Source organism: Vipera berus, assembly GCF_964194415.1.
Source record: "Vipera berus genome assembly, chromosome: 13".
NCBI classification, from domain to species: domain Eukaryota; kingdom Metazoa; phylum Chordata; class Lepidosauria; order Squamata; family Viperidae; genus Vipera; species Vipera berus.
This window is the reverse complement of record NC_138216.1, coordinates 5,168,841-5,229,788: the sequence shown is the minus strand read 5'-3', so window position 1 is coordinate 5,229,788 and position 60,948 is coordinate 5,168,841. Positions and strand designations below refer to the sequence as shown.

At 44.5% G+C, this 60,948-nt stretch overlaps 3 protein-coding genes across 5 annotated transcripts; 2 read left to right on the top strand and 1 right to left on the bottom strand.

Annotated features, from left to right (window-relative positions):
- The first annotated feature begins 462 nt into the window (after positions 1–462).
- KDELR2 (KDEL endoplasmic reticulum protein retention receptor 2) lies at positions 463–15,259 on the top strand. Its single transcript, XM_081338479.1, has 5 exons — positions 463–680; positions 8,819–8,919; positions 10,119–10,277; positions 12,105–12,357; positions 14,031–15,259. The coding sequence occupies exons 1-5, from the start codon at positions 590–592 to the stop codon at positions 14,063–14,065; spliced, it is 639 nt and encodes a 212-aa protein (XP_081194605.1). The 5' UTR covers positions 463–589; the 3' UTR covers positions 14,066–15,259.
- Positions 15,260–17,859: 2,600 nt separating this feature from the next.
- Positions 17,860–40,357, top strand: DAGLB (diacylglycerol lipase beta). Of its 3 annotated transcripts, none has more exons than XM_081338089.1 (16): positions 17,860–18,113; positions 20,236–20,360; positions 20,936–21,087; positions 24,779–24,953; positions 25,926–26,184; positions 27,153–27,275; positions 28,239–28,366; positions 29,567–29,693; positions 30,837–30,920; positions 31,189–31,266; positions 32,249–32,329; positions 32,418–32,545; positions 34,451–34,519; positions 34,624–34,696; positions 35,813–36,066; positions 40,219–40,357. In XM_081338089.1, the coding sequence occupies exons 2-16, from the start codon at positions 20,266–20,268 to the stop codon at positions 40,274–40,276; spliced, it is 1,884 nt and encodes a 627-aa protein (XP_081194215.1). In that variant the 5' UTR covers positions 17,860–18,113; positions 20,236–20,265; the 3' UTR covers positions 40,277–40,357. The 3 variants fall into 3 exon arrangements, with proteins under 3 accessions (XP_081194215.1, XP_081194214.1, XP_081194216.1); XM_081338088.1 differs by lacking the exon at positions 40,219–40,357 and adding an exon at positions 37,555–38,745; XM_081338090.1 differs by lacking the exon at positions 40,219–40,357 and having other exon boundaries at positions 32,261–32,545; positions 35,813–36,036.
- A 721-nt stretch (positions 40,358–41,078) lies between these two features.
- On the bottom strand, positions 41,079–57,732 carry RAC1 (Rac family small GTPase 1). Its single transcript, XM_081338607.1, has 6 exons — positions 57,498–57,732; positions 49,798–49,869; positions 48,549–48,666; positions 44,365–44,427; positions 43,762–43,921; positions 41,079–42,798 (listed from the first exon to the last, which is right to left on the bottom strand). The coding sequence occupies exons 1-6, from the start codon at positions 57,530–57,532 to the stop codon at positions 42,668–42,670; spliced, it is 579 nt and encodes a 192-aa protein (XP_081194733.1). The 5' UTR covers positions 57,533–57,732; the 3' UTR covers positions 41,079–42,667.
- Positions 57,733–60,948: the final 3,216 nt, after the last annotated feature.

Here is a 60,948-nt window from a genome sequence, read left to right as displayed (position 1 = left end):
ATAGATAGATAGATAGATAGATAGATAGATAGATAGATAGATAGATAGATGATGGCAGAGTGGGCGCCACGTGTGGCTTCATAGACTGCCAGCGGTGCAAGAAGCGCATGCGCAGCCGACAGGAGCTTTTTCTTTTTTTCGTTAAAAAAAAAGAGGCAAGAGAAATTGGTGGCATAGGTACGCCGCCGCCGCGCCTGCGCAGAGCCGGGCTCGAGCGACGCCTAGCGCCGGCTCTTTACCGCGTCAGCTCGAGCCAAATCAGGCGCATGCGCAAAAGAGGGGTGTGTGTGGGAGGGGGTGGGGAAGGAAGGCCAAGAGAAATGGGCGGCTTCGGTCGACCGTTGTCGTCGTCGTCGTCGCCGCCTCGCGCGCGCGCGCGCGCAGAAAGCGAGCGCCCACAGGCCGGGGCAGGTGTGGGCGTGGCCCCGTCCTCTTCCCCGCCCCCCCCAAAAGGGGCGGTGCGCGCGCTCTTCCCGGCGTGCCCCGCGCCGGCGCTGGCTGTCTCTGGCCACGTCCGCGGGCCACGTCGCTCGGTGCCCGCTGCGCGCTCGCCATCTTCGCCTCGGTCCCCGGCGCCTCTCCCGCCGCCATGAACATCTTCCGCCTCACCGGGGACCTCTCCCACCTGGCGGCCATCATCATCCTGCTGCTGAAGATCTGGAAGACCCGCTCGTGCGCCGGTGCGTGGCGGCGGGGGGGCCCCGGGGCCTCCCTCTGGGGCGGAGGGGTGGGAGGGGGGGTGTCCCTTGGGGTGCCCGTCGGGGCTCTCGGGAGGTCGACCCCTTTGGGCGCCTTTGGGGGGAGGGGTCGTGGAGAGGAGAGGGGAGGGGGTAATGCCCTCCCTTTAGGGGGGCTGGGAGGGGGTCCTTAGAGGAGAGGGAGGGGGTAATAATCTCCCTTTGGGGGGCTGGGAGGGGGTAATGCCCTCCCTTTAGGGGGGCTGAAAGGGGGTCCTGGAGGGAGAGAGGGGTAATGCTTCCCCCTTGGGGGGCTGGGAAGGGGTAATGCCCTCCCTTTAGGGGGGCTGGGAGGGGGTAATGCATTCCCTTTAGGGGGGCTGAAAGGGGGTCCTGGAGGGAGGGAGGGAGGGGTAATGCTCCCCCCTTGGGGGGCTGGGAAGGGGTAATGCCCTCCCTTTAGGGGGGCTGGGAGGGGGTAATGCATTCCCTTTAGGGGGGCTGAAAGGGGGTCCTGGAGGGAGGGAGGGAGGGGTAATGCTCCCCCCTTGGGGGGCTGGGAAGGGGTAATGCCCTCCCTTTAGGGGGGCTGGGAGGGGGTCCTTAGAGGAGAAGGAGGGGGCAATCCCCTTTGGGGGGTTGGGAGGGGATAATGCATCCCTTTTAGGGGGGCTGAAAGGGGGTCCTTCAGGGAGGAAGGGAGGGATAATGCTTCCCCTTGGGCTGGGAAGTGGTAATGCACTCCATTTGGGGGGGCGGTGGGGGTCTTTAGAGGAGAGGGAGGGGTAATAATCCCCCTTTGGAGGGCTGGGAGCGGGTAATGAACTCCCTTTAGGGGGTCTGGGAGGGTGTCCTTTAGAGAGGGAGGGAGGGGTAATGCTTCCCCTTGGGGTGCTGGGAGTGGGTAATGCCCTCCCTTTGGGGGGGCTGGGTGGGGGTCCTTAGAGGAGAGAGAGGGGTAATGCTTCTCTTTGGGGGCATTGGGAGGGGGATCGCCCCCCCCCATTCTTGTGTCCTGTTGCAGGTTGGGAGTGATTTGGGAGGGTCTCGCCTTAGGATTCGGTTCCTCCTCAATCTTGGGGGGTGTTGTGCTGGGGGGCGTTCCCCCGCCATCCCCCACATGCATATGGGGTTACTCAGAAGGGACCTAGTGCTCCTTTTGCGGTAGGGGTCTCTGACACTTCCTGGGATCCTTGTGTGTGTGTGTGTAAAAATCCCCTTGCTTGCATCCTCCATGTGGGGGGAGGTTTCAGGTTCAGACTTGCAGATCTCCTCTGCCCTCCCATCCCAGTAATGTGGGGTGGACACGTGGCGTGGAGGAGGTTCTGCATCTTGAGGGTTATGTGTGGGGGGGTCTCCTGGGAGGGATTGTCTGGAGATTCCCTCTCCCCTGCCTGAAAAATTCCTCCTGTCCCCAGCTGGACTTTGCATTCTGGAAAGGAGCAGTTTAAGGCAGTGTTTCTCAACCCTGAAGATGGGGGGGGGGAATCTAAATGGCCAAGGTCGAGAAACACCAACTTAAGGAATGTAGAATTGAAGTGGGATGCATCTTAAATCATCCGTGGTGGGTCAGTTGAGTTTGCATGCAGGGTGGGGTAGTGGTGGTTAGGGGAGAACCCGGGCTGGGCTGGGCTCTGCTTTCAGTAAAATCATCCCTTGGTCCTTGAGATGCATCTTATAGAGTTAATGCTGGTCTCTTGTCCGTGCAAATGATGGGCAGCATTGCCTTAGATGAGGTAGAATTTGGAGAAGTTACAAAAAGGGATACTTTGGGGGTGCTAAATGATAGGGCCCATTAAAGTGATTCAGTGTAGATTAGGAAAAAAAGATTCAAACTCCCATTTAATATTAGGAAGGGAGGCGCAAATTCCCAGTGTGTTTTTTTCCCCTTTTTTAAAATAATCTCTGGCTTTTCTCAGTTTAGCATCTTTCTCCGTTCTAAAGATTAACGTTAAGATTCAGTGTCTTACAGAAAATGGGGTGGGCATCCCTGTCACTATACAGCATCATCTCTCTTTATTTTGAAGGCTGAAGACATGTTGTTCTTATAACCTATGCTGTACTGGGAACCGGGGATTTGGTTAGGATTCGGAGCCTAAAAACAGGCACAGAGAAAAATATAGAGCAATCCAGAAATATCTTTAAAGACATTTCTGCAGTTTTTCTGTACCACATTTTTTAACAGTAGAGAGCTGTCAACTTATTACCATTTTGGGAACTCCACAGAGACTTTTTCCCTTGGTACTACAAAGGAGAAACTGATGTAGGAAGATCTCGTGGGAATTAACTGGGAAGAGAATTACTGCTTTTTTAATCTCTTGTGTGGCATTTTTCTGTAACACAGATGCAGAGCTCCTATATACTCTTAATTGAAATTGAAGATGATTGAGTCCAGAGACTCAGAAAGGGGTCAAAATCTAGGCAGGCTATTAAAAAAAATTCTAAAAGGTTTACTTGAAAAGTAATTGGAAATAACAAGGGCAGGGAATAACCGTTGTAGATGAAAATGCAAGGATACGTTCTATCTGCTTTGTACTTTTACTAGTATAGAAAATTGAAGTGCTGCTGGATTCCTCTCCGACAGAATTATATTCCAGTGTTGCTTTGTTTTTTGACTGTGAAATTGGATAAATAAAATCAGTCTTTCAGGGTTAAAGAAACTGATCCACGTGCCTGTGATTCCTTATGGAACCAATTTGCAAAAAACAGAGTGAGTCTTCGGAGAAGGGCGGGATATAAATGGAATTAAAATAAAAAAATAAATAAATAAAACCAAACAGGGGTTCTAGAGTTGTATGTGATGTTGGACCCCCACCTATTCTCCTTTTAGCGGTGAAGTTTTACTGGGTTTTTTTAAAAAAAACTTTTCCTGCTGACTTTGTAAGGCGGAAACTCATGCGCCTGAATTGCTGGAGCCGTCCCGTATAAAGGCTTAGCTTCTTTTTTCCCAGCTGTTGAAAATTGGAAGCAAACAAATCCAGGCTTGAAAGAATAGGCTTTCAACTGGCAGGCCTGAGTTAGTCTGACGTGGCAGCCAGCGAGAGAAGGTGTGGTGAACAGAAAATTGCCTGGGAAAAAGGGGCCTCCTTCACATTAACCTTTCTCCGTGGAAAAGCAAAAAAAAAAATCTTGATTATGGGAGAGATGGGTGTTTGCGATCCGTCCCCCCAAAGAAACGGATTGCCACCTTGTCTCTGGTTATCTTATTTCGAGAGTAACTTTTATTACTGATAATCAGAAGTAGCCTGGGAACACCTTTTATTCCATTTTATTAAAGCCTCCCTTCCCTGCATGAGCATTTGAGCATTTTCACGCCTTGGGATATTTTGCCCCACACACTCACACACACACACACCTCAACTAACCTTAAATGCTGTTTGCTTGTTTCTTTAACTTGCATCAGTGACTTGACACTTTACTGTATTTGCTGCCTCCAGGCTAATCTTGTGTGCAAACGTGCTTTGACCCTTGGCAAGCAACCTCAGCACTTTTTTCGAACGGTGGAATTGAGGAGAAGGAAATGAAACACCTGGCTGAAATAAATCAGTCTTCCTTGGCATTTTACCGGAAGATGTTTTTTGTTTTTGCTTTAAAAAGCCAGGACTTGAGTTATTGTAGAGAAGGGAGCAGTGTCTGAAACAGCCACATGTTGCCTTATAGGAGAAAGGATCATGCAGAATTACGACTCCCATCAAAATGTCTTGATCAGGCTGTTGTTGTTGTTGTTGTTGTTGTTGTTTTGCAGCCAGGGAACAGCTGAGATTTCGGGAGGCTGGTTGCTGTTAACTTTTTCATATATAATATATCGTGCAAACGTGGCTTTTGTGTGTCGTTAAATATTAAACAGCAAAAGCAAATGTAATCTGGGTCTTGTCCTCGTATCCACGAGAAAAATCACCAGTGCAGGGTTTTTTTTGTGTTTTTTTTTCTGCAAAAGGGGCTGCCACAAGCAACAGCCCAGAGATGGGGGACTTTGAGAGCCCAGGATTCTTAACTAGGCTGAACAGGGGCTGTGCTGAATGGGAATTGCAGTGATTGAATTGGAAGGAGCTGGTTGGAGAAAATTATGGGGCTTTATTGAATGATTTGTATAGGCTTAAGCCTGTTTCTTTTATAAATGAGTACCTTTGGAAATCCAATTCCTTGGAAGCATTTGGGAACTGGGAAATTTGCCTGAAATGGTATAGGGTTTCCTGCCTGAGCAGGGGGTTGGACTAGATGACCTCCAAGGTCCCTTCCAACTTATTACTATTTATTTATTTATTTATTTTTATTTTTATTCCATTTATATCCCGCTCTTCTCCGAAGACTCAGGGCGGCTTACAAGCTTAGCAGTAGCCTTCATTCTATGTATATGCCTGCTTATTAGGGCTTCCACACACACCCCCAAGCGGCATTATTACAAAGTCAGCTTAATTGCCCCCAACAATATTATTATTATTATTATTATTATTATTATTATTATTATTATTATTATTATTATTATTATTATTTATTATTATTATTATTATTATTATTATTATTATTATTATTATTATTATTATTATTATTATTATATTATGACTTACAGGGATTGTTTTTAAGTTCTGTTTGCTGCTATTCTCAGAATTAGCTGGAAATGTAGCCTTAGCATTTGGAAGCCTGGCAAAATGTGAATTAGTTACACTGAAGCTAATTGTATTCCTTTAAAATACAATTTTACAATTGTATAACTACAATACTGTTTATAGGTACCTTAAAGTAAATTGGCAACAATCAACTACTAGACACAGACCTTCAAGAATAGTTAAAGAGGAAAAACAAATTGTATGAATACTTGTGGCTTTATTTATGCGGACCTTTTGAATGTAAAGCATGAACTTTTCAAGCAAGATAACAGTATTAGAAGGACGAGACATATATTGTATGTATTGTCAAAGGAATGGAGAAGAAAGTAAGACTATGGATGTTGAGGAATATTTTAACTTTCCATGTCACATTAAACTATAGTTTGTTCAGCCATTGTCAAAACACTTTATTTAAAGCAATACTATCGCCATTTAATGGCTAAGGCAGTGTTTGTCACCCTCAGCAACTTTTAAGATGGGTGGACTTCAACCCCTCACAATTCGTGCTTCCTGGGGAATTCTGGGAGTTGAAGTCCACCCTCATAAAGTTGCTAAGGTTGAGAAATATTGCTCTAAGCCAGGGGTAACCTTGGCTCTTTTATGACGTGTGGACTTCAATACCCAGAATTCCTGAACCATCCATGCTGACTCAAGAATTCTGGGAGTTGAAGTCCACAAGTCATGAGGGGGCCATAGATCCCCTATGCTGGCTCAGGAATTCTGGGAATTGAAGTCCACGAGTCATAAAAGAGCCAAGGTTGCCTACCCAGGACTACTAGGCCTTATCTTCTTCAGCACATATGAGGGACAAATGACAGGCATGGGTTTTGTAATTGTTAGTTAACATAGATACTTTGAATATTAACTTTATATCTTAACATAGTTATTTACTATTTCAATTTGACTTATTTTGTCTGTCTTAAAGGAACGTTCAAGGAATTTAGGAATAGCTTTTAACATTCCTAAAATGAAGAGGGAAACAGGCTGAAGATTATCTGAAGATAGGAAAAAGTTTGTTAGTGCAAATTGGGGTCTGGTTTATCTTTTCCTTTCGACCCCAAACCACCCCAGTGATGCCCTCAACGTGATGTCCCGTTGCCTGGAGGCGGTTCGGGTCTGGATGGGGAGGAACAGACTTCAACTCAACCCCAACAAGACCGAGTGGCTTTGCATACCTTCATCCCGGGTCTATTCGGATATTCCATCTCTCTCTATGGGGGGTGAATTATTACCCCCCGTAGATAGGGCTCGCAACTTGGGAGTCCTCCTAGATTCACGGCTCACCTTGGAAGATCACATGGTGGCTGTGACTAGGGGGGCTTTCGCCCAGGTTCGCCTGGTGCGTCAGTTGCGGCCCTATCTAAGCCGGGATGATTTATGCATGGTCACTCACGCGCTCGTGACCTCTCGTCTAGACTACTGCAACGCTCTCTACATGGGGCTTCCCTTGAGGACCACCCGGAGGCTCCAACTGGTACAGAATGCAGCCGCGAGAGTTGTGTTGGGAGTCTCCCGATACTCCCATGTCACACCTCTGCTCCGTGAGCTGCATTGGTTACCAGTTGTCTTCCGGGTGAGATTCAAGGTGCTAGTAATGGTGTTTAAAGCCCTACATGGCAGGGGTCCGGAGTACCTTAGGGAACACCTGCTGCCGGCGTCAACTTCCCTCCGCCCTGTGCGCTCCCACAGAGAGGGCCTCCTCAGGGTGCCACCGGTCAGCGAATGTCGACGGGTGGCCCCCAGGGGGAGATCCTTCTCTGTGGGCGCCCCGGAGCTATGGAACCAGTTACCGGTTGAGCTCCGGACGGCGCCCGATCTTCGCTCCTTTCGCCGCGATCTGAAAACATGTTCGAGCAAGCCGGCCTGGCCTGAGGGGGGATTGGTGGGGTTTTTACTATTTTTATTGGGGTTTTTAGTATGTATTAACTGTATTTTTTAATTGGGCATGTATTTAATTACCTTTTATCTTTTGTAAATTTCTGTGTTTTATTCTTGCCCTGTACACCGCCCTGAGTCCTTCGGGAGAAAGGCGGTATAGAAATATTAATAAATTAAATTAAATTAAATTTTTAGTGAACCCTAAGTCAGACCTCATTTTAATGAACACGTGTGATATAATGGGATGCAAATATGTAACACGCTTGTAGCTGATTTTCTATGCGAAGGGAAGGTTACTTTTATCCCATCCAACCAACTTTTCCCCTGGGATTTTCGTTATGCTAACTATAAAAGGCACTGTCAGCTAAAGATCGAGAGTCCCTCTTTGAATCCCTTTTGTCTGAATATTCCGATAAACTGTAATAAAACGATCTTCCTGTCTCGGTTTGTCTCATTGGAAGATATGCACACCCAGGCACAAGCCCCCGAACAGCCATATTTGGCCATCAGATTAAAAAGGAGGCTTGACAATGCAGAAACTCTGCAGTTTGCTGAAATATGCAGCATTTATGGTTTGCAGGCTTTGTCCACAGGAAGGTTGCACGCATGGCAGCCCTGATCAATGGAGCGTGTGAGCCCACATTATGTGCACTTAATGGGGCATGCACTGTCACCAACACCTAACGTTTCTGGCAGGCAAGTGTTTCTTTTCAGAATTGTGACCTGTAAGAACTCCGGGCGTGTGGTGGGAAGCGGGTGTCTGTTTCAACACCTCGCTTGCCAGCTTGCAAATGTTGGAACTGTGCAGCCAGCTAGATTCAAAGGAGAAAAAGGTGATGCAGAGCAGGTGCGATGTGAATGTGCACAGCGCACAGCTGGCAGCACCTCCTTAAATCCCCATGTGCCTGGCTCTTTCACCGGCTTTGATGCGACATCAGTGCTCTCGTGTATACCTTTTCTCCTTCAAAGCCAGATCGTTGCATCTTCCTGTAAACAGTGACACATTTAGTCACCGGGTGCTGCTTGTGGGATTCCTGGTTTTAAAAAAAATGACATTTTGAGGATGAATGAATTATTGCATGGGTCTCCAACCTTGGGAACTTTAAGACTTGTGGACTTCAACAGCCAGAATTCCTCAGCCAGCAAAGCCGAGCTGAGGAATTCTAGGAGTTGAAGTCCACAAGTCTTAAAGTTCCCAAGGTTGGAGACCCCTGAACTATTGGATTAAGGCATGCTGGCTGAGGAATTCTGGGAGTTGAAGTCCACAAGTCATAAAAGGGCCACGTTTGAAGACCCCCTGCTATAAACTATAAAGGCTATAAACTATTTCAAATTGACCGTCAGTACCACGGGACTAGCTACTTTTAATTCACCTCAACTGCCCTGGGCTCTTACCGGTATTTATGAAGTCTTTTTAAATGAACGTCTATGGAGATTCTCAAATCATCCAGGTCATGGTTGTCCCAAAGTTGCTTTTTTTTTCCAAAAAAAAAAAAAGAACATTTAGCCCTTTCAACAGACTGCAAGTTTAGAATGGAATCGAAATGAAATTGAAAAGTGTAACAACCAAATGAGAATCTCAAAGGTGCTTAATTTAAAGATAAGTAGCGCAATTTTGTTTTTTAAAGACTTCCCTCTTTTTTTAATGTGCTCTAGGTATATCTGGGAAAAGTCAGCTTCTGTTTGCACTGGTCTTTACTACTCGATATTTGGACCTCTTCACGTCGTTTATTTCACTTTATAACACTTCCATGAAGGTACAGTATACTGAATACCTAAGAGGGCTACGGGGCCATTAATGACACCTGGGGTCTGCAGCCATTTCTTCTAGATTCCCCCCCCCCCAGTTTGGATAGGAATAAACGGCCGCTCTGGAAAGGTCAAAAGTTATTAAATTATTGTTGAGTCTGCTTTGAGCACGGCAGCTCAATTTGAAATCAAGTCCCACCCTTTGGTAGGGTGACCTGTGCCGTCGCCATGAATACCGGCAATAACATTCAGTGTTCCAATCCAAAGCGTTCACCTAACAAGGTGTCTGCCAAAGCAGAATATTTAAATTATATTTAGTACTCCTTATATATGTTTTCCCAGTCGGAAAAAGAAGGTTTTGAACACGAAATGGGTTTATACCCAGGTCTGGGTCTGAATAGTATTGGACCACTAGTCCCCAATGCTTTAAAACAGGGGTCTTCAAACTTGGCCCTTTTACGACTTGTGGACTTCAGCTCCCAGAATTCCTGAGCCAGGCTGAGGAATTCTGGGAGCTGAAGTCCACAAGTCATAAAAGGGCCAAGTTTGAAGACCCCTGCTTTAAAGAATGATGTAAGAATGCCCTACGGTTGCCTAGAGGCTGTAATTAAAGAGGTAGAGAGGTCTCATCTGTCCTCTGGTGCGAAGAAGAACCTTGGATCAAAGTGGTAACATCTGACGGTGGAAATGGGTGCTTATCTGTAATTGTTGACTCATTTATCTCACAACAGTTTGAGCTCCCTGTCTAGCTGGGGAACTCGCGATCACAGTTCAGAAGAGGATTAAAACTGATCCTGTCTGCTGCTGACCAACAACAATCCGCAAAGGTGCCTTTTCCCACACGTCAAATAACAACCACCACAGTTGGAAGGGACCTTGGAGGTCATCTAGTCCAACCCCCTGCTCAGGCAGGAAACCCTATGTCATGTCAGACAAATGGCTGTCCAGTCTCTTCTTTAAAAAGCTTCCAGTGTTGGAACATTCACAGCTTCTGGAGGCAGGTTGTTCCGCTGGTTGATTGTTCTAAGTGTCAGGGAATTTCTCCTCAGTTTCCTGACCGTCAGAACAATTAACCAGTGGAACGACCTGCCTCCAGAAGCTGTGAATGCTCCAACACTGGAAGTTTTTGAGAAGAGACTGGACAGCCATCTGTCTGAAATGCTTGTGCTTCTTCCGTGGTTAACAACCTCGGTATTTTTCCTATCAGCTAATCTACATTGCCTGCTCATACGCTACAATCTACCTGGTCTACATGAAATTCAAGGCGACCTACGATGGGAATCACGATACCTTTAGAATTGAGTTTCTGGTGGTGCCCGTCGGCGGACTCTCTTTCCTTGTCAATCACGATTTCTCTCCTCTGGAGGTGAGTGTTTGCAATTTATCAACCATGCAAGAGTAGACTGGTTAATCTTTTAAAACACACACACACACACACACACACACACACACACACACACACAAACCAAAAGGAATATTTCTTCCCCCTCTCCTTTCTCTCCCAATTCAGCTGAGCTTCAGTTGGGGTACTGCACTTCCTCCTTGAAACTCAGCTGAATTCAAGAGAACCTCCGCCCAAATCTACATACGGAATTGCCAGCCTTTGTTTTTCAGATGCTCATTTCCTTAAACAAATATTGGAAAAGCGACTTTGTCTTTGTTTCTCTCGACCTCTTTAGCTGTCACTTGAGAAGCGCTTAGTGCCATCTGCAGGAATTGAACAAGATCTACGTGTTGTTGTTTTTTTAAAATCAGTTTAAAAAGGGACCATGGTGTGGATGCGTGTTGTATTCTCTAACTCAAGAGGTCTCCAAACTTGACAACTTTAAGACTTGTGGACTTCAACTCCCAGAATTCCTCAGCCAGCCAATTTATTGCTGACTGTTTAGTTGAGTAGAGTCTTAAAAAAGCTGCCAGGTTTGGAGATCCCTGTTCTAACCGGTCTGCCATACTCAGAAGATCTATAGCAGGGGTCTCCAAACTTGGAAACTTGTGGACTTCAACTCCCAGAATTCCCAAGTGGCATGGCTGGCGCTGGAATTCTGGGAGTTGAAGTCCATACGTGTTAAGGTTGCCAAGTTAGGAGACCCCTGATCTACAGCAGTGTTTCTCATCCTCAGCAACTTATGTTCATGAGTCAAGGACTACTGTAACAAGCTCTTAATAATAATAATAATAATAATAATAATAATAATAATAATAATAATAATAATAATAATAATAATAATAATAATAATAATAATAATAATAATAATAATATAACAACAACCAAGTTGGAAGGGACCTCAGAGGTCATCTAGTCCAACCCCCTGCTCAGGCAGGAAACCCTATACCAGGGGTAGGCAACCTTGGCTCTTTTATGACTCGTGGACTTCAACTCCCAGAATTCCTGAGCCGGCACGGCTCAGCTTGGAAACCTCTCCCTTTCCCCTCAGCGTGGCTGGCTCAGGAATTCTGGGAGTTGAAGTCCACGAGTCATAAAGCAGCCTAGGCCTAGGCCAGGGGTAGGCAACCTTGGCTCTATTATGACTCGTGGACTTCAACTCCCAGAATTGCTGAGCTGGCATGGCTCAGCTTGGAAACTCCCTTTCCCCTCAGCGTGGTTGGCTCAGGAATTCTGGGAGTTGAAGTCCACGAGTCATAAAGCGGCCTAGGCCAGGGGTAGGCAACCTTGGCTCTTTTATGACTCGTGGACTTCAACTCCCAGAATTCCTGAGCCAGCCATGCTGAGGAGAACTGGAGAGGTTTCCATGCTGGCTCAGGAATTCTGGGAGTTGAAGTCCACGAGTCATAAAAGAGCCAAGGTTGCCTACCCCTGCCCTATACCAGTTCAGACAAATGGCTGTCCAGCCTCTCCTTAAAAACTTCCAGTGTTGGAGCATTCACCGCTTCTGGAGGCAGGTTGTTCCACTGGTTAATTGTTCTCACTGTCAGGAAGTTTCTCCTCAGTTCCAGGCTGCTTCTCTCCTTGACTAGTTTCCATCTGCTGCTTCTTGTCCTGCCTTCGGGCGCTTTGGAGAAGAGCTTGACTCCCTTTTCTTTCTCTCCTCTTAATTTTTTCTCCGGGTGACTTTTCGCCACCTTTGGCTGCGTCTCAAACCCCGTGTCTGAAACTGTTCTTCTTTTCCAGAGCTAAGGCAGGGCAGTTCCGGAGGAGTGTGTGACTTGAGCGTCCGCGTTTTTCTCGTTTCAGATCTTGTGGACTTTCTCCATCTACTTGGAGTCGGTGGCGATTCTTCCCCAGCTTTTTATGATCAGTAAAACCGGAGAAGCGGAGACCATCACCACTCATTATCTGTTCTTCCTGGGCCTCTACCGTGCCTTGTATCTCATCAACTGGATTTGGCGTTACTATTTCGAGGGGTTCTTTGACCTCATCGCCGTGGTGGCAGGGGTGGTGCAGACCATTCTGTACTGTGACTTCTTCTATTTGTACGTTACAAAAGGTAAGAGGCGCACGGCAACCCATCTTAGGGCAGCGTTTCTCAACCGTGGCCACTTTCAAGGGGAGTGGACTTCAACTCCCAGGATTCCCCAGCCAGCATAGCTGGCTGAGGAATCCTGGAAGCTGAAGTCCACTCCCCTTAAAGTTGGCTATGGTTAAGAAGCACTACCTTACGACGCGGGATGCAGCATCTTCCCTCAGTTTGACGTCTTGAGGTTGTGTTGGCTGCAGATGCTGGGAATTATAGTCCTGCTCACCTGCAGGGCACCGTGATGGAAAAGGGAAATCTAGATCTCTACAGTATGTTTCCATGATACCTTAGGTGGCTCACATTAAAATGTGCATCAAATGAAGAAAGGGCGTAGACCAGCATTTCTCAACTTTTAAGGTGGGTGGACTTCAATTCCCAGAATTCAGCTGGCTGGAGGATTCTGGGAGTTAAAAGTCCAGCCATTGTGAAGTTGACAGACTGGTGCAGACTTTCCTCAATCTCATTTTCAGGAAATGAAATAAACTGTGAGGTCCCTCCCTCCCCTATCTTCTCCTGTTTCTTTCTACAGCTTTATGGAATACAGTCCTTCTATGACAAAATACTGTTTTTGAGGACTGCAATTTTAAAAAAAAAGCCCACATGAAATGAAATGAGCCTTTATTGTCAAAGTACAACTACGTGTACATTGAGATTAGCTGAGCCTCCCTTTGTGCTCCCCCCCACCCCCACCCCAACACACAGTGACAACAAACCCTCCATCTTACTACATCATGTGAACCAACTACACCACGCACCGGCCTCCCAAGTCAATTCTGCATAACATTAACATAACATTAACCACAAATGAATAATTCAGGGTCACGAAATAGTTGGGAGAAATGTCAGAATATAGTTTGAATAGCAAATTTCCTTCCCTGGTTTGGGTTATTTGTGTGCACGCAAACACACTTATCTGCAAGCTACTCTGAATTTTTAATGCAGTACATTTTTTTTATGCACACTAAGTTTGGATTAAAGTAGCTTGGAAATGGATGGACCTTTGCTGACACTTCCTTTGATGACTTTGGGCTTGTCCTTGTCCTTCTGACTTGTTACCCTGCAGGTCTGTTAGGATTGGGAGGAACTAAGATTAGACTGGGAGATACGTGTCTCCCTAGGTTTAGCACCCTAGGTCATTTGAATATTATCCTGTCTTCTTCAGTGCATTTTTTTAAAATAAATTGCAGCTGCAAAATGACCTGACATCTGGTCTCTGGTACCTGTATGTTTCCTATAGAAAGGGACGGAGTGGGTACAATAATTTTTCGGAAGGCCCTAAGCCTAAAATTACTCCCTTTGCAAATGTGGAGGATGCAGTAAATATCTTCCTGTATGCAAAAATGGTAGTGATGGAGCCGGTTCCCCCAGCTGAATGGCTGCAGGGTGCCATTCCCTTGCATATTTAATTCTGTCAAATAGAACAATAATCCACGGGCACGGGAAGATTTTTAAAAGGGAAGGAAATTCAGCATCTTAAGATGTGTTTGCTTGGCAAAAAATGTGGCCTTAGTCCCAAGCACAAGTTTGGATTGAGATGCTGGCCGGTTTTAGAGAGCTGAAGAAATTCAGAGGGATGCGGGGTGGGGGGGGGGTGGGAAGCTTGATATACCTGTGTGAATTGACCTTGTTTCCTTTTTTTTCAGTACTCAAAGGGAAGAAGCTGAGTTTGCCAGCGTAAAGTGCCAAGGGTGGTCATCCTGGATGCGTAGAGAGAACAATCCTGACCGTCAAAGAGGTTGAAGATGCTCGAACAGATGGCCTCCTGCCCTCTTCTTGCAGAGAGTTTCCCCCCACTCCCACCCCCAAATGGGGCTCTGTAGGACCAGAGACCCAGCTGACTTCTGTTTGACTCATCTCGCCTTTTTTTCCCCCCCCCCTCTTTTTTTATTACTATGTATAAAGATTTTTTACACGAGAGAAACTTAATACCATGTGGATTTAATTCAGCGTGTAGTTTCAAATTGGAGTAGTTCCAAAAAAAACCACAAAACACTTAAGGGTTTTTTTTGGGGGGTGGGGCGGTCCTTGGGGATCAGGAATAAGCGCAAAACACTTATTTTCAAACAACTGTCCTGTCAATTGCTGGATTATTTTGGCACGCACAGGGCTGGGCTGATTTGAAGGATGGTAACTCCTTTCTTTCCCGTTTGATTTCAAATTTCATTCCACTGTATTTATTTTCCTCTGTTCCCTCACCCTCCAAATGTCGAGTGTTTTACGTCGGCTGAAATCTAACCACCGTTGTCGGAAAAAAACTCTACGTGGGAAAAGGGTCACGGTTTCATACAGGTCTCCAATTACTCATTTTGCTTTTCTTTTTTTTTTTCAAAAAAAAAATTCTTTTCACAAAAGATGCTTCCACAGCATCTGTTAATAAATATTCCCCTCTACTTCCGTTCCTCTCCTAAAGACACGAGCTAGGACTATCTGGTCCAGATGCACTTTCCCCTCCCTCCTGATGTAACGGTTTTGCAGCAGTCGTTCCCGTTTGCACGCGCCCCGTCCAGACTAAAATTATTCTGTAATTTTTGGAGGGGTGTGCGTGCCCGCGCGCGTTTCTAAACCGTTTTCTATTGACAGGAGTGTTCGCGTCAGCCCTGCAAATCATCGTCCAGTTGAAGCCATCCATAAATGGCAATTTTTAACGGCGTCTCCAACTTTTTAAATACAGAATCCTTTTACAAGTGAAACGTCTTTGTTTAGCTTCCCGGCAAGTTTTAGATGTGCCAGTTTTTGGACGATCAATTGTCCCTTTTATAGACTTGTTTCCTGAATCGGCCGCATCGAGTCCTGTTCTCTAGCTTTCCTTTTTTACTGAGCTGTTGCATGATTTTTCCTGTGTTACCATCCTCAATAAACATTTTACGAAGTGGTTCTCCATTGTGGTGATCTAAAACAACGCCCCCCCCCAGGACGCGTTTGCTCTCTGCGAATTGCTGTCATTTGGAAGAGTTCAAAACGCGTTACATCTTAGTTGTACAATAAAGGCGGCCACCTGTTTTGTTATCTGCAGAATAGGTGTAGCTTTGAGATTGTAAAAAAGGTTGGCGATATTTTATTTTTAAATTGCGAGCGCTGCAAAGAAAACGTTAGAATTCATTGAAGCGATTTTAAGATGATTCTGCCATCAAATGGCTGGAGCAGACAGTTTTTATGAAATGCAGGAGTCACTCCCTTGTTCCACGTGATCGGCTCTCTCACTAGTAGAAAGAAAAAAAAACATAATAGTTCTTGGCCAGTTAATTGAAGCCTTTGGCTCATTTTCATAATGAGTTTCAAGCGGAAGAGGTGGGCAACACCTCCTCCCATCACACAATCCTTTCATAAATTGAGGGAAGCAATTATTGATGGGCGAATTGATGAAAGAACTGGGCGAAAAAGTAAGAAAGATATTGGAATATTTGCAAAATGGTTAATCGTCCACAGGCAGTCCTTGACTTATAACCATGGGTTTAGTCACTTCACCGTTGCAACGGCAATGGAGGACGTGGCACTTGACCTGGTCTTGCAGTTAAAGCCACTGCAGCATCTTCATAGTCACGTGATCAAAATTTGGGTGCTTGGCAACTTGGCATTTATTTATGACGCCTGCAGCGTCCTGGGGTCACATCATCCCGGCTGGCTTCCGACAAGCAGTCAATGGGGGAAGCTGCATTTGCTTAACAATTTATTTAACTGGCAAAAAAAAAGTCATAAAGCCTGGTGCAAGTCACGTAACTACCTGCTTAACCACAGGAATTGTGGTCCCAATTATGGTTAAGTTGAGGACTATCGGTATTGACTCCGGAGAAATGCAGCCCCTCAGCTCAAGCCTTGCTTTTATTTTGTGTATGTATAATTTTCTGTTCCAAATCTATCTATCTATCTATAGTGAATCTTTGTTAACACAGCCAGTCCTTGACTTAATGATCATAATTAAACCCAAAATTTATGTTGCTAAGTGGGACATTTGCTAAGTGAGTTTGGCCCCATTTCACAAGCTTGCTCGCCACGGTTGTTAAGTGTATCACTACAGTTGTTAGAACACAATTGTTTAGTGAGCCTAGCTTCCCCCATTGACTTTGCTTGTCAGAAGGCTGCAAAAGGGGATCATGTGATCCCGGGACACTGCAACTGTCAAGTACATGTCAGTTGCCAAGCCTCTGAATTTTGATCACGTGACCAAGGGGATGCTGCAATGGTCATAAAGGGTGAAAAACCGGTCGTAGATCACTTTTTTCATTGCCGTTGTAACTTTGAGCAGTCACTAAATGAACTGTTGAGGACTACCTATGATATTGTAGTTTAATTGTTCTGGTAGCTTTTTAGTTCTGCCTTCACGGTAAACAAATATATTTCCATAAACTGCTAAGCCCAGATAGAGTTGATTTGGTTCAGCGTCTGTGTAAATCCAGCTCTTTTTAAGAATTGAAGGCTGGTTTATGCCTTCCTACACACGGAGTGGGGGAAACTATGAGCTATGCTGGCTCAAGAATTCTGGGAGTTGAAGTCCATGAGTCATAAAATTTAATAAAAGAGACCAAGGTTGCCTGCCCCTGCTCTAAACTAATCGCTTCCCCATCTGAAGAGCTATATTCAAGTCGCATTTATCCAGACAGTTAAGAAAAACTTGAGTTGCTCCTTGGCTTGGATAAACCCACACAAATAAAAATATTTGGCCAAATCATGGGAACACTGCACTCAATGGGGAGTTTGGGCCAGGAAATCCTTATGCCCTACTTCCCCCCCCCCTAAAAAAAACTTTGCAAGGTTAAGTGTAGACTTCACAACTCTTTCAGTGGGGGGGGGGTTGTCTGGGAGTTAGTCCACCCTCCCTTAAAATCCCCAAGCTTGCAAAACACCCCCTTAATTTTAATTCCAATTTATTTATTAATGGGGCTTATATCCCACCCTATCTCCCGAAGGACTCAGGGCGGCTAACAACCACAATATACAATAAATACAGAAATTAAGATAAAATTAAAATTAAAGGCCTTTGTACAATAAATGAAAATTAAAAATTAAAAATAAATTAAAAATTAAGAGTTAAAAATTGTAAATGCCTTATACTCCACTGGGGACGTTCTGTTAAAGCGGAGGGAAGGCAAAAAAAAATCATGCACAAGTTTGGGATGCCTGTTAAAGAGCATCCTTCTGTTCCCCCAAGAGGATGAAAGCAAGCGCTACTCCCCCTACAATTCAGGGTTCTCCATGCAATTCCCCGGGAGCCGATTCCACCTCGCCCCTTAAACAGACGAGCCACTCAGCAAGCCCTTTCCCCGGATCTGATGGGGACTGTAGTATTTATTTATTTATTTTATTACATTTATATAGTAGTCCAACCCCTGTGGAAAAAGAGGCCGCCCAACTTGCGTGCCTCGCGGGGAGTCGCAACCCCGAGCAACGCTGCCGGCCTTGCGTCCCCAAGCAGCCGAACGAAACCGAAAGTGTAGCGTGCCTGAAACACTCTTTGAGTAATACCTCTCTTTGGCGCCAAGGGCTCCCGCCCGCTTTTCCTCCTCCGGGTCTGCGCATGCGCCTTCCTCCCAACCCCCGCTCCGCCAGGGCGCCGATAGGTCAAAAGGAGAGCTCTACGCATGCGCCACTCCGGAAATGGCCACCAAAACAGCCGAAAAAAAACAGTCGGCCCGGGGATCCTGGAGTGACGTCACGGCCTCCTGACTCCAGGGCGGCGCGAGGCTTTTTGCAGCGAAAGCGCGAAGCGCAGAGGGTGCAAAGCCGGGCAGGTGGGTTGCAAGCGCTGGGGGGGGGGGGCGGGGGCTGGAAATAGGGAAAGGGGAAGGTCCTTGTTTTTTTTTTTTTTTTGCAAAGTCTCAGACCTGGAAGAGGACCTTCCTGGATGGGCTGCCAGGGGGAGAGATTGGCAAGGGGTACAGGCGGGGGTCGGGCATGGGGGCGTGGAAGGAGGTGGAGGAGATGGGTCTTTTGGGGGCGGGAAGGGAAAGCTTGCAAAGCTGGGGGAAAAGCTTGGAGGTGGGGGTGGGCGGCTTCTGGGAGCGTCCCCATGTTGAAGAAGGGGGACAGGACTGGGCAGGCTTGTTCTTGAAAGGACGAATTGCCCCGCAGGAAAAAAAAAAGGGGGGGGAAGCAGAAGTTTGTCCAAAGAGGCTGATTTAAAACAGCCTTAAACCCCTGACCCAGATGCGCTTCTGGCCAACTTCACTGAGTATGAGTGGGCATCATGGTGACAGTGCCACAGCATGCGTGATGGTCAGGCGTGCTTCATAGATTAGTAGCAGGTAAGCTTGTTGTTGTTAGTTGCGAAGTCGTGTCCGACCCATCGCGACCCTATGGACAACTTTCCTCCAGGCTTTCCTGTCCTCTACCATCTTCTGGAGTCCCTTTAAGCTCACGCCTCCTGCTTCAGTAACTACATCCAGCCACCTCATTCTCTGTCGTCCCCTTCTTCTCTTGCCCTCAATCTTTCCCAGCATTAGGCTCTTCTCCAGTGAGTCCTTCCTTCTCATTAGGTGGCCAAAGTATTTGAGTTTTAGCTTCAGGATCTGGCCTTCTAAAGAGCAGTCAGGATTGATCTCCTCTAGGACTGACCGGTTGGATCGCCTTGCAGTCCAAGGGACTCGCAGGAGTCTTCTCCAGCACCAGAGTTCAAAGGCCTCAATTCTTTGGCGCTCAGCCTTTCTTATGGTCCAACTTTCACTAGCAGGTAAGCTAGCTCAGTGTTTACCTGACTTTGCTCCTATCAGCCTTGGATCAGCTTAGGAGGTGGTGATAAAGACCTATATGGGTTTTGTCCAAAACATGTAGAAGGCATGAAGCTGTCCTCTCTTGCACCCATCTCCTCCGACTGTCCAACAGTTGATAAATATTCAGCTTTTTGTGGTGCCACCAAAAAGCTTCTTGAGAACGTATGTGGTGTCCATGAAAAACAGGAGAGGCCTCTTAAAAGCCTACGACTTCAGCAAAGCTTCTTTGGAAGGTGCAACCCATCAAGCTGAAAGCAGGAGATGGCAATCTGAATGGTCGATGCTCATGGTGTGCTCAAGAAGCTGGGAAGGACATCTGGGCTTGAAGAGTAGGAAGGAGGTTGAGGAAGCCCAAACATGTCAAAAGGGTCAGGCTAACTGTGACAGCTGTTAAGCAATGAGATGATCTGTCTAGAACAGGGGTAGACAACCTCCGCTCTTTTATGACTCATGGACTTCAACTCCCAGAATTCCTGAGTCAGCTGACTCAGGAATTCTGGGAGTTGAAGTCCATGAGTCATAAAAGAGCCGAGGTTGCCTACCCCTGGTCTAGAACAATAGTAGATATCCTTCATCACTTGAAGGAGAAGTTCTTGACGGTTCTAGAAAAGTTCTAGAGGGTTGGACTAGGATGACTTTGAAGTCTCTTCCAACTCTGATTCTAATCCTAGCCTCTACAGGTAAATCTAGTTTTCTGTTAACTTGGGTAGCTGTATTTTTTTTGCCTTTTTTTTCCTACACAGTGGTACCTCAGTACTCATTGTTAATTGGTTCCTGGAGGCGTGGTGACTACCAAATAAAATTTTCCCATGAGGAATAATGTAGTGAGTCACAAGGCAGCCGACACCGACAAGTTCTAGCTTGCGCGTTGAGTACCAATGAGTTCCGGGACAAAACGTTCAGGTCAAAATGCACTGAGTACCAAATTTGATGAGTTTCAAGGCCACTGAGCACCAAGATAACATTGTATTTCCTTTTCTAGATGCGATTGCTTTTTGCGTTCTTTCTCAATTTCTTCTGTAAAGCCCACTAAGACAAATACATAAAAAATATTTTTAAGCAAATAGGTTCAAAGTTTTTTGTTTTTCCCTGGAGAGACAGGCAAGAAAGGCCTAACCTAGTGTTGCATCTCCTTGTTCTACAGCGGTAGAAGAATTGCAGCTCAATTTCCACTATGCCTGGATTGGTGTTCTTTGGCCGGCGCTGGGTCATTGGCAGTGATGATTTTGTCTTTCCTGGAGCCTTTGAATTGTTCATCAGAGTGATCTGGTAAGATGCCTGTTCTCGGAGGTAGGCTGTAGACTGGAGCAGCTCAGCTCCCGTGGATGTTTGCGACTCCAGTTTGGAAAGTGGTCATCCATCCTGTAATGGGCACCTAAATTGTGGTTGAACGTTGGCCTTTTCTACCCTCTCTTTCATACCCACTAAACGTTCCCCTAGTAAACACAAAAGGGAGAGAATTTCAGCCACAACCCATAAGGCTCTTACAGTGTCACCACTCTATGAGTGGTAGGCCTCCAGAATTTGGGAAGCTTGAGTTGCAATCTTCAAACTTGGCCAAGAGTCATTGCGTAACAATATCAAGGAGGTTCACTTGGCTCAGTCGCTTTCAGGATGGACCTCATTTCAGTGTGGCTTCTTAGAGTGGAGACCTCAACGAAAGAGGCTTGTAGGAGTCATTGTGCAAAGGAGGCTTGTAGAACTCATTACGATTTTGTGAAACCCTTTGTGATTCGACGTTTAGTGGAAAGTAGCTCCATCTTCTGAAAATACTTCTGCTGAGAATGTTCTGGGTGATCCTTCCTTCCTTCCTTCCATCCATCCATTCTTCTTTCTTTTTTCAGGTGGATCGGAATTTTGGTTTTGTATTCTATACACAAAGGACAATTTAATTGCACTGGAAGTGGTCTGCTGAATAACTACCTTCTCATCCTCCTTATCCTCTTGGCGTTCATCATAGCTGCTTTGTCATCTGTTACGTACACCAGCATGCAAGGTAATTTGCCTTCTACGTTAGCTTATGGATCGAGAAAATCCACTGTAGTGTCGGGGTTGAGCATCAGCCATAGGAAAGTCATACCAAGAATCTGCTTAGCATGGAGATCTGTCTGTCTGGGTGGTAGTTATAATTGTAAACAGGCAGACGCACATACACACCTGTGTTAAAATTTTGTAGCACATAAGTACAATCTAGGAATTTCTTTGCCTACATTCTTTTCTAGGAAAACATTTTACTATGTGGTAGCTAAGATATGACACCAACTACAGGCAGTCCTCAAGTTATGAACCCGAACTTTCTATTGCTAAGTGAGTTTTGCCCGTTTTACGAATGTTCTTGCCACAGGTGTTAAGTGAATCACTGCACTTATTCAGTTAGTAAACAGGGTTGTTAAATAAATCTGCCTTCCCTCTTGACTTTGCTTGTCAGAAGGCTGCAAAAGGGGATCATGTGACCCCGAGACGCTGCGACCATCATAAATAGGAGCGAATTGCCAAGTGTCCGAATTTTGATTGCGTGACTGTGGGGATGCTGCAAGGGTCATAAGCCGCTTTTTCCAGTGCCGTTGTAACTTTGAACTGTCACTAAACAAGCTGTTGTAAATCAAGGACTACTTGTAGATGGCACATCATCAATAAATCTATAGGAAGAGAACCTCTTTCTGTCCTGAAATGTTTAAAATCAGGGGTAGGCAACCGTGGCTCTTTTGTGGACTTCAACTCCCAGAATTCTTTTTTTATTTATTTATTTAAAAAGTTTTACAGTACATTTTAACTTTATCAATCCCCCCTCCCCCACCCCTATCTAACCCTCCCTATCCCTCTCCCCCATTCCCCCCTCCCCCCCCCCGACTTCCCAGAGCTAAATACAGGGTATAAAAACAAAAAACAAACATAAGCATCCATATGCTATCTACAATAAACTATTAATTCTATCACCCTCTAGCTCATATAAAATGATTACAAACAATATTAATATTACAGATAAAAAAAAGAAAAAAAGAAAAAGGAGCTTTACTCAAATGCTAAATAAAATTTCTTAGTCCCATATTATCATATTAATTTTTTTTTAAAAAAAACTTTCATCTACTATTTACCTCTAATTTCTAAACAAATTCTCAATTACGCGCCAAAAGCACCTATCTCTATTAACCTTATTAATCTCCCACCAAACTGAACTATGATCAAAAATAGTTCTTGCATATATCACACCAAATGTCTCACAATTCCAGATCATCCTTGAGTTCAAATAAAAAGGAAATTTAGGCAATCTAGCATGACTCATGACACACTTAAAAAAAAAAATTAAAATTTTTTATAATCCAATTAAGTACCCTTTATGTGTAGTAAGTTAAAAAAAGTCAACTTGTTGTTAATTAGGAGCTTGCGTACCCAATCTTAAATTCAGTAAATACTTTTGATCCATAACCCTAATATACGTTTCTTGCAACCAAGAACATCAGTCTTAAATTGTTTTAAATATTGAAAGACTTTCTTTCTCCTCTATGATGAATTTAATCCACTGACATTCTAAATTAGAGATTTAGTCACCAATCTTGATGCCCCAAAGCTTTTGGAGCATGTCTGAAATGGCCCCTGTAACTTCTTTGGACCGCGCCCCTCCCACAGCTTCACTGTAAGTACGCTTTGGAGGTTCCATAACTTTCTGCTGGTCTTGCTCTTGCTCTCGTCTCGCTCGTCTTAGGGCGGCACGCGACATCCTCTGCTCTCCAACAGCAGCCGATGAGACTGTAACTTGATCCCCTCCAACACCATTCTCCTCTGTCCGTCCATCTGCAACATCTTGAGGCTTTCCCTCGTCATATCCTTTTGCAGCTTCCAGAAGTGATAGGGGGGTTGCTTTTAACACGTTGCTATAAAAATCACGTGCCTGGGCCACAGTAACCAGACGATGTCTTTTACCTTCGTGCATCACCACCAGTCCAACTGGAATCTCCCATCTAAACTTGATATCACATTTCTTAAGTTCCTGTGTAAGAAATGCAAAATCTTTCCTTCTCCTTAAAATCTTTGAAGGAATCTCTTTTAAAACCAGGACTTCTTGCTCAGCAACTACCAATTTAGTATCATAAGCAGCTTGAATGACTTCATCTCTAATTACTCTCTTTGTAAAATAGACCACCACATCTCTGGGTAACTTCCTCTGTCTTGCAATCCATGAATTTACACGAAAAATTTTATCCATGCTTCCCTCAATTTCAGATGCTGGCTGGCCCAATACCACTTCCAAAGCCTCAGAGATCAGCTGCTTTAAATCTTCTTTAGGATTCTCTTTTAAGCCCCTTATTCTAATAGCATACTGCATCTGATAGTACTGAACAAGGCTCAATTCTCCGTCCATTTTATCCCTTATATTTTCATTCTCTAATACCTTTACTTCTAATATAGAGTTCCTTTGACTGAGATCCTTCACTTTTTCCTCCAGCTGTTGCACACATTCAGCTACACTTTCAATTATAGACAGCATGTCTACCCTCATTGCTCTAAACTTCTCTTCCATCTTCTTCTCCAATTTCTCCTCCAGCTTTTTCAACTTTTCATCCATCATATCAGACATTAATTGTGAATGCTTTTCAAAGGCATCTTGTAAATCCTTAAGCGTCAATGCCGGAGGAGGTGCAGAAGAATGCAAAGCTTGCAACGAGGTCTGCTGCACTGGGGAAGACCCCGCACTCCGAAGAGCTTTAGAAGTTTTGGCCGCCATCTTTCCCCACTTTCACTTGTTGCGCACTTTCACTTTAAAGCTATAAAATCCATTGAACTAGAGAGTAAAAATAAAAGTCCACTTCACCATGACCTCCTGTACCGCTCTGCCTGCATCTTGATACTCAAGAGTATTTCCTTCTGGCAGGGGTGGTTGCTAACGCCTGGCTCTGCTCCAAAAATCACGGAGCAGAGACGCTGCGCAGCTTGGAGCAACCCAGGCTTCGGGGGGGCTCGATCCTTCAGCTGCCCAAACTCTCAGCTCAGGCGGCCCCGGAGAGCTCAACCCCTACCTGGGGCCTCACCCCCTCCTCTTCTCCCGAGGAGGGGGCTTCAAATCCATCTAAACAGCTGATCGGCGCTGTTTACGATGGATAAACACAGCTGCGGAGCGGACAGCCCAGAGACGGCTGTCTTCGGTGCCGCGGCGCCACCGGAAGTCCAACTCCCAGAATTCTTGAGCCAGCCACGCTGAGGGGAAAGGGAGAGGTTTCCAAGCTGAGCCATGCTGGCTCAGGAATTCTGGGAATTGGAAGTCCACGAGTCATGAGGGGGCCATAGTTCCCCCATGCTGGCTCAGGAATTCTGGGAGTTCCACAAGAGATGAGGGGGCCATAGTTCCCCCATGCTGGCTCAGGAATTCTGGGAGTTGAAGTCCACGAGTCATAAAAGAGCCAAGGTTACTTCCCTGGCCTAGGCTGCTTTATGACTTGTGGACTTCAACTCCCAGAATTCCTGAGCCAGCCACGCTGAGGGGAAAGGGAGAGGTTTCCAAGCTGAGCCGTGCTGGCTCAGGAATTCTGGGAGTTGAAGTCCACAAGTCATAAAAGAGCCAAGGTTGCCTACCCCCGGTTTAAAATAATGTTTTAATCTTTAACAAATGTGATACAAACAAACAGTCCAAAATAAAACCAGCCATTGCTGTCGTTTTTCTAGCCTGTAAGCCGAGTGACTCTGTTTTCCAGGAACCATTTCCAACCCCGGACCAAGGAAATCACTTCCCAAGCTTCTGTATGTCCGTCTGGCTCTCTATGTCCCAGAGCTGGTCTGGGCTGTTGTTGGAACTGTGTGGATAGCCAACAACCGAGCAAACTGCGAAAGATCTATGATCGATGCCATTTTGGGGACTGTTATTGTCAGGTGAGGCTGTTCTGCTTTCTGTTGCTAGAGAGGGGGGCTGGATATATGGCGTTCTAAATAGCGATATTCAGCTGTTTGGGATGCAACTGGATATTTTCCAAATACTGGAATACTGCTATCCCGTCGCCCCTAGTTCTTTTCTTTTGCAGTTGTTCCACCGATTAATTGTTCTAACTGTCAGGAAATTCCTCTTTAGTTCTAGGTTGCTTCTCTCCTTGATTAGTTTCCATCCGTTGCTTCTTGTCCTGCCTTTGGGTGCTTTGGGGAAAAGGTTGACCCCCTCTTCCTTGGGGCAGCCCCTTAAATATTGGAGCACTGAACAGAATAACAGCTGGAAGGGACCTTGGAGGTCTTCTAGTCCAACCCCCTGCTCAGGCAGGAAACTCGGTAGTGGGGGTCTTCAAACTTGGCCCTTTTGTGACTTGTGGACGTCAACTACCAGAATTCCTCAGCCAGCTATGCTGGCTGAGGAATTCTGGGAGTTGACGTCCACAAGTCACAAAAGGGCCAGGTTTGAAGAGCCCTGCTCAATAGCATTTCAGACAAATGGTTGTCCAGTCTCTTCTTAAAAACCTCCAGTGATGGAGCACCCACAACCTCTGGAGGCAAACTTTTCCATTAATTGTTCTGTCAGGAAATTTCTCCTTAGTTTTGGTTGCTTCTCTCCTTGATGGGTTTCCATCCATTGTTTCTTGTCCCCCCTTCTGATGCTTTGGAAATTAGATTGACCTCCTCGTCTTTGTGGCCGCCTCTCAAATATTAGAAGACTGCTATCACGTCACCCCTAGTCCTCATTACACTAGATATATCCCTTAGACATCCCCCGTAGAGTGGTGGACCTTGAGTTGCTACTTTAGGTGCCATCTTGTTTTTGGCAGCAAAGTCTGGGGGAAGCTTGAAGAGCTACAGGCGTGGCAGGCAATGATGTCTCCCTTGTTTTTTATGGAATTTCTCCTCCGTTCTTCCTATCAGCTGGGTGATCATCGTCTTCACCGTGGTGGCCGTTTTCATTTTCTTCGACCCTCTTGGAAGGAAGTCGGTCTACCTGGCCGACCACGCCAGTCGCAATCTGGAGAGCAGCCAGTCCGAGCAGCTGTTCTTCAACATCAAGAAGAGGGCCACCCGGGTCTGGGAAAAAAGAATCCGGTTGTTGTGTTGTTGCATTGTGCACAATGACGATCACCGCGTGGCTTTTACGAGCATCGCCGAACTTTTCCGTTCCTACTTCTCAGTAAGACGTTAGGCCTTGATTGTCGTTTTGTCTTTATGCTCTCCCTGAAACTCTGGGAGGGCAGAATGCACTCCATCGTAGTCCTCGACTTACGACCATTCGTTTAGTGACCGTTCGAACTGACAGCACCACTGGTAAAAGTTACTTCACGCTTACAACGGTCACTGGTCATAATTTGGGCAGATATTTACCCTGGCATCACGTGATTGGCATTCCCAGCCAGCCAATGGGGGGAAGTGGATTCGCTTAACGACCAAATGATTCACTTAACAACTGCAGTGATTTGCTTAACAACATGTGACTCGATTAACAACCAGCTTGTTTAGCAATGGGAACCCATTGTAGTCATAAGTAGAGAAAACTTTGGATCCATCTAACTTTACACTGTTGGTGTAAAAATGTTTGTTTTCGTTCCCATTGCTGATGTCCAAATTTTTGAACGATTTTAGGCAGCTTTCTCCCGATTGAACGTATGTTAACAGATATATGAGTTCTGGAAATCCCATCATGATTTTTTTTTACACCTTTTTGTTAATGCTACGATCCGTACCTCGTCGTGAAACATCTTGTACCGTGTTTATAGTTGTTAAATTGCCCACAGTGACTTATAGTAGAGCAGTGGAGAAGTAGCAAAATGATTTTTTAACTTGCGTAGCAGGAAAAAAGAAATCAAACCGTAAAAATAAGCAGAACAAGGCAAGGGACAAAGACAGAGATTGTTCAGCTCTGAGTATTTTGAATAGGGAGCCATAATTATTTATTTATTTATTTATTTATTTATTTATTTTAATTCCATTTATATCCCGCCCTTCTCCGAAGACTCAGGGCGGCTTACAAGCTTAGCAATAGCCTTCATTCTATGTATATGCCTGCTTATGCACCCACCCTGACTTTTTCAGCCTGATTCTCTGCTCTTCCAGATAAATCCAGAAGGATTTGTCCTTCACTCTCTCTCTCTCTTTCTGCAGGACACTGATTTAGTGCCGAGCGACATAGCCGCAGGCCTGACTCTGCTTCACCAGGAGCAGGATAAGGTCGAACATTCAAAAGACCCGGATGAAGTTTTAACTCAGCCTCCGTTGCCTCCTGCAGTAAGTCTCTTGCATCCGTTCAAGCAGGTCTGCGTTGGTGCTGTTTTGTGCCTGCACACCCTGCCTGTTTCGGGCGCATGACAGAAGCCCAGATAATCCTCTGGTGACTTAGTGGCCATTTGAAATTATAACAGATCTCCTTTGGGGCTACTTAGGACCCAGGTTTGAAGTTCCAACGGTTTTTTTTATTATTTTATATTTTATTTTATTTCATTATTTTATTTTATTTCATTTAATTTGATTTTTAATATATTATTTTGTTATTTTATTTCATTATTTTATTTCATTTTATTTGATTTTTAATATATTATTTTATTTCATTATTTTATTATTCATTTTTTATTTTTTATTAATTTTGTTATTTTTAAATAATTTGTTTTCTTTTATTTTTTTCATTATTTTTATTTTTAATAATTTTATTTCATTTTATTTCATTTCATTTTTAATATATTTTGCTATTTTAATATTTTATTTCATTTTTTATTATTTCATTATTTTATTTTAATATATTAGTTTGTTAATTTTATTTTCAATATTTTATTTGAATATATTGTTTTGTTATTTTAATATTTTGTTATTTTGTTATTTTATTTTAATACATTCTTTTGTTATTTTATTTTAATACGTTATTTATTTTATTGTTTTATTTCATTTTATTACTTATTAAATTTGCTTGCTGCCTGTCTCACAAGTTGGGGGGACCCTCTACGCTTATATGACCAAAGTTGGGGTACTCAGCAACACAGCCCCATTTACGGCCACTGTCCGCATCCCGTAGTCACGTGACTTCATTTTGTGATGGTGTTTCCGAAAAGCAGCACTTAAACTTCCAGTTTTCGGCAAAACCCCGCCCTAGCAGACCAAGGGTTCACTTAAGGACCGTGACACTCGCTTAACGACTGCCGTGTTTGCTGAATGAATGAATGAATCCACGTACAGGCTCCAAAATCGTCTCTTTTGCAGGCCGACGATTTGGAGGCTGAATTGGAGAACGCGGCTCATTATATGAAGTTTGCAGCCGCCGCGTACGGCTGGCCCTACTACCTCCTGATGAATCCTTTCACGGGCCTCTGTAAACTGAGAGGCTTCTGGTAGGTCAACTTTTTCAAAAGCAGAAATGTGTGCCAATTTTACACACTGTGGGTGTGAGACGTGGAGGAACGGCTGGCGGAAGAACTGTAAAACTGGGAAGATTAAGCAGGTGAAAAAGAAATTTCTGCATCACGGAATCCTTAACTTTAAATTGTGCTTTCTAACGTTTCAGATTTTTATTTTAACGTTTAGAAATGGGCAGTGCATTCAGAAATTTAATTTCAAGTTGCTGCCTTAAAGCTAACTTTCTCTCTAGCTTAAAAACCTTGGAAGTAGCCTGCTGTGCTGCTTAGCACAAAGGGCCCCCACCACACTGTTATAATTCCGAAGGTGCTTTTTCAAAAGGCAACCGGACTTTGTTTTTCCTTGAAGACTTTTCGCTTCTCCTCCAAGAAGCTTCCTCAGTTCTGATTGAAGCTTCTTGGATGAGAAGCGAAATGTCTTCAAGGAAAAACAAAGTCCAGTTGCCTTTTGAAAAAGCATCTCTGGGACAACCATGGCCTGGATGAGAATCTCCATAGAAACAGTTATAGACATTACCAATACCATATTACTATATTATAAGGAATGATTATAGGATTATTATACAATTGCATGTTGTTAGCATAGATCTAGGTTAATAAAAAACTATAGTATATAGATAGTATCTTAGAAAATGCAACAAATCTAATATAAAACCAGACATCGGGGGGGAAAAGGCAGAAATGATCAAGAGAAAAATATCAGAATAATTCATTATATTTAGACAATATTAGAACAGAACGTTAACATAAAATCAGCTGAAATCAGCTGCTGCCTAAGTAATCCTTGACTTACTGTTATAATTTAGCGTATTTAATATGCTTCCATCGTTATAAGACTACTTTGCTTGAATACGTCCAATTGCACTGAATTTGTACAGCTTTTCTAGTTCGTAATGGAATGTGTATTCTAAAAATGCGACACGAAGAGATGTAACTCTTCTCTTTTTTTTAAAAAAACACTTGTTTTTGTTTTATTTCCCCAGTTAAAATACAAAGTTAAAAAAAGAGAAGAGAACAAGAGCAAAACTAAGCTAAGCAAGTAAAAAAAATGTGCACAAAACAAAAGAACAAACATACACACAGACTAATTGAATCCTGACAAGTACATTTCAACAATAATCAAAAATCTTAGCAATTCTAAACTCTTTTCGATCTCTTTCTTTCTTGGTTTCTTAGCTGCAGAAACAGCGCAGCGCAGACGGAGATTATCGGCCGCGATTACCTTAACATGCATTTTGGGTCCATCCTGCAAATTACGGGACTGCAAAACCGAGATTTCATACACATCAGCTTTCACAATAAAGTAAGTCGTTCGAAGCCCTTGTTGTGATTCAGGGTCAGCCTGTGGGTTCGGCAGTTGGGTCGGACGACTCAGAGGAGGAGGAGGGGGGTGTTGAAGACCTTGCTGAAGGGGTTGAAGATCTTGCTGATGAGAGCCCTCAGCCAGGCCCCTCCCACTTGGTCACCACGGAGACCCAGCTGTGTGAGCCTGACAGCGTGGATGAAGATGACCCACAGCTGGCCCTGTTCAAGGACGCCCGACGCAGGAGGCAGTCAATTAGGAGTAGACAGAGGAAGGCAATGGGGCTCCTCGGAAGGAAGCAGAGAGAAGCCACGCCCTGAACTCTATATAAGGGGAATGTGTGGGGAGGGCTGGTTTGCTGAAGGCAACCGCTTGGATAGTTCGTGTTTCTTAAAGCTCCGGTTTCTTGGTTCGTGTCTTGTTTGTTTTTGTAGCTATAAATTTGGCAGGTGTAATTCCAGCCTCTTGCCTTATTGTAAAAGGGGTTGTCCCTGCCTTTTCTGCAGGGGCGGTAGCAGGCTGGTACAGAACAGCCCTCTCTAGCAAGCCTCTGAGTCACATTGGCATGCTAGCTGCGAGCCCAGCAGTTAGTTAAAGCGAATTCATTAAATCTAGTATAAAAAATGAAAGCAAATCTTAATTCCCTTCTAGCCCTGATGATGTTACCTAGTTGGGTCATGAAATGTCTGCAAGAGAACAACCAAGCGCAGAGAGCAGGGAGGACCCCGTAATCCTTCTTTCTTTCTCTTTCTCTTCCCTATGGATCCCAACCCCTTTTAGCACTGATGATATTACCGAATTGGATCATGAAATGTCTGCAAGAGAACAGCCAAGCTCAGAGAGCATGGAGGACCCCACAGTCCTTCTTTTTCTTTCTCCTCCTCACTCCTTTTTAGCACTGATGATGTTCTCTGGTTGGATCATGAAACGTCTCCAAGAAATCAACCAAGCCGAGAGAGAGAAACAAGGACCTCACAGTTCAACTCTGAGCTACAAACATTCCCTTCCACCAGCAGACTTATCACCCTGCCTAGATAGGGTTAGCCGTTGTCAGCGGATAGCCTTCAGTGCTGAATGGATTATGGAAAGAGCCCAGCCTTAAAAGAACTCTTCTTTTTAATCCTCCGCTGCTTGTGCTTTCAGATTTTCGAGATACCTTTCTTCGTGGCCTTGGATCATCAAAAAGAAGCTATCGTGGTAGCCGTCAGAGGAACTTTATCGTGCGAGGTAAACTTTCTGCGCCTAGCTCGTGATAATGATGACTTTTGAGTTAAGATTTTGCTTATCGAATCTTTTCAAGTTTGGCTCGTAATATACTCAGAAGCCAGAAAGGGATTGGATCCAAATTTGCTTTCTGAACCAAGCCAGTAAGCAATATGCCGCTCATATCGCTTGCAACAATAATCTTGCGTCTGTCTGACAGGCAGAGAAAATTTGTGACCTGTTATGTATTTTTTAAAAAAAAATAATAATTAAGTTTTATTTTTGCATTTAGGATGTCCTCACAGACCTTTCAGCAGATTGCGAAAGCTTAACTCTTGAAGATGTCCTGGAGAATGGCCTTGTCCATAAGGTGGGCAAATATTTTTGGAATTGTTATTGGCTTGAGAGTCACCAAAGGGCCGTTTAGCTAGTTGCCTGCGGTTTTGAGTTAACTTCTATCTCACGTTCCTGGCCTCAGTTAAAAAAATTAAGCTCACCGGTAATCTAAGATAAATAACACAGAATATTAATATGGGCAAAGCCCTGAGCCCGGGGCGGGCAGGGGTTGATAAAACTCGGTCAGTTATGATTTGTCCAACCGTGGCATGCTATGGTGCTCCTCTGGAGAAAATTAAATGTCGCTAGTCCATAAGGTTACACGGAGAGAGGAACCTCGTGAGATAGTTTCAGCGGCCGATTGCCATCCTTGAAACGGGCATATTGTATTGGGCCTACAGGTAGTCAATTGACTTATTATGACTGGGAAGCAAGGTGTGAATTGTTGCAAGTCTGGTCACTAAACAAGCGATTGTAAGTTGAAGACTGTGTAATACCCTCAATGCCACTCAGATAGTAGCAGGGCATGGAGTAATGTCTTCCTGAACGAACTAGTAGGCTGTACTACTAGTAAGTTGTGGGATGGGGATGTAAGCAGTGATGGGATTCAAATAGGTGAAGAGCCGGTTCTCTGTGTGGATGCAGCTTCCGGAAGTCCGTTGTGGGCCTGGGTAGCCAAAAATTAGCTAGTGGTTCTGCCGAACTGGTGCAAACCGGCTGAATCCCACCACTGGATTTAAGTTGAGGAAGCTAGTTACTTCACTACAGGTAGTAACTTAAAAACATTTGTTTAGTGACCGTTGGAATTCACAAGCCATAATTCTGACAAGCAAAATCAGTGGGAGAAGCCGGATTGAACGCTTACCAATGGCGATTCACTTAAGAACCACAACGAAAAAGGTTGTAAAGTTGCCCTTGTTTAGCGACTGAAATTCTGGTTGTAATTTGAGGACTATCTGTACTTGCAAGCGAGGCCTTAACAAGGGCTGCTAACCTCTGACGGTTTTCCCTTACAGGGGATCACCCAGGCTGCCAATTACATTTATAGGAGACTGATAAAGGATGGGATTTTGAACCAGGCACTCGGCATCGCACCCGTAAGTTGTGGCATTTGGGTCTCCACCTGTCTGTGTGTTGGCTTATGGGGATTTCTGCCTTTCTCCTTGCTTGTTCTCTCTTCCCCAGGAATACAAATTGGTGGTCACTGGCCACAGCTTGGGAGGGGGCGTTGCCTCCATCTTGTCCATCATGCTCAGAAACTCTTTTCCCAACCTGAGGTGTTACGCTTTTTCTCCACCTGGAGGTTTATTGAGGTATGTTGTTAATCATCATCATCATACCATTGGCATTGACAAATTCGCCATTAGTCAATTGCAAAAGGCGGCCTTACTGAGAACTGCTTCCATCCTGCGACGAGATCTGTAATACCATCAAACATCCACATCTGCCTATCCCAGGTTCTTGCTAAGGACTCGATAGGTAGACAAAAATGCCAAATCCAGTCTGAACATCTGGCTGGCTGTGCGATGGTCAATAATAATAACAATAAAAGTTGGAAGGGACCTTGCAGGTCATCTAGTCCAAGGACCTCAACCTTGGCAACTTTAAGACTTGTGGACTTTAACTGCCAGAATTCTGGGAGTTGAAGTCTGCAAATCTTAAAGTAGTCAAGGTTGAGGACCCCTGAGATTCTAGTCCAACCCCCCGCTCAGGCAGGAAACCCCATACCATTTTGGACAAATGGCTGTCCAGTCTCTTCTTAAAAACTTCCAGGGTTGGAGCTTTCACCGCTTCTGGAGGCAGGTTGTTCCACTGGTTAATTGTTCTAACTGTCAGGAAGTTTCTCCTTAGTTCCAGGTTGCTTCTCTCCTTGGTTAGTTTCCATCCGTTGCTTCTTCTCCTGCCTTCATGTTGATCCCATTGACTTCGTCTGTGGAGATTCTCCCTCACCCAGGTCATAGTTCTCCCAAAGTTACTTTTTCACAAGGCAACTGGACTGTCCTGTTTTCGTTTCCTGTTCCCCCCCCCCCACCATCCAATCAGAGCTGAAGGAAGCTTACTTGCATGAGAAGCGAAAGGTCTTCAAAGAGAAAAAAAAGGAAGTCCAGTTGCCTCGTGGGGAAAAAGAAGCACCTTTGGGATCCTGTTAACTTCTTTTTCACGGAGGATCCTAAATCCTTTGGGGCAGAGATCAGAGTGCCAGGTGGAGCTGGGATTCAACCGGTGTGTGTGTGTGTGTGTTCCCAAGGTCATCCATCTAGCTCAGGGGTAGGCAACCTCAGCTCTTTTATGACTCCTGGACTTCAACTCCCAGAATTCCTGAGCCAGCCATGTTGAGGGGAAAGAGAGGTTTCCAAGCGGAGCCATGCTGGCTCAGGAATTCTGGGAGTTGAAGTCCACGAGTCAAAAAAGAGCCAAGGTTGCCTACCCCTGGCCTAGGCCGCTTTATGACTCGTGGACTTCAACTCCCAGAATTCCTGAGCCAGCCATGCTGAGGGGAAAGAGAGGTTTCCAAGCGGAGCCATGCTGGTTCAGGAATTCTGGGAGTTGAAGTCCACAAGTCATGAAGGGGCCATTGTTCCCCCATGCTAGTTCAGGAATTCTGGGAGTTGAAGTCCACGAGTCATAAAAGAGCCGAGGTTGCCTACCCTTGATCTAGTTTGTTGAAGTCAAGTTACTTCCCAGGAAGCGTCTTTCTGCCCCATCTTAACCTGGACAAAATAAAGACGGGGTGGGGTGGTTTTTTTTGACTTTCTGTCTAAAAGAAGAGAAGGTAGTGTACAGGTAGTCCTTGACTGACTTGACAATGGTTCACTTAGTGACTGTTCAAAGTTACAACGGCACTGCAAAAAATAACATGACCGTTTTTTCACACTTACGACCGTTGTAGCATCCTCAGGATCACGTGATCAGAATTCAGACTCTTGGCAACTGACTCCTATTTGTGACGGTTGCAGCGTGCCGGGATAATGTGATCCCTTTTATGACCTTTTGACAAGCCAAGCCGATGGGGAAGCCAGATTCCCTTAACTGTGGCAAGAAAGGTCACAAAATGGGGCATAACCCACTTAACAACAGTGACAGAAATGAAAATGTTTGGGCTCAGCTGTTGCCACAATTCAAGAAGCCACCTGTCCACGAATAAACACCTTATCGATATTGGTCGTGGAAGATCAGCTACCATAATCGTGTTTCCCTTGATATTTCTTCTTTTTAAGCAAATCCCTTGCGGACTACACAAAGCAGTTTATTGTGTCAGTCATTGTGGGAAAGGACATCATTCCCAGGTAAGGAGACAAAATGTCGTTTTGCGTCCAAATCGGCATCCTGAATTTTGCCCTGTCTTGAATTTGGATCTTTTTTTTTTGTCTTTCTGTTGGCCCCGAAACAGATTAAGTATGCTCAATTTGGAAGACCTGAAAAAGAGGATCATTAGGATGGTTGCCAACTGTAACAAACCCAAGGTAAATTATTCTAAACAGGACTTTGGGGGTGAAAAATTAAAATTGGCTGTTTCCGACTTTAGTGGCCCAGATGTACGGGGGGGGGGGCGGGGAATAACCGCAGCGGCAGCTACTACTGCTCTTAGCCTCTTCTGCTGTTACTCTTATCGCACTTGGTGACAAATTCTATAAGGAGCCACCTCAAGCTAACCCCCCACAAAAGCAGAACTCTTGAAACAGACATTGTCTCAAAAAGAAACTTTTATTAGGGGGGCAATGACAGTAGGGAAGTCAAGGCGAGATCTGGGGAAAATCCCACGCAAATGGTATAGTTAAAACAGCAATATTCCTCCTCCCACCAGGGTCATAGTGTCCATTTGAAATCCAGTCAATCCACGGATGGCACAATATTTGGGTAACTGGCACAGTTGGCACGCACATCTCAAGGTCTTCTCCAGCTTTTGTTTCTCTGCCAATGTCTCCCTGTTAAGGGAGACACGTTCCTTACATTCGTTTCTCAAGTGGGGAGAGGCGGGAAGGAAAGATAGAATAATCATAATAATATAACAATAACAATAATAATATAATAAAACTTTGCAAAATACATCAAGAAATTGCAGCTTCCTGCAAGAACTCCAGCAAAGCTACAAAAAACTGCGCTACTCGGAACATCTTACATTTTAAGGAGATACCTGGTTGATACCTAGGATGCTGGCAGCAACCCGTGTTAACCATTCGTGCCAGTCAATTTGAGTGTTCAGTTGACTGAGTTTCATGTTTTATGAATAAAAGTTTTATATAATAATAATAATGAGTTTGAAGGGACCTTGGAGGTCATCTAGTCCAACCCCCTGCTCAGGGCAGGAAAGCCTATACCATTTCAGACAAATGGCTGTCCAGTCTCTTAAAAACTTCCAGCATTCACCGCTTCTGGAGGCAGGTTGTTCCACTGGTTAATTGTTCTGCAGTGGTCATAACTGAGAATTGGTTGCCAGTCATTATGGGAAGGCCGTTGTAACTTCGGTCGCTAAACAAATCGTCGTTAAGTCGAGGACCGCCGCAATCTGATCCAAATAAAGTCCAACCCTTTCACAATTCCCTTCTTTGTTCCTTTTGTCCTGTCTGTTGCTCAAACAGTACCAGATTCTCTTGCATGGCTGCTGGTATGAAGTTTTTGGAGGAAAACCTGATAACTTCCCGACAGAACTGGACGGCAGGGATCCAGACGCTTTGACCCAGCCTCTCCTCGCCGAAGAGAACTTGATGGCCCAGCAGTCACCTTTGTACACTAGCTTGGATGACAATTCCCCTTTAGGGTCCAGCCCTCAGTTCCCCCACTTGTTTCTCCCTGGCAGAATCATCCACATCATCGAAGAACACAGCACAAAAGGGTAGGTTGTGTCTACGTGTTCGCAAGCCAGGATGTCCCTTTGTAGTCACTCGGTCTTCTCCTGGGTGCCGGGGAAAAGCCCTCCTCCGCTCAAGTCCAATGAAAAGAGGAACGCTGCGGTAATACTCGGGCAGTTTGGTGTAACGGTTAAGGTGCTGGCTTAGAAACCAGGACAGTGAGTTCTAGTTCTAGTCCCGCCTTAGCCTTGAAAGCCAACTGGGTGACTTTGGGCCAATTGCTAGGAGACGGTGAGTTCTAGTCCCGCCTTAGCCTTGAAAGCCAACTGGGTGACTTTGGGCCAATTGCTAGGAGACGGTGAGTTCTAGTCCCGCCTTAGCCTTGAAAGCCAGCTGGTTGACTTTGGACCAATTACTAGGAGATGGTGAGTTCTAGTCCTGCCTTAGCTGTGAAAGCTAGCTGGGTGACTTTGAGCTGATCACCAGGAGACGGTGATAAAACTTTTGCCCTCAGGAAACTCTCTTCATATTTCGTTCTGTGCAATGTGCAAAGAAAATTGCTCGGAAATGTTCCAGGCGTAGTATTTTGCAAAGCTTCCCAGTTTGTTGGTTTGCTTGTTTTGTTTTTAGCGCGAAGGGCTTGTCTCTTGTGTTCTGTTGAGCGCGTCTGTTTTTGTTTCCAACTTGAAGCTCTTCTAGATCTTAACAGAAGAGAATATTTGTAGCTCAGGGTTGAACTGTGGGTTGTGCTTGGTGCTCTCTAAGTTTTGGTTGCTTTGTTGCAGAGGTTTCATTACCCACCCAGGTAAGAAATAGGGATTAGCAGGAGGACTGTGGGAATCTCATCTGGGAAGGAAGGAAGGCAGGAAGGAAGGAAGGAAGGAAGGAAGGCTGGAAGGAAGGAAGGAAGGAAGGAAGGAAGGAAGGAAGGAAGGATTCTAACTGAATGGGAAGGAAGGAAGGAAGGCAGGCAGGCAGGAAGGAAGGAAGGATTCTAACTGAATGAGAAGGAAGGAAGGAAGGCAGGCAGGCAGGCAGGAAGGAAGGATTCTAACTGATGGGAAGGAAGGAAGGAAGGAAGGAAGGAAGGAAGGAAGGAAGGAAGGAAGGAAGGAAGGAAGGAAGGATGGATAGACAATGACTGTTGGGTCCTTGGTGCTCTCTGAGCTCGGTTGTTTTGCTGCTGACATTTCATTACCCAGCTAGGTAACCTCACCAGTGCTAGAAAGGAGTAGGATTTGATCTCTGTTTAGATACAAGTGGCTTCCACCGTTCCTTGAATAAGCTGTTGGTCTGAGTTGGTAGTTTTTTGATCGAAGTATTGTTAGCGGTTGACTTTCTAGGTCTTCTTGGGCGGCCCATTTCATCCTTGAAACCCGGGTTCTGCCAAAGTTTGCCTGAAAAAGTTTTGCACCCAAGTATTAACAAAATATCCAGAATGCGATGACTTACTAAGTATTCCTACGAGAGAACAAAAAATATTTAAATATTCCTAAATAAGACTCCAGCATTGACATTGTCCTCTTTTGCAGTTGGTGCTTTTCCGAAGTCAAGTATTCGGCCAGCTGGTCCAGAGAAACTGCCTTTGGTAGTATTTTAATCAGCCCCAAGATGATCACCGATCATTGGCCGGATACAGTCCTGAGAGCTCTCCAAAGCTTGGTCCAAACCGATACATCTTGCGTTTCGTGCCGGTCACAAGATGCAGCTTTCTGAACGTTGTTGTATTAATGGCAGAGACTGGAGAAGCACAACCGGATTGTCCCCAGGTGTTCACAAGAACAGCCTTTAGCAGTTCAGCTGTGTGTCTAAAGCAGAAACCAGAGCAAGACCTTCAGATGTTCCTGGATGACCACATTAGGTTGGAGTAACGTCTTCTGGACTGCTTGCAACGGATTGAGATGTTTCGTGTTGGAAGATGGGATTTTGTGGAAGTTTGAATAGGTCACATCTGCCCAGGGATTACTGTTGACGGAGAAGAACCCAACTGATGGAAAAGGATGGTTGACGTGCTCCTGAAGACCTTTTAGATCCACCTGATCTGCTACATGTTTTTCTAAGCACATGATGTGTCCTCAAACCAATTGCCTGTGGTTTAGTGACACGTGACCGCTGGTTTATGAACTACTTGTAAATGTGTAAATCAGGAATGTTGGCGAGAATTAACTTCAAGTCATCGCCTAGTTGGATATGCACTGATTCTCGTGTTTCTGCTGATGATCAGAAATGTCTTGGGTTTTCTTTCTTCTTGAAAGGAATTCGTATTTTAGATGCTTTTCAGTGACCGAACTCTTAATTCTTGGATATCTGTGCAATTACGTCCATTTTTGTTTACAGATCTTTTAAGACTGCTGAATGTGCAATTAATTATAGAAAATGTAAAAGCCAGGGTTTTTGGTTCGTGTTAGCACAAACCAGAAAGATCATTTTAGCTCTGTATCAAGATTGTGTAATTTTTTTTTGGGGGGGGGAACAATAGAGCTAATAAGGTTTTGCATGATTGTCTAGAAACAAATCCAGATCAAGTTGATTCTTCAAAACTAATTGCTGCCCTAACGGGGGTTGGTGAGGAACGGTTCTTTTTTAGGCGATGCTTTTTTGATAGAACTTCTAGTAGAAGGGAAACGGGCTAATTTTCAGTGCATTAGCTTCCTGGAGAAAGTCTGCCAATCAAGGGGTGTAAATGCTATTAAAAGCAAAATGTATTTCTGACCTGGATGTGATCTAAATTTGAATTTGGCCTTCCTTTTTAACCTCATGCTGGTTTCAGTGGCAAATAAGAAGCAGGTCAGTTATGGGCTTAACAAAAATAAAACAATTTTGAGTACAGGTACCCCTTGACTTACAACTGCACACAGCTGGGACCAACATTTCGGTTTGCTAAGCAAAGCAGCCGAGTTGTGCCCAATTTCACAATCTTTTTGCCATGCTTAAGCCACGGTTGTTAAGTGAATAATGTCATTAAGCAAATCAGAGCTTCCCCCACTGATTTTTTTGGTTGGAAGGCAGCTGGGAAAGTCACAAATGACAATCATACGGTCCCAGGGGGCTGCAACTGTCCTAAATATATAACAATTGCCAAGCACCCAAATTTTGATTACGTGACTCGGAATGCTGCAACGGTTAAGTGCAGGGTCCCCTTTTAATTACTTTTTTCAGTGCCACTGCAACTTTGGCCGCTAAGCAGATTGGTTGTAAGTCAAGGACCACCTTCAAGACCAAGACATAAACTTGACTGTTTTTTATTAGTTTTATCTACCATTATTCATGCTATACACGAGTGTTGTTGTTGTTAGCTGCGAAGTCGTGTCCGACCCATCGCAACCCTATGGACGTTCCTCCAGGCCTTCCTGTCCTCTACCATCTTCTGGAGTCCATTTAAGCTCACGCCTACTGCTTCAGTGACTCCATCCAGCCACCTCATTCTCTGTCGTCCCCTTCTTCTCTTGTCCTCAACCTTTCCCAGCATTAGGCTCTTCTCCAGTGAATCCTTCCTTCTCATTAGGTGGCCAAAGCATTTGAGTTTTAGTTTCAGGATCTGGCCTTCTAAAGAGCAGTCAGGGTTGATCTCTAGGACTGACCGGTTTGATCGCCTTGCAGTCCAAGGGACTCGCAGGAGTCTTCTCCAGCACCGTAGTTCAAAGGCCTCAATTCTTTGGCGCTCAGCCTTTCTTATGGTCCAGCTTTCACTGCCATACATTGCAACTGGGAAGACCATAGCCTTGACTATATGCACTTTTGTTGGCAGGGTGATATCTCTGCTTTTTAGTGTGCTGTCTAGATTTGCCATGGCTTTCCTCCCCAGGAGCGTCTTTTAATTTCTTGGCTACAGTCCCCATCTGCGGTGATCTTGGAGCCCAGGAAAATAAAATCAGTTTGCACTGGGCAATTTTAAAGGGGGGGTCACTCTCCCCTCCAAAATGGGTCAGATATCTCCATAAAGCTCGCCATTGACATTTTTTGGCTCCACAAGCAGTGTTCCTGTATAAAAAAACAAGCTTGTTGGAAGAATAAGATTAAAAAGTGTGTTCTGGACTTTATCCTTGTCGTGTGCAGCAAACGCACACGGTAAAACTATGGAAGAAATGAGGATTGTTAGCCTAACAAGCATCATCTAGAGATAACGAGCTGGTATTTCCACCCCCATTAAAAAATAATCTTCCACCTGTTCAGCTTGGTGTGTTTTTATCTTTCAGGGTCATAAACGGGAGGAATTCTGGCAAGAGTGTCACAGCCAGACACGGCGGACATTAGAAATTTTACCGGAAGTCACAAAAGCCACCTTCCAGATTGGTTAGACCAGGGTTTCTGGACCTTAGCAACTCTAGACGTGTCCACACATCTTAAAGAGTGGTTAAGGTTGAGAAACAGTGAATTGTCTGACAAGTCTGATTAGATCCTATTGAAGGAATTTTCTGGCAGTTCCGCAGATCTCGGAAGGAAAACACCAGCCTTAGTCCTTGACTTTCGACTGCAGTGGAGCCCAAAATTTCAGTTGCTAAGATGGCTCAAGTGAATTATGCCTCATTTTACGACCTTCCTTTCCAGGGTTCTTAAGCGAACCATTTCAACCGTTAATAACATGGTTGTGAAGTGGAACTGTCTTCCCCCATTGTATTTGTTTGTCAAAAGGTCAGAAAAGGGAATCGCACAACTCGGGGGGGGGGGGAGGCAACCGTTACGAGCCAGTTGCCAAGTGTCCCGAGTTTTAATCACTTGACGATGGGGACGTGCAGCGGCTGTGTGAAAAATGGCCATTTAACTCACTTTTTCGGTGCCATTGTAACTCTGAACGGTCGCTAAATGAGCTTTAGCTACCTGTAGAGGTTTTTTTATATATATAATTAGGAAGCAAGAAAAACAAAACCAGACTGGGTTAAGAGACAGGGAAAGAAATCACAGCACAAAGGCCCAGTCCTGCTGTGTCACAACCGGCACAACACATTTTAACTCGCAAAATGCTTCCGTTCCCATCATCCCCCGGGGATCGAGAGTCCTGCAAAAGGATGGCACACTTGACACACACAAAACGCAACTCAAGAGTCCAAACTGTAAACCCGGGTGTGATTTAAGAATTTATTAAGTCATACATGCAAAACAGACTGCTAACTCGCATTACCAAAAAAGATCAATATAAAAACTTCACAATCTTGCAAATTCCATTTATATATATTTTTTATATATATATATATATATATATATATATATATGTATATATTTGTTCTAGTAATTGAAAGGGGAAAGGGTTGGGGGAATCAATGTGTTCTTGCCAGCATCTGATATACAGAACCTCATAGACCTGATTACTGTTATTAGACCAGGTTCCTGAAAAATGTTAAAACGAGCCGTTGTCAGTGTTTAGTAAAGTTAATACAGCTTCAGGATACCTGGTAGATAAGAGTCATTAGCCAGAGGGGGGAAAAGTGGAGTGAAATATTACAAGGGGAAAAAAAAGTGGTAGATCAGCTGCCCTCGATTTTTACACCAAATTATCTTGGAAGAAAGCCTTTTAAACCATGTATATAATTAGGATGGCGGGGGGGGGGGGAGAAGAGAAAGAGAGAAGGCTACGTTTGACTACTCTACCTTATAAAAAAAAATAAGTGGCTAATATAAATTAAAAAAAATGCTTTAAAATACAAATTATATGGGTCAGGAGGAGATTCTATAAGTGTCCAGCAAGAACATGTGAAAAGAGGACCAGCTCAAAGTTGTAATAGGCTTAAAGTCCCACCAGAAAAATATGTATGAATACTCTAGGGAAAAAAAACGCCACCAACCTGCTTTTCATTAGCTGCAGGAAGGCTGCCTTTTGTGGGTTTTTTAATCGTACAAGAGCAAAAACAAAAAACGAACCCAACTGGTTTTAAACTAGTGTGTTGACAACGTAGTGTAAATTGATTTTTATAGTGTCAAAATACTGTCTGGCCATTTCCACTGACCGAGTTAGCCGTCTTTCCTCCCAAGAAAATAGTATTCTGCGGAGAAGGAAGACAAATACATTTTGAGGGGGGAAAAAATAGCTATAATCACAGACCTTAGTAGATTTTTTTTGCTTGTTTTTTTTAAAAAAAGGGGAGGGTGAATCTGGAATTGTCGGTTATTGCGTTTGTTCAAGCCTGAAAGGTGGATGTGAAGAAGCTGTCAGACGAACGAGTGCACTTTTTTCTTTTTTGAGACAGGAATATTTCCTTCCTGGGAAAAAGCCCATAAAAAGTGTTGCAATTGCTAATAAACATTAGTATATATATATTTTTTAAAGACACCCGCCTGACTTTTTAAAGAAAAAGACAGGTCTGGTGCTTCACATAACAAAGCACAGCAATCCAAAAAGAGTTAAGGAGCAGAAAGTTTGGCAACAGTTGATTAAGCGGAGCGAAAAAGGAGGGGGGGGGGAGAGAGAGAGAAATAAGGCCATTATATAAGTTTGTCTTTAAAAAAAAATCTCTGTAGGAGAATTAAGGAGAAGCTAACTTTTAAAAAAATAAACAAAGGGAAGTGTAAGGTGGCTGTTGAAGATAATCTGAAAGGAAGAGAACCAATTTAATAATAATTTTTTTTTAAAAAAACAAACAAACGCAGGAATGCTCCATTATTCCAAGCAAAGCACAAAAGGTTTCAGAGTGGGTGGGTGGGTGGGTGGGTTTAGAGCAGCAGGCATTTTCTCTTCCTCTTCTTTACCGGAGGGGGGCACAGAACGGCTCGGATGGCTTCGTCAAAGACGGTCTTGAGGCCCCGCTGTGTAAGCGCTGAGCATTCTAGGTATTTGACTGCACCTGCAAAAAGAGGAAAGACGAGCTGGCTGAAGAATGCTGGGATTCCCCCGATCCTGAAATTAAAAGGCGGCAGCAGCAGCATTCCTGGCAATAGGAGAAAAGGGAGATTGCACATTGCAATCTGCAATCCTAAAAGGATTTAAATATCGCATCTCACGTGTGTGTGTGTGTGTGTGTGTGTTTGTGTGTGTGTCTTTTCCTCATCTTATCTGTCCATTTTGTCTATCATCTATCTTATCAAATTATCTTTATCTCTCATCAATCCATCACCTATCTCTCGTTATCATCTCTCAAATTATCATCTATCTTTATCTACCCGGCCATCTATCGTCTATTTATTGCTTTCATATCATCTATCTCCTTTATCATCTATCGAATCTTTCATCTATTTAGTTCTATCTTTCTATCCATCCATCCTTCCATCTGTATGTACACATAAATACATAAATCTGTCTATCATCTATTTATCGTCATCCATCATCATCATTAATCTCCTATTTCTATCATCTGTGTCTACCTATGGGTCTATTCATCGTGTGTGTGTGTGGTGTGTGTGTGTGTGTGTGTGTGTCTGTCTGTCTATCTATCTATCTATCTATCATCTATCTATCTATCATCTATCTATCTATCTATCTATCTATCATATCTCTCTCTCTCTCTCTCTCTCTCTCTCTCTCTCTATCATCTATCTATCTATCTATCTATCTATCTATCTATCTATCTATCTATCTATCTATCTATCTATCTATCTATCTATCTATCTATCTATCTATCTATCTACCATCAATCTTATATCTTTAAAAGGTATGGACTCCCAACTCCCAGAATTCCTGGCTGGGGAATGGGAATTCTGGGAGTTGAAGTCTACACCTCTTAAAAGTTGCCAACTTTGGAAAACACTGTTCTATAGCCTCAATCCAGAGACTCTGAAAAACAGCCCTGCAAAGGGGGCCAAAGGCCTACCAATCTCCTTCGCCATGGCAAGGCCTTGTGGGTAGGTGATCGGCGTCAGCTTCTTCTCCTTGAGTTTTTCGATAGTGTCTTTGTCATCTCGGAGATCAAGTTTGGTTCCCACTAGGATGATGGGGGTATTGGGGCAGTGGTGTCGCACTTCTGGATACCACTGCAGAAAAAGGAAAACAAAAAAAAGGTCAGATTGCTCTGCCTAGAAAACCAAGCGATGTCAAAAGAGATATGAAGCCAACTTCCCAGATTCTTAAGGTGTGCCAACTAATGGGGCCTAGCACTGCTTCAAAAAAAAAATCCACACGTAAACAGAAGGAAGCAAAACCACAAGAGCTCAGAGTATAATTTCACCGTGAGCTTGACTGGCAGTCCACGAGAAGAAAAATAACTTTTGCCACTTAGCTTTGGTCTTTAATATTAAAACACAGTGTGGTAGACTGTATACTGGTTCCATTTCCCAAAAAAAATAAAAATTCTTTCATTTATTAAAGCCACCTTTTGCTATTCACTGAGCTGCTTGACCAATTCAATTTTCTGCTGTTAATCTAGGTCTCTCTTAAAAGAAAGGAGAGGTGAAACAATGAAGACGCTTTGACTCACCTTTGCACGGACATTTTCAAAGGATGCTGGGCTCACAAGGGAAAAGCAAATTAGGAACACATCCTGCAAAACAATACCGTCAAAATCTCAGTCCCCAGGGATTTGACAAGACTTCCACATACCTAGCTCCACTTAGGAGTTCTAATTACCAAGAAAGAGCAAGATTTGGCTGGCAAGATAGAATATGTCAAAATTATGCTGCTTCGGCACTCAAAATGGCATTAAATACTAGCAGACAAGGAATACTACAGGAATGAAAAGACCCATCAAACAATAAATATTTATCCCGCCTTTATTATTTTAAATAGCTCAAGGCAACTAACATAGCTAATACTCCTCCTTCCTCCTCGTTTCCACACAACAGCCCTGTAAAGTGGGCTGGGCTGAGAGAGGCCCAAAGTCACCCACCTCAGTTTTCATGCCCAAGACAGGACTAGAACTCTCAGTCTCCTGGTGACTGGCCAAAAGTCACCCAGCGGTTTCATGCCCAAGACGGGACTAGAACTCTCTGTCTCCTGGTGATTGGCCCAAGGTTACCCACCTGGCTTTCATGCCTAAAGCAGGACTACAACTCACAGTCTCCTAGCGATTGACCCAAGGTTACCCAGCTGACTTTCACGCCTAAACTGGAACTAGAGCTTACTGTCTCCTGGTCTTTTTTTTTATCCTGGTGCTTTTGCCACTAAACCAGGCTGCGTTTGGGCTGTGCACTGTATTAAATCGCACGTTACATTAGTCGTCCTCACTTCGCTGTTCTGTCAAGTGTCAGCCACTCAGCCAATATACAACTTTAGTTTTATTTATTTATTTGGTTTTATATACCGCCCTATTCCCGAAGGACTCCGGGCGGTTTACAGGGCAAAATTTAAAAGACAATATACAAGTTGAAATAGAAATAGAATTAGTTTTAACACCACCAACCAGCCACTTTAGAGGCTGGCGTTTCGTCTCCCAACATTTGCTCCAGACCAAATCCGAGGTTAGCCCACCGTTCACAAATGCCATTCCTCAAACTTCAAAAAAAAAACAACCCTCTTACGCTTACACCAGATGTTTTCCCCTGCGCATCAACAGCTGGGCTGCTAAAAATCAGAGAACCCTCAGGGGTGTTAGTTGATTTGAGCTGCAGCTCCTGAGGCCTTCACTGTTAAGCATTGGCAACCGTAATTAACCATGCGTTCAGGTAACGGGGTGGAAAATGGGTGGAAAGTAGGCATGCTCCCATAATGCCCCACAGCTCCTCTCGCTGGCTGGCTCCTGCCCAGACCCTCTCCTTCCCCATCATCCCCAGCCTCTCAGAAGGAAGTGGCTTTTGTAAACGCTTGGATTTAACTGTTTGTTAAGGGACCCTTACCTAGAGCAGGGGTGTCCAACCTTGGCCGTTTGAATTTCAACTCCCAGAATTCCCCAGCCGGCATATTTGAAGTCCACAGGTCTTAAAAGTGGCCAAAGTTGGACGCCCCTGACCTACAGGGGCAGGAAGGTGCCAGAGGAGAGGAAGCCAGTTTTAGGGCCACAGAAGCAGCAAAGAAGACGGTGCCCACGAAAAAGCGCTTTGGAACGTAATGGATGAAAGCGTTACATACGCAGAGTGGCTGACGCTTCCCACTGGGAGTTAAATCCTTACCATTCGTTCCTTCAACCTAGTAATAGCACGAGACAACTTGGGTTAATGTTAGGAGAGGCTGGAGAAAATGCTCTTTTGCTCAGAGGCTGAAAGCCACGCTCCCGGGATTGCATGGCTTGAGAACGGCGAGGGGTCAGGTCTTAGGGCCCAAGCGGGCCACGTTTTTACTTTCCAATTCCTCTCCTTGTAGAAAACTAATCCAGAGAGGCACTTAATTCTAGCCTCAGCTTTTCTGCAGGGAAGATTTCCTACACAAACAGAGGATTTCCTTGTGTGTGCGTTATTGTTCCCCCCCCCAAGAGAAATGCTTTTGTACTTAGGGATGTTCAAAAACTATCTGCCCAAAGGGGAAGGGGTTTCAATAGAAGAAAACCTGCGACAAAATTCGAACGTTTAATGTGACTTATATATTATTGTCCATTGGACTTCTTTCCGGTGGTCATCCATGTGCAAATGTGTGACCCTTTTGGGGGGGAGGGGGGATTTCCCCCACACACCCCACCCCAAGAACCTGCTTCTGAAATTTAATACAGGTTTTACCAAACCCATTTACAAAGAGATTACAGAACTTTCTAACCACTAAAGGCGCCTGAGATCCTTTTCCAGGCTCAAGATATCACCTTACCCTGAGGTTATAGGTTTTTTGCAGGGAGAATTTGAGACAGCTCGCTACGCAACGTGGAGAGAGGTACCTTACCATATTAAAAAGTGTGGTGAATGCAGCGTTCCAGAGAAGCATGGGACAATGCAGCTCGGAGAGTTTTCATGTGAGAGAAAAGAGGGCAAAGACAGCTCCTCCCTAACTGTTCCCAGAGTATTTGCTTGGGGGGGTAGGAGAGTCTAACCGTGGCAATTTTAAGACCCATGGACTTCAATTCCCAGAATTCCCCAGCCAGCCAAATCCCATCTAAGGTCTGCAGCAAGATGGGTGTTATTGCTGCTTTTGGTAAGAGTTGCTTGTTCGGTGTGCTGCTGGCTGGGGAATTGTGGGAGATGAAGTCCGCAAGTCTTAAAATTGCCAAGGTTAGTTACGCTTGCTTAGGACTGTGGATTATATCCGACGGGGATTATGTCGGCCATGCTGGCTGGGGAACGCTGGGAGTTGAAGTTTACAAGTCTTAAAATTGCCCAGGTTAGTCAACGCCTGCTTTATGGGGATGATAGCAAGTTTCCGATTCAATTTTTATGATTACAGCCAAAGGCGGCCACCCATAAGTCAAACATCCAAATGAAACAAAACTAAACATCACAAGAGGGCACAGCGATACATCGCAATCAATGATGCAATCGATGGGTGTCGGTCTGCCTAGTTTTACAGGCGGTCTTATCAAAAACAAGCTATCTTCAGAAGACTGAATCATACTGACCGGACAACAGGTAGCAAGTTTTAGTTTGGCAAGATCCTGTCTGCAGGTGAAGCACAATTAAGGACGTCGGCTTAGAAGAATCACAGCGTGTTTTGTCTTGGGTTTTTTTTTTTTTGGGGGGGGGAGCCCGAGGCCAGCGCTTTTTCAGCAATCTTAGAAAATAACTCGCGGGGCCGGCATAACTCGCCTTTGATTTGTTTTTCAGCCTATTAACAAAGGAGAAGGGAGAGGCCAAACAATGGCTCCTGGTGCCGCTTCCCCACTCCGCTACACTTCATCGGCCTGCTCTCCCCTGGTCATCTGATTGCAGAAGAAAAAAAAACACCACTTCTCTGGAACAAAAGAAGTCTTTCCCCCTACCCACCCCCCTTTTTTTCCTGGCAGTTTTTCTCGGAAGCAGCAAAGCCTTCGACAAAAGGGTTCTGCCCAGCTCGCTTTTCCTCGAGGCCAAAGCAAGCCACAGAAAGTGACTTTCCCGGAGTGTGTTACGTGTAAAACGGTTAAGTGAGCAAGTGAAGGAGGAGAAGTTCGGAGGACTGAACAGTCGAGCGTTCCCGCGGGAAGGGCGGCAGGAGGGGGGGAAAAACTGCACGGATCGAAGAGCCAGGAAAATATCTCTTGTCGTCTTATGGGAAGTGTGTGAATTATTTTAGTTTAGTTTTGAGAGGAGTAAGCTCAGGAGTGTGAGCAATAAGCAACTAAAGACAGGAGAGAGAGGGAAAGCAATCAGATTGGAGCAGGGGACATCCAACGTGGCCCTTTTATGACTCGTGGGCTTCAACTCCCAGAATTCCTCAGCCAGGCACGCGTGCCTGGCTGAGGAATTCTGGGAGTTGAAGCCCACGAGTCATAAAAGGGCCACGTTGGATGTCCCCTGCATTAGAGGGAAGCTTTGTCATTCCAGCCCTTGAATATTAAAGGCTTGATTTCTTGCAATTTTACTGGAATCGCCGCCAATCCCAGCGTCGCACAAGGCTGCTGGAGAAGGAGAGAGAATGGTTTATGCACAAGATTTAGTTAGGGCTTGCCGGGCAGGATGACTACAGGTGTCGTGAAAATTGCAATGCCGGCTTGTAAAGGGTTTGGGACGGTGGGTTAGTTCGTTTTATGCTACAACTAGAAGCTTCTCTGGCTGTCAGCAAGCCTGTAAGAAGACGACACGGACACGTCAGCCACCGTATAAAGCTTACTGTTTGGGGGTAAGACAACGGGCGTAGTCGGTCATAGTCTTCTTGTCCAGCAGTGTCCCACAAGCCCAGGTTGACCGGCTTCCCATCGACCATGACATTGGCAGAGTAATTGTCAAATCTGCCAGGGAGCAGAAAAGGAAAAAAACCAACACCACAAATTAGCACATTCTTACAGGTTTTCTGCTCGAAATGTCAACCTAGTCCCTGATGACGTTACCTAGTTTAGGTAATCAAAAGTCTGCAAGAAAACAAGCAACAAGGACCCCTCAGTGTCCACTTTGGGTCGCGAGGGCTTGTTCAGGATAGGAGGACTGTTTGTTAAGGTTTGGCCTACTTCAAAGGGCGATTGTCTTTTAGGTTTTTATCTGAAGAAAGTTGGAAGTGATTTCCCCCCCCCCCGAAAAAAAAGCTTTTCCCCCTCTTTGCTGGCAGGTCCCATGCTTGCATTTTCCCCTACCCTTTTAAAAAATACTTTTCTAAACCTTAATAAAAAAACAGCACGTTCTCTTCCAACCCAGCCCACGTCAGAGCACGTGCAGCTTAAAACAACACGTCTGTAAGAGCTTTAAGTCCAAGCATGGAGGGCACCTTTCTCCTTTGAATGATAAAACGAAGAGAAACCGTGCCATCTTAAAGATGGGGAATTGTACATTTTCAGAGTTGACTCTGGTCCACGAAACCTTGGGTCTTTCAGATGCTGAAAGCGTCCTGTTTCCCCCCCCCCCCCAACTGATCTCTCCAAAAACTGGTAAATGTGCTTCCGTAATTTGACATTGTGATATTGCTGTCTTTTTTTATAAAAAAAAAAGCGCCTTATGATAGTAATCTACAATATTAAACGAATGCAGAATGGTTTCAACGCCTTAAAACAGCGCACATATTTCAATGCATGAGGCCCAAGGCACAGGAAACCTCTCCCAAATGAGTTATATTAAAACAAATGATAATGAAAGTTGGATTTCGGTCAATAGATACTGCTCAAGAATCCTCAGGCATTGCCAACTTCTGACATGCTATTTTTTTTTTATTTTTTTGCAAACCACTCATTGGGAGTAAGGCAAGGAGCAAACTGAATAAATAAAATGCTAATTTTCCAGATGGAGAGCAGTACAAAGACTGTAACCCAAAAAACATTTGTGCCAAAAAATACTACTTAAAGCCCAGCTCCACTATTATGAAGCAACCCAATCAAGCATCTTTACGGTCTTTGGAATGCTTAAAAACACTCAAGGGGGAAAAAAATACTCACACAGTTGGTATATATTCTCCAGGAAATGCATTGGTTGTGTAACTGATGAGTAGGCATGTTTTACCTACAGCACTGTTAAAGAGAGAGGGGGGGGGGGAGAGAGATGAAAATCACCATAAGAAATTATTCATGTGATGGAGAGAACAAGGAAGCCATTCAGCAGAAAAAACTCGCTGTTTATTAGCACTTGAATTTAAACAAGATAAAATCTAATCCTTTAAACTGCTATACATTTATGATATATTTCTGCCAAGTCAGATAAAGGATTCAAAGTCTTTAAAATTCAGACTTGGCTGAACTCACACTTCAAATACAGCTTTCTTGCAGGCTGCCAATTTGTAGACCTGGCCAGCTTTGGCCAACTGACATTCTAGCTTTCCACAAACATAGAACCTTGACACTTGATTTGGTGAATTTTCAGGAAACCTACAGATGGCCGGTATGGAGGGCTGGAGACTGGGGTGGGGAATCTTAACTCTTTCTGCAATGTTAATTCAAGTTGCGAAGCCAGAATTTATCATCCCAGCTTTGGGTTTATTAGGGCCATTTTGATTTTCTTAGCCTGCGGGTGGACTGCGATTTCTGGGGTTTGCAAAGTCCTCGAGAGGAAAAGCCTGTGCATCAGTTTAAAGCAGAACGTCTGTTTTGAAAGAACCATTGCTTCCTGTGAGGCACGTGTGGGCTGAGTGACTTAGCACGCATTGCTGTGCATTTAAAGCTTGCGAAGCCTAAATTAATGGAACAAGTGGAATTTCGTGTGGCAAAGGGAAAAAAAAGAGAGCCACCGCGGGGAGAAGCGTAATCAGCAGAGCAAGAAAAACACCCACAAAGCACACCACATTTTCAGGGAACAGAGATTTCTTGAGCTTTTTACTTTTCAAGTCAGAGGGGATCGTGTATTCAAGCAGGCTCTTGTTGAATTGGTTCACTTCTCCTGGTAGTGAAAGACGACAGGAAACAATGGAAAGAGAACACATGTGCTATTTTCATCAACCAAACCCACAGAGCACAGGCTGAAGTCCTGCTGAATACACTGCGAAGGCACCAGAGCCCTAATTGTACCACTCAGTGTGGACTTTTGAATGACATCATTATTTTAAAGTAATGGATTGACAGAAGGGTTTTTTATTATGATTATTTCCCTCAGCCGAAGTGAGAGAAAAGCACGGCTAGAAATTCAAACAGAAGATCTCTGAGATATATATGTGTGTGTGTGTGTGTACACATATACATACGTATACACACACACATATACACAAACACACATGAATGAGCCGATTGCAGTAAAATGAGTTGTTTTCTGTCGTGCATCCATTGCTTTCCCCTCCTAATAAAAAATGGATTTTTCAGCTGCCCTGAAAAAAAAAATCTATCTCCATCTCCAGATAATGTCACTTTTTTATTGTTTTTTTCCCCCCTTGTGGGTGGAAATTCTTAAGTCGTTCTGGCATGGCTGCAAGGCGACCAGGAATTTTACTTCCAAATAAAAAATAAACAAACAAAAAACCTAAAATTGCTAGAAGCTTTGAAAATGTTCTGATTCCGGGGGAGTCGGGAAATAGGTGAGGGGGGGGGCTACGGTGTCTTAAGCATAACATCCAAAGGTACACAGGTCTCCTTCCTTGCAGAAGGGAATATCTGTAGATGGGGGGTTGAACTGTGCTTGGTGCTCTCCGAGGTGGTTGGGGTTGTTGTTTTTTTGCAGACGTTTCATGACCCAACTAGGTAACAATATCAGTGCTAGAAGGGGGTCAAGGTTTGCGTTCTGTTTATTAGCCTTCTGACCCTGATGATGCTACCTAATTGGGAAACATCTGTGAGAAAACCACCTCAGGAAGCACCAAGGACGGCATGAAGCATAGTGGGCTATGCACTGCAGGCTTCACCTATAGTGGGCTATGCACTGCAGGCTTCACCAGTGTTCCAGTGAATGTGGATTTGCTGGCAGGAGCTTTTAAATGGACCTGTTCTTCTTGCCCTGTTTTTAAGACGCTGCCTCTGCTCTGGGATTATTCTACTGTATTCCTAATACCAAATCAGCCATTTCGTAAGTAAATAAATCGGCACTCTTCTCTCCTTCAACCTGTTAAACGTTTCTGAGTAGCAAATCTCTCTCGGGTTTCCTACAAGACAAGAAACTTTCAGGACCACTCCAAAGCCTTTGAAAAGAGGAATGAAAGGGTTCAGAGGTCAAGCATAATGAGGCCATTAAAGCAGCCTCCTCAGTGGTATTGAGAGAGTCAGGTCCACGAAGAGAAGGAAATACCCACGAGGACAAACGCCTTTGTTCTATTCTAAATATCCTGTCTTTTAAGCCCGCTGGCTTTTCAGCCCGATGAGTCAGCTCTGTACTTTGTACTCGGTTCCAAGACGAAAAGTTTTGATTTTTACCTAGATTTTGTAATGATCCTCCGCTGCTTCAAGTAAACAGAAAGAACGCTTCTTGGGGAAGCCAAGTTTATTTCAGAGAAAAAAAATGATGATGCCAATTCTGCTGGACTGTGTTAACTAGTCAAAGACTGGAAGAACTGTAGGCAAACCAGAAAGATGCAGGAATACGGAATGACGACTGGGTTGAATCCTGCAGAGGTTTTTTTTTTTTACTTGGAAAAACAGGCTGACTCCAGAATTTCAACCGTTCTTATTGATCGATTTACTTCCCTAGGGCCTGAAATTGCGCGTAGAAATCGCAACAGGCCCCTTCGGAAAATAAAAGACAATCCCGAGAAACCCCTGGCTTACTTCACAATTAACATTCGAGGCCGATCTCTCGTTCCCAACCTAATTCCATCAATCGGGCCTGAATTCTTATAATCCCCAGCCATCCAGCCAACGGGTTGGGCTAGCTAGGCTAAAGGGAGGGGGGGGGTTTCCTGGGAGCGGCAGTCAGCACAAATGGATGGTACTAATCTGGGAACGAACGTTCTGGGCCCACAATGTTAAAAAGCCAGCGTTGGGATCCCTCCTCACTTCCCCAACCAAAGTAAAAAGCTGATTGCAGCTGAACCTCTCTGCGCAAGAAGACACAGCCGACAGCAGAGGCTCCAAAATGGGACTGAATAAGCAACGGATGGCTATTCGCTTTATTCGAGGAGCTGCTCTGCAAAGCAGAGCTAATGATCCAACACTGGCCAGTGTGATTTTTCTGATTCCCCCCCCCCTTTTTTTTTGCAGGGTAGCTAAGAAACTTTCTCTCCTTTGTCTTTGCACCCAGGGTTTTTTGGAAGGGGGGAGGAGGAGAGGGAGAGAGAGAGAGAGAAAGAAAAAAAACAGGAAAAGGTCGCTCTCGTATATCAAACCTCGTTTCCTGGAATGTGAGACCGTGTGTCAGCTTCTCAGCAAACACCAAACATCGTAGAAAAAGGGGTGAACGCCGTAAATCGGCTTTAAATTACCACTGCTCATCGGCTGAAAAGTTGTGGGAAACTTTTTAAAAAGTCATGGTCTTGAAGTGTTGTGTGTGTGTGTGTGTGTGCGCGGTGGGGGGAATAGAGAAGTGGCGGCTGTTGTGAGGGGCCGGGGAGACAAATAGGAGGGTGTCTTAAAAGCTGCTCCTTTTAAGCACATATGGTTCCAATTGCTGCAGGGAAGGAAGCAAAAAGGGCGTTTCGAAGTAAACCGTTGGGTGTTCTTTCCATTATCATCATTCCCCCCCCCCCGTTTTACCTATTAGATCATGATGCCAAGAAGAAGGTGGGGCCCAGACCCATGCTGATTTTGGCAATACTTTACATAGCATTATAGGGTCAGGAATTAACCCCAGGAACATGTATTTCATCTTTTTTTTCCACTTCTCGGAATGGAGTCCACAGCTGTCTTTTGCAATGGGGAAAGGCAGATACTCAAGCAGGAAATCCATAAGGCAGCGTTTGCCAACCTTGGTTGATGGACTTCAAGTCCCAGAATTCCATGGTCTGCAGAGCCGTTGCTGAGAATTCTGGAAGCTGAACCTTGAATTTGCCGTGGTTGGGAAGCATTAGAGTGTTTTTTTTTATTTTATGATGTTCAGGTTCCCAAAATCCCACTATTGAACCTGAGCTTGTCCTCCTTAAGAAAAAGAATACTAGAACGGGGAAAGGAGGAAATTTATATTCCACATTATGAAACCTCAACCTCTTTTAAATTGTGTTCAGTTTATTGGGTGTGTTGTTAATAGCCGAACGTGAGCAAAATGAAAAATGCTAACTATCAGAAACAGACAGCATTAGAAACAATGACACCCACTGTTACAAAACGTGCTTATCTGTGAATTGGGAGGCCTAGACAGATAAGGATAAAATTTTATCCCAATTTCGCTCATAAAGTAAGTTTTTTTTCAAACCGTTCCAAACTCTTATTTTGTGCACGATAAACTGCACCAAATTCAACATAAAGAAAATATCTGGTAAATCCCCCTCCACTCTCAAGCCAAATCAAATGTCAATAAAGGCAGGGCTAGAAAAATATTTTAAATACTTGAGAACTAGAATCATAAGTTAGGATACTATCCAGAGCTATTAAAAAAAACCCTTAAATTTTAGACATCATTATTTCACTTTAGGGGGTGTGGCTGCACAGGCATCTGGGGCATTTTTGAAAGTCATCTGAATCCCTTTGGAAAAGAAAAGAAAAACATACCTCTTTTCCGAAATTCAAATTCTAAAACTAAAAAACTAAAATTGAAAAGTAAGCCACATTTTCAATGCCTGAACCGCACCATTTCCTCATTCTCAAAGGTAAGTTGCTCCTCAAATTTAGGCAGTTTGTGGATAGGGTTTCAGGGAAATGTTAAAGAGTTCAAAATACATCACAGCTTGACTTGTCCGTTATGTTAATAGTGATAAAAAAAGTTGTGCATAACTATCTCTGTAAGACAGAACATCCACAACTAATCTCGCCATGATCCCCCCCTTAAAAAAAAAGTGTGTTCATCTTTCTTTCCGTTTCCAAACTGATTTATCTCAAAAGGCTCCGTGCAGGAAGCACAACGTCTCCGAAAATATTTTGGGAAGGTGCCAGTTGCTCAATAGGGTCTGGCTTCTTTATAAAGATAGCTGAGAATAGTCTTAAAATAACTCCAGCCTTTGGAGAGAGAAAAAAATGTTCCTTTTGTCAGCCACAAAACAAAGCAAAGTTTCATATTCTTGAGAAACTGCCAAAGATAGGCAAAAAGCAGCCCAATGCAGCACACAACAGCAGTCACTGAATTCTGGACACCACCCCCCACAATGGTTAGGGATTCTCCCCAGTACACACTTCAACAAAATCTACACACACATATCTCCAACTCCATGTTTGAGAGCATTCCAAAGCCTCAGCAGCCTTGATAACTTTTCAGGAAAAAAAATCTAGCCCTCTCTACAAAAGCAGATCATCTTTATATCTTAGGGGCATTTATACTAGGTCCATGTAAACTCTGGGCTTGCTTACCATAGGGGGAAAAAAAGCTCTTTTTGAAATTAGAGAACAAACAAAGAAAGCCAGGAATCTTTCTATTGAGAAACTGCCCCACAGCAAAAGACAAAGGTTTAACCTTTATCTTACAATTTAAGGAGTGCCTTAGGGCTTCACTTATTAAAATCAGCTTGATCAGGACAATTGAAACGTACTCCTACGATGCATAAGGAAACTATAAATCAGGATCAGGAAAACAATGTCAGGTAGGCCTTGACTTACGATCACAATTGAGCCCCAAAACTTCCATTGCTAAGCCGAGACCGTTGTTAAGGCACTTTTGCCCCATTTTACGACCTTTCTTGCCACAGTTGCAAAATGTCGTAAATATGAATTTCTTGCCAAGCGTCTGAATTTTGCTCCCATGACCCTGGGGATGTTGCAACAGTTGCGAGTGTGAAAAAAGGTCACAACTCACTTTTTTTCAGCGCCGTTATAACTTCGAGAGGTCACTAAATGAACCGCTGTAAGTCGAGGACTGCCTGTAACGCTTCCAATGTAGTCGAGCCCGAACACAATGCAGGCTTACTGTACTTGGGAACCAGCCCCACTGAAACACAATTCCTCTGGCAGACAAGTCTACCTAGTTTAAGACAGGTTTATGTAATGTCTAGGTAGACTTGCCCTGGGCTATTTAGTAACTCACAGAGAAGTCCCAGCTCCCAGGAACAAATTGCAGAGATATCTGGGCTGCGATCTTGCATAGGTGAAGGAACAAGCTTCAATTAATCGAGTAATAATTAGTCAGGATTTGGAGTAGGGAGGCCTAAAGTAGAGTAAAACTTATTCTAACCCATCCCAAGTAGCCTTCCTAACCTGGCGCTTGCGAGATGGGCTGGCCTGCAAGCCTCCACCAGCGAGATTTTATTGTATCTCTTTATTGTAAAATTAATGCCCCAAATTGTAATCCAACCGGAACAAAGAACGCCCCCATTGGAGAAGGCTGCCAAAAAGAAAGAAAAGAGCCGACAACTAAACAGACATAAAACAACCCAGCTCTACATTACTGGCGTTTCCTGTAGCTAAAGGTTGGAAAAAAAGAGAAAGGAATGGAAACTCAAGCAAAAAGAAGCTAATGGAAAACCCCCCAAAAAATTGGGGATGGAGGAGATCAAGTAGAGCTACTTAAATACAATTATCCAGAGTTGTTGAGAATCCGGCGACACACCCACCCCTTTAACCAATGCATCATTTTTAAATGCCTTTCCAAATCTTGCTGGCAAATATGTCCATCTCTTTCCCTGCTACATTTGGCATTTTCTTCACCTTCCTCTCCCTCTTCCTAAAAAGTTCTTTTCTTTTCTTCCCCCCCCCCGAAAAGGCAACGGGACTGTCTTGCTTCCGCCGCCCCCGAAAGCCTATCTTTCTCTTCCAAGAAGCTTCTTCAGTTCTGCTTAGCTGCAACTTGAAGAAACCTCCCGGATGAGAAGCAAAACGTTTTCAAAAAGAAAACGAAGTTGCCTTTTGGAGGTGAAAAAAGAAAGGGGGGGGGGGAAAAAAAGCATTTTTGGGAACAACCATGACCTGGAATGGATGATGGGAGAACTCCCATACACTCTTATTTGTCTGAAATGGTATAGGGTTTCCTGCCTGAGCAGGGGGTTGGACTAGATGACCTCCAAGGTCCCTTCCAACTTTATTATTATTATTATAATAAAACTTTCATTTATTAAAACACGAACCTCAGTCAACTGAACATTCAAATTAACTGGCACTAACGGCTGACACAGGTAGCTGGCATTTTTTTTAAAATTATTATTATTATTGTTGTTGTTGTTATTATTATTATCATTATTATTATTATTCTTGCATCATTTGGAGACCTAAAATGGACCTAATATAAAGGCCACCCTATACAAAACCACACCCCACCCACCCACCCATCCACCCCGCCTGGGAAGGTTAAAGAAGAGGGGGGGGAACCCCACTTTTCTGCCCTCCATTGTGGCCAATTTAAACAAAAAAAAACCCGTTTTAAAGCACATTTTTGCATGGAGAAGAGGCGATCTCATCCTGGCCTCTCTTGGAGAGGAACCCCCAGCCTTTCAGGGTCCATATTCAGGCCTGGGGGGGGGTTGGGGGGTTTTGGGGGAGAGGATGAGGGGAGGGCTTAGATTTCCCCACCCCACCCCATCCCCGGGCTGGACTCCAACTCCCATAAGGCGCAGCCGGCGCTGGCCCGGCCGAGTCGGCTCCCCTCAGCCCCGGCGGTGTGTCTGTGTGTGTGTGTCTGTGTGTGTGTGGTGGGGAGGGTCTCCAGTACTCACCCGTCGCCCACCACCACACACTTGATGGCCTGCATGGGGGCGGCTGCTCGGTCGGGGCGAGCGTGGGCGGAAGGGAAGGCCCTCGGCGGCCTCGGCTTGTCCCTCGGCCTTCGGCTGCTGCTTCCCCTGGAAGGAACCGCGCTGAGGGCCCGGCGAGGAGGGCGGCGGCGGGAGCGGAGGAGGCAACGGCCACCACCCAAAGCGCGGGGCGGGCGACTGAGGCGAGCGCGGAGGAAACCGGAAGCGTCCGCTCCGCTCACTTCCGGCCGCGGGCGATCCGCGCGGGAGACCCACCCACCCCTCCTCAGCCCCGCCCACCCCTCTCTCAAGGCGCGCCTTCCGGAAGGCCTTTTGGACGCAACGCCGCGCGGCGCCCGAATGGGGAGAAGGGGGCGGGGTCGAGGCGCTTCGGGAGCTTCCGCCGCCTCTCCGGCCACGCCCCACCCCTTCCCCCCCCCCACCCCGCGTCTGGCGTGAGGGGGGGACGAATAGGTTCGGGAAGGCTCGGGTGGCGCGCGTGCGCACTCGCGCTCTCCTGGCCCGGCTGGCCTCGGCCTCGGGTCTTCGGGTAAATCCGCCGGTCTTCGCGCTGCGGCGACTCCTTTGTCTCCCTCCCCCCACACACACTTCGGCTTTTTTCTTTCGCTCTCGGCGGGTTCTGCTGGGCGTGGCCCGCGGGCGCCACGTTGGGGCTCCCGCCTGGCAAAGTTGCGGAAAGGAAGGGGAAGCAGGAAAAAGAGGGCTAAAGTTTGTCACCCTCGGCCTTTGTCTGATCTTATAGCCACTGCAGTGATGACTTTCCCCCCCATTACCGAAAATGAATTTCTGAGATTGGGGTTGGACCCGTGTTTGGCTATGATTGAGCAGGGGGCTGGACTAGAAGACCTCGAAGGTCCCTTTCCAGATTCTTCTATTCCATTCCATTCTGTAATTCTATTCTATTCTATTCCATTCCATTCTGTAATTATATTCTATTCTATTATTCCATTCCATTCTGTATTTCTATTCTATATTCTTTCTATTCCATTCCATTCTGCATTTCTATTCTATTCTATTTTCTATTCTATTCTATTCTGTATTTCTATTCTATATTCTATTTCTATTCTATTCCATTCCATTCTGTAATTCTATTCTATTATTCCATTCCATTCTGTATTTCTATTCTATATTCTATTTCTATTCTATTCCATTCCATTCCATTCTGCATTTCTATTCTATTCTATTTTCTATTCTATTCTATTCTGTATTTCTATTCTATTTCTATTTTATTCTATTCCATTCCATTCTATTCCATTCTGTATTTCTGTTCTGTTCTATTCCATTCTATTCAATTTTGCATTTCTGTTCTATTCCTATTCCTTTCTACTGATTAATGCGCACCAAGTGTAAGCATAGTTTATGAACCTTCATGTCGTGTTGATAACATGATGTTGCCTAGTTTGGTAATGAAACATCTGAAAGAAAAACCACCAAGCTCAGCACCAAGGACCCCATAGTCTTTGTCGTCGTCCTCCTCTCTGCAAAGCCCACTCCCTTCTAGCCCTGATGATGTTACCTAGTTTGGTAATAAAACGTCTACAAGAAAGCCATCCGAACTCAAAGCCCACCAAGGACCCCACATTCTTTCTCTAGCAATAATGGCCACCTCATGTGCCCACTTTTTGTATTAATAGTATCTACATTTGGCGCACATTTTAACTGCATTTGCCAATGAAATGGTACATTGCTGTGACTTTTTTTTAAAAAAATGAATCTACTGCCTAGAATAGGGGTCTTCAAACATGGCCCTTTTATGACTTGTGGACTTCAACTCCCAGAATTCCTCAGCCAGCATGCACGCTGGCTGAGGAATTCTGGGAGTTGAAGTCCACAAGTCATAAAAGGGCCACGTTTGAAGACCCCTGGCCTAGAATAAATCACTGCACTTGTTTTGCTACTAAAACCTCACAAGGGGAATAAAACTTTTTAAAAAAGCTAAGTCTTGTGTGTCTGATTGGCATTTGCATGCCATGTTCAACTAGCTCAGAGCTAGCTGGGAGAACAATTTAAAAATGTATATCTGTTTCAATATCTTGATTTTTTTTAACGTCATTTTTATAACTGTTCTTTTATTCACTTGCCGTACAACTGTCCAGAGCTGCTTTTGGTGAGATGAGCAGCTATACAAATCTGATTAATAAATAACTAATAAACAAGCCTAATTACAGCTGAATGTGAAGCTGGAACGTTAACATTGTTTAACACACTTTTATCTTTCCGTATCCCTGGACTCTGAGGTTCCCGTAACTTAAATCACTTTCTCATTGTTTTACGTCAGATAGTCAAAGAATAACAAAAACCATTCAAAGTTGTGTAAATGAAACTGAACGTCTCAACCATCCTTTATTAGGGGGGGGGGAAACCCTGTTCCTCTATAAAGTTGGTCCATATTATAAGTCTGGTAATGTTATTTCCTCAGTTTAGATCTTTCTGAAAGGACAGCTCTTTCTTTCTTACAAAAAAGGAAATCCGTTTAAAATACAGCTGGAGCTGTTCCGTAGGGGATTTTTTTAAGCCTGGTAACAAAAGGCGTGTTTAATTTATTTGGGTGTGACTGCCAGAGTAATCACACTGATGTAATTCTGGAAAAACTGACACACGTTGCAGAACTTGAAACAGAAGAGAATAAGGACGATTTTTTGAAAGATCTCCCTCTGCATTTTAAAGAATTTAAAAAAAAAAAAGTTATAGATCCAGTTATAATTGCACAGTTGGCGTTTACAGGTTTAAGCAAAACGTTTTTGTAAATATTTAATGGACCTAGAGAGTGCAGTATGCTTCTATTTTTCTCTGTTGTTATCCTTAATCGATTTTCATCCAATTCATGCCGGGGGTTTGGTGATCACCTTGTTCGTGTGGTTTGTGAACTCTGCTCGATCACCCTTTCCAGGAATTTCTTGAGGACTGAGTTCTCTCTATAAAGGCCACCTGTCTATTTTTTTAAAAAAAGATTGACAGCATATAAGCTCTTCTCCAACTTTCTGAGGCTTCCCATGTTCACAGGAATTCTCAAAGATTACAGTCAAGGATTCTGAGATCACATCTGCCAGATCCTTTAGTCACGTGCCTTGAGATCTGTTCCATCTAAAGGTAAAGGTAAAGGTTCCCCCGCACGTGCGTGCTAGTCGTTTCCGACTCTAGGGGCCGGTGCTCATCTCCGTTTCAAAGCCGAAGACCCAGCGCTTGTCCGAGGACGTCTCCGTGGTCATGTGGCCGGCATGACTAGATGCCAAAGGCGCACGGAACGCTGTTCCCTTCCCACCGGAGCGGTCCCTATTTTTCTACTTGCATTTTTACGTGCTTTCGAACTGCTAGGTTGGCAGAAGCTGGGACGCGTAACAGGCGCTCACTTGCTATGCGGCACTCGGGATTCGACCCGCCAAACTGCCGACTTCTGATCGACAAGCTCAGC

Excerpts from the sequence above, each read along its gene's own strand:
- RAC1 (XM_081338607.1), bottom strand. The coding sequence starts at position 57,532 with ATGCAGGCCATCAAGTGTGTGGTGGTGGGCGACGG. Across the intron at positions 44,428-48,548 it reads CGTTGTCTTACCCCCAAACA|GATGTGTTCCTAATTTGCTT; the intron begins GTAAGCTTTATA and ends ATTGTTTTGCAG. Across the intron at positions 42,799-43,761 it reads TGCCATGGCGAAGGAGATTG|GTGCAGTCAAATACCTAGAA; the intron begins GTAGGCCTTTGG and ends CTCTTTTTGCAG.
- DAGLB (XM_081338088.1), top strand. The coding sequence starts at position 20,266 with ATGCCTGGATTGGTGTTCTTTGGCCGGCGCTGGGTCATTGGCAGTGAT. Across the intron at positions 24,954-25,925 it reads TTGGGGACTGTTATTGTCAG|CTGGGTGATCATCGTCTTCA; the intron begins GTGAGGCTGTTC and ends TCTTCCTATCAG. Across the intron at positions 34,520-34,623 it reads GGAAAGGACATCATTCCCAG|ATTAAGTATGCTCAATTTGG; the intron begins GTAAGGAGACAA and ends GCCCCGAAACAG.
- KDELR2 (XM_081338479.1), top strand. The coding sequence starts at position 590 with ATGAACATCTTCCGCCTCACCGGGGACCTCTCCCACCTGGCGGCCATC. Across the intron at positions 8,920-10,118 it reads TTTATAACACTTCCATGAAG|CTAATCTACATTGCCTGCTC; the intron begins GTACAGTATACT and ends TTTTCCTATCAG. Across the intron at positions 10,278-12,104 it reads ACGATTTCTCTCCTCTGGAG|ATCTTGTGGACTTTCTCCAT; the intron begins GTGAGTGTTTGC and ends TTCTCGTTTCAG.